The 60,948-nt window shown below is 38.1% G+C and overlaps 1 protein-coding gene across 3 annotated transcripts; it reads right to left on the bottom strand.

Moving 5' to 3' along the window:
- Positions 1-222: 222 nt before the first annotated feature.
- On the bottom strand, positions 223-52,854 carry BUB1B (BUB1 mitotic checkpoint serine/threonine kinase B). Of its 3 annotated transcripts, none has more exons than XM_057721646.1 (23): positions 52,613-52,854; positions 50,168-50,314; positions 37,982-38,041; positions 37,474-37,618; positions 33,609-33,805; positions 26,813-26,982; positions 25,062-25,276; positions 24,800-24,891; positions 22,716-22,942; positions 18,568-18,680; positions 17,927-18,042; positions 17,328-17,377; positions 16,157-16,217; positions 15,920-16,022; positions 12,550-12,824; positions 11,088-11,221; positions 10,653-10,793; positions 10,200-10,300; positions 7,589-7,738; positions 5,825-5,967; positions 3,088-3,259; positions 2,199-2,305; positions 223-786 (listed from the first exon to the last, which is right to left on the bottom strand). In XM_057721646.1, exons 1-23 carry the CDS (start codon positions 52,645-52,647, stop codon positions 555-557), a joined length of 3,186 nt encoding a protein of 1,061 aa, XP_057577629.1. In that variant the 5' UTR covers positions 52,648-52,854; the 3' UTR covers positions 223-554. The 3 variants fall into 3 exon arrangements, with proteins under 3 accessions (XP_057577629.1, XP_057577628.1, XP_057577630.1); XM_057721645.1 differs by having other exon boundaries at positions 241-786; positions 24,800-24,894; XM_057721647.1 differs by lacking the exon at positions 10,653-10,793 and having other exon boundaries at positions 241-786; positions 24,800-24,894; positions 52,613-52,840.
- Positions 52,855-60,948: the final 8,094 nt, after the last annotated feature.

The raw sequence follows: 60,948 nt of genomic DNA, 5'->3' as shown, positions 1-60,948 counted from the left end.
TTTTGTCACTTGAAATTTAAAGAAATTTGGCCTTGTGTAAACCATTTTATCTACTTTTCAATCTAGACCATTTAGTGGAGGGTCAGGAACACCTAAAGGAATGGTTGGCTATTCTGTCTTGTTAGGATCCTATCATAACAGTCCCAAGTCTAGAACATATAAATTTCCATGGCAAAATCAGGCCATTTATCATCTTAGTTGGCAAAAAGTAGATGAGATGTTAGAAGCACAAATTTAACAAATACTATTTTATTATTTACAAAATACATAGTGCTCATGAGGGTACATGTCACAAATTACAATGGGAAGAGTACAGGGAAAAGTTGAGACAAATGCATTAAATGACAACAAGGTACCCATCAATATGATATCCATTTAGAATAAAACAGTTCTTTGTTAAGGTAGGACAAGGTCAAGAGTAGGTACATTGTTGAGTAGAAAATGCCAGTTACCTAGAAATATACTTCTACCAAAAAGTAGAAAATTGTTAGTAGTGTACCTAAATTAAATCATAGCATATACAGGTCCAGTGTTGCACAGCACAGCCATTGGTTTTAGGCAGGAATCTGTGAGAGACTTGACTGCCTGTCCTGCTGGAAGAGGAAAGCCCCAGGACTGATTAACTTCCCTACCTTCCATAAAGCTTTGTTCAGGTGACTCTGGAATGTGGTGTCAAACACCCCATTCATTTCTGCTGCAAGTTCCCTCAGAACAGACACTGTGGACTCATCACTGGCATTCAGAATCCGCACAAAGAATTTATTCCACAATTCACCATCTTTTAGCCTAAAAATATATAAAACCATTTTCATCAAGATCAGGCATATAGAATTCTTTCCGTGTTTAACTCAGTGGTACATTTATGCACCAACATGATTTAAGGTAATACCTAACTCTAGGGTTAGAGATCATTCAAGTAGTGTCCTTTGAAAGCCCAAGGTGAAACTACAAAAAAAAAAAAAAAAAAGACAAAAAAACTACTGTAGTGGGAGAAGCCATAACACAATGCACATAAAGGGAAAGAAAATCTTTCATCTAAATGTATAAATTTCCTCCAGGTACTAAGATGCAGCACTTCTCTTCTACAAATAGAAGAAAAGCGAATTTTGTCCCCTCTCCTCTAACTTTCCTAAAGTCTAGGTCATTAGAAAGACTACACGCCCCCCCACCCCCCTGGTTTACTATCGTCACAATCTTCTCAGAATCCTAAGCCCAACTAAGTAACTACTGCTTAAGGCTATGATGTTTGTACTTTTTTTTTTTTTTTTAATCAGAGAAGCTTCTATTATTGTATAAGGCAAGGCTGTTAGGAAACCCCACCTACTTCTGTTTGTGTAAAACCTACCCAGGACCATAACCAACTGGAGATACCTCAATCTATCCTATATGCCTTACATTATATTTCAAACCTATTTTGAAAGTACATGTTAGAGACAAATAAGACTGCCAAAATTCTGAATTAAATAAAGAAAAAAATACAATTCAGTTGTTGAGAGGGAAAAATGGAGGTGAAGGGGTGTTAAATTTTCAACACTGATTTTTCTTTTTACCAAAGAATGTATCAATAATTTACCAATAGATTGGTAACCTTATTGTGGGAAGTTAATAGCTATGATAAGGTAAGGTGGAACATGGGATATTTAGTAAGTATTATGAGCATGCTTGAGGGAGTAGTAAGGTTCTGAGACCAAGCAGCTCTTATTAAGAGAGCATTTACTTCCTCACCAAGGAGATTCAGTTCTCTGCTTTGGCTTCACCCATTCATTAAATAAATAATAGCCTAAAATTAGTATGTAATCTAGAAATTTAACTCTCTTCAAGAGATGCTTATTAACTTTTGATAAAAGCTATTAAAAATGGGTATAAGACTAATACCAATTGGTTAGAAAATTATTCTCACAAAATGTTTCCATTAAGACTTCTAAATTGAGAGGCTTCCATACTCAAGTCACAGTCTATATGTCTACCATACATCTAGGTCCAGAATGATGTCCTGAAGTCTGAATAATCTGATTCCCATTTTTAATTAACAATTCCTTTGTCCTGCACAAGGTGCTCCACTGATACTCTAATGAAATCTGGTTAAAATTAATGAAATCATGGACTTTAGAAACCAAGGCTGTCAAAACAGAGAGAGCAGCCAAGATAAAGAGAAAATTATTTGGACAGGCAAAGACCCTGAAATCACCAATACTTACTCAGAAATATTCTGGCTAAGTTTCCAGAGGGACCCATCCCAGAAGACCTGTAGGTGTTCCTTGAACAATAGTAAATGTGCTAAATCTGCTATACCAAACAGATCTACCTGAAATCACAAAAAGCACCATCAGCTAAAATCATTCTCTGCTACTATCAAGGCAATTTATTTATGTAGGAAGTTGACAGGTATTATAGTGCTTAGCTAAGTTTATTTTATACGTTTTAGTAGACTGTTCCTTGTCCTTAACAGTAAAGAGAGAAACTCCCCAAAGAAGTGATCAGTAAAGCCAACTCTAGGAATTATCCTTAAGAACAAAAGATGACAAAAATATCTGGACTGTCAAATTCAAATTTGTGCACCTACTAAATTTGCATGGACTCCAGCTGTGATCTAAATGTGTTCCACGTGACTAGTTCAGGGTTATGCTACATATTCAATCAGCAAATGCCATATACCCAGAGCTGAGTCAGAAGGGATTTTGCATATAACGCCACCATATAAAACACTTTACATTTGTCCTAATGTTCTTTTAATATACATTTCATTTAATCCTCACAAGAATTCTGATGTACACAGAGCAAATTATTGTCTCTATTTTACAGAGAAGATCTCAGAAAATGATTTACGAAAGACCACACAGATAAGTGGTAGAAATGGCCCTGACACTTAGGTTACTGAGTGAGTCATGTGTCTGCACGTGTATGTGTATATTCTTCAATGTTGTGACAGAAAAATGGTACATTTTGCTTGACTTGGTGATATTTGAAAACTAGGTCATCTGTTCCAGGAGAGACAATATCAGTAAACACTAGCTTTCATGGCTTATCTAGGTAAGAAAGAGATTAAGAAACCCTCTCCATATTTGCTCAAGCTTGTTTTACACTTACCTGGTAGGGAGAAGAACAGTTAGCCAGGATCTTTTGTCCTTCCAGGATCTGCACAGTCCGAAAGCCACTGAGGTTAAAAACGTCTAGCTGTGCCCTAAGGTCAACACTGTAGGAAAAGTCCACTATCTTCAAAGCTTGATTGTTCTTATTATAATCATAGGGATCGTGGATTCTAAGCCCAGATTTAAGAGAAGGAGATAATAAAAATAGGCCATGAAAGAAGCTGCATAGCTGGTCTTAAAAAAAAAAGAAAAGAAAGAAAAAAAAGGAGGTACTGCAGGTATGCCTTAGCTATGCCAATAGCTCCCTCCAGTGGTTAGTTACGAAAATGAACCTATAAGAGCAGTGGCATTATCCACCCAACTGGGGAATGTTAAGGTTAGTTTAGTGACACAAGCTATATTTAAGCCATAGTGCATGGCCACCGCAGAACACTTATCAAGTTTCCATATTATATAAACTAAGTACTGGAAGTAGAATGCAGGTCTCTGTCTTGCACTGTACACATTAACATATACAATAGCAATGTATATGCTGACAAGAATTACGATGAAAGAAATTAAGCTTTTATAAGCATCATAGCCTTTCTTGTTTACTATTATAGATTAGGCTTTCCGAGTGTCATTCAGATTCCTCTTTCCCAGAGTTTAATCGAAAACAACATAAGACTGTTTTTTGGTAAAGAGACACCTTTACAAAACACTGTAAACTATCCTGTTTATTTTAAACTAACACCATAGTCTATCTTACTCTTTATCTATAATTTCAACCCTTATTTCCTTTAAAAAAAAAAAGAACTTTATAGAACTTTATAGTACTAATTCACTATTGATTTTCCTTGGATTATCTATTCCACGTAATAAAACTATTCTGCAAAGAGATATAGGAACTATTTACATGAGAAAAAAATGGATTATTTTTATGTATTCCTTCTGTTTCTCTGCTTTCTCAGTTAGTTCTTTCAAATCCTTGATTGAAATCAGTGGCAGATCCTATATTCCTAAATACAGGCTTTGATTAATCCTATCACATACACCCCCATATCACAGAATGATCTATTGTACCTTAAAATTAATAATTGCTCCCATTTTTCCTTACTACAACTTTTTTTTGGCTATCATAAAACTATAATTCCCAAATATTTTCAAAACTTGAGAGAGCTAGGAAGAATGTCTCTTAGAACAATAAAAAGCACGAAGGTCTCCTAGCTCTCGAATCATCTACTCACTGTTACCTTGGGCAAGACATTCCACTTTTTTGGATCTCATTTTACACATACACACACACATACAATGTAGAAACTGCATTAAATGATTTCAAAAGGCTCTTTCAATTCCTTGTGAATCTATATGAAATTTCCTATCAAATTTGAAAACTTGTGACAAAGGAAAAGGCAATGTCCCTTTAACAGTATGTGGTTTCCTGGAGTCCTCTGGTGACTGAGAGAAGGGTATCTGAATACCTAGCATATAAATCCTAAAAACACTTAGAAAAATCTCTTTGCTTACAATTTCCATGAAAAGCCCTGAGAACTCTGACACTATCCTCTGAAATTTCAGTGCTGTGAAACAGAATGAAAATAAAAACTATACCGGGGTTCTCATATTTGGAAATATATGGGGAGATTTTTGGTGATCACAACGGCTGGGGGAATGTAACTTATATTTGATTGGGTGGGAGGTAGTTACGGGGAAATAGATACAAAACATCCTGAAATGCCTGGACCAGACCTGCACAAAGAGTTATCTCATCCAAAGTACCTATGGTGCCCTGGATGAGAAATGCTGCTGCATTATGTCTGAGGAAGCCTTTAGGACTCTGCATCTCAGGAAAGAAGGTAGGATGCTTTAGTTCTTTTGGTTATAATTGCATAAATACGTTGAGGGTTCTTTTAATTTCCATGCCAACTATGATTTAGAGTCTAATTCAGTGTCTTCTTACAGAATAAGTAGTCAGGAGAAATGTAAAGAACAATTCCAGCTTTTAGTGTACACCAATGAACTCAGAGAGAAAGTTAACTCCTTACCCAAGTCACAGGCTTGCGGCAGACAAAGCATTTTTAAACCAGACTGCTTCACTCAAATACCACAAGATCAATGACCGTTAGAAGGGTGTTCTGGTCCTCTAGTCCTCTCCATAAAACAAAAGTTGTTGACCGTCTTTGCCGTGTTTATGCCTCAATATTTTCTATATTTTCTCAGTTCTTAGTATCTGGGCTTCATTTCTTATTTCCTGCTCTGTGCTCACTCCTTGAACCTGATGGCTAAACTGGATTTAATTTGAACACTAACCCCCTTTTCTTGGTCTGGTTTGCATTTGCACTCTGTTTTTACCTACTTCTCTTGGCAATTACCTCAATTTGGTGTGACCTAAGCTTTGGTCTTTGAAACTGAGCAGTGCTTCAGTTTTGCTAGCGTCCTCACTAGTTCCACACTGGCCCCACACAAAGAAAGACTAGACAATCTACTTCACATTTCCCCAAATATTATATTTTACATCTCTTCTTGACAGGAACCATCACAATAGAGTTGTTAATTCTTTTTTTCTGAATTATTTCCTCAATGTGTTTTTTTCTTTGAATTCTTTTAAACTACTGACTCTGACTTTTAGGTAGCAAATATTCTCTTAATATACTGTGCTCATTAATATAGCATTTATCAAAAGGCAAAAGAAAACAGCAACTATCCATGTTTTAAGACAAAGCTGATAGAATTGTAAGAGAATGAAAAGGACCAACCTGTTTCTAAGAATCAGACTTCTTGGACTCAAGTCACCATGGACTATTTCTGCTTTGTGTAGTTTTTCCACCATTGTCAAAATGTTATAAATAATCAACACTGTCATTTCATGGGTGATAAATTCACTATGTTGAAGAAGATCCTGGAAATTGAAGGATAGAAAACTATTTAAATTGGGCTGACTTACACTCAGTGCCTGGCTTACGGCTGCTTTGTACTCTTCCTTGTTGTTTTCTATTAGAATGTGGGCTCCTTTGTAGGTTGGGTTTTTGTCCCATTTTAACAATGCTGCTCCTCAATGAGATTGTTTATAAGGATTTAATGAAATAATGGATGAAGAGCATCAAGGGTGAGCCTGGCCCATAAAAGGTGCTCTATAAATGGTAGTTTTAAAATACCATCATTGCAACCATTTTGGAGAATTCGTATTACCATCAAAATTGCAACAAAACCATCACTATGTACACCTGAAACTAATATAACATTGTCTATCAACTACACTTTAATTTAAAATGAGAGATGAGAAATAAAAACCTCGGAAACACTTAACTAAAAAAAAGACAGTAAAACCTTCCTAAGAACATTCCAAAGAATAAAATTATATATTGTGGGGAGTTCCCTGGTTGCCTAGTGGTTAGGATTCTGGGCTTACACAGCCAAGGGCCCGGGTTCAGTCCCTGGTTGGGGAACTGAGATCCTGCAAGCCACATGGCATGGCCAAAAAAAGATATATTGTGTTTGGGTTCTAAAAATGATCCAGGGGGATAGCACAGATAAAACAAGGGTGGCAAAAATAGACCTCTGGTTTCCATTCCTCATGTAAGGAGCCTGGAAGTTGCCACTACGTCCTAACATGTAAAAAGCTGAGCACACTGAAAAACCAACAACTCTCCTAGGACCTGTAAGTATAGGGGGAACCCCCACATTTTTGTGAGTTTTGCCTCCACCAGCCAGACCAGGTTCTCACAGTAAATACAGTAGAAAAATTCCCCTAGTGCTTCCAGCAGGGGGAGGGGAAAAAGAATCATTTGAAATAGACCAGAGCACTCTGTTCTTTTTAACAAGGCCTGTCTTCAGGGGAAACTAGTTAATCAGAGCCTAACCTGCAGGGGTATTATCAGAGCCTACCTGACCTGGGGAAGGGAAATACCCAGTTCCAGCCCACTCCAGCCATCCTGTCCCACCTAAGCCAGGGGGTGGGGGGTATGGGGGTAGGAAACTAAGAAACTTGTGAAGTTTACAGTCCAAAGGCATAGGCTCACTAGAAAAGATGATAACTCATAGCACTGCACCACACCTTCCCTCCCCTCACATCTTATCGTCATACTACTAAAGGCCTATTTACAGTAGTTCCTTTTACCCAGTACATCATGTCTGGCTATCAAGAAAAAATTACAAGGGAATACTAAAGGCAAAAAATGTAATTTGAACAAGCATCAAAACCAGACATGGCAGGGATGTTGGAATTAGACAAGGAATTTAAAACAAAAGTGGCCATGAGCTGGTGATGATCATAGTTAGATGACCAGGTTATTACACAATTGTGTCTACTTGTATATGGTTGAAAATTGACATAATAAAAAGTTAAAAGAGTTTCTTGGTCAAAGTAACTTGGGAAAAGAAAATAATGCTTTTAACTCATAATTTAATTGGTCTATTTCTAGAAGATTAACAGGAATTCTGTATTAAATTCCTTTGCTAAATGGAGCACAAATCTCTCCACTTGAGGACTTTAATTGATATGTTTTAATATTATTGCAAACCTGAAGGGTGAAGCAGTTTATATACTGGTGCCAAACAATGTAGCCATCTTGGTATTGATAACAGCTACATAAATTATCACACTCCTCATTTAAACGTTCTTTTAACTTGAAGTTGATGTAAAAGTCCCATGGGACAGGTTGAGACGATACCTGGAAGAAAATATGTTTTAAAAATAAGAGCCACAAAAGTGTAAAACAATTATATTCCAATAAAGAGCTTAAAAAAATAATAAGAGCCATTAGAATCTATGGTTATGGTTGGCAGAATGAAAACATTCCCTCCAGCCTGTCCAGTATCCCAACAGAAATAGCAGTAAAAGGATATTTTAAAAGGCATAAATCTATAGTTAAAGACAGAGCAGCAGGAAATTCTGAAAGCCTGAAGGAGAATAGTAAGAGGTAACAATTCACTTAACATACTTAAGAAAGCTGATTCTAGCAGTGGAGAAAGCTGACAGCAACCAAATTTATACTACAAGCCCATCTCCTTATAATGTAAAACCTGTTGGCACTAATTACCTATAGAAGTAAGGCTGAAGGTGGAGCTAAAACAGGAGTGGTTGAACTCTGTTAAAGAGAAAGTTAGTCCTGCTCCTGTAGCCCAGCCTAGCAACTGCCTCTCTCTCATTCTTGAAGACCAGAAGTTTATTCCTAGAGAATATAAAACAGAAGGGCTCTGGACTAGGGGACGCCATGCACTGTTGAGGCTGGGAATACCATGTGGAAAAGAGGAAAAAGTTTATTATATGTCAAATGTTAAGATTTACATTCCTGCCCTTCTACTCACCAGACTAATTTCCCCATGTAGCTTTCAGGAGACTAGCAGCCAGGATTACATGCTTTAGGTGGGAAACCAGAAGTTTTCTCTGAGGAATCTGATAAGCTCAAAGGAAAAGATCCAGGGGTTTCCCTGGTAGTGCAGTAGTTAAAAATCCGCCTGCCAATGCAGGGGATATGGGTTCAAGCCCTGGTCTGGGAAGATCCCACATGCTGTGGAGCAACTAAGCCCATGCGCCACAACTACTGTAGAACGCAGGTTCTACAGCCTGCGTGTTGCAACTACTGAGCCCATGCACCATAACTTCTGAAGCTCTCATGTCTAGAGCCTGTGCTCCGCAATAAGAGAAGCCACTGCAATAAGAAGCCCGCGCACTACAATGAAGAGTAGCCCCACTCTCCACAACTACAGAAAGCCCATGCACAGCAATGAAGACCCAACACTAAATAAATTATTAAAAAAAAAGAGAGAGAGAAAAGACCCAAAGATTGGGGATTTTCCAACAAAATGGCCAAGTGAGATTATTGTACAGTGACATCTACAGCTGTCAAGGTCCCTCCATATACACAGAGCTTTCAACTGGCTTTCTAGAGTCTCAAACCTAAAAATGAAGAGAAAGTCAGACTCGAAGAAAGCCTCTAATATGAAAGACAGAGATCAAAACAGACAAAAGGCAACAGATGATGCAGGAAGAAAAAAAATTAAAGCATCATTAATATACTTAGAGAGGTAAGGAATACTTCATCTTTGAAATGAACAGAATGCTACAAAGAAGAAAATTCTGAGAATAAAAAAGAGCTCTTACAAATTAAACACAAGATGAAAGAAATACCCAGTTAAAAGACTGAAAATAAAGTTGACGAAATATTCCAGAAAGTAAAGCAAAAAGACAAAGAGAAAATAAGAGAAAAAAAGATAAGATTTTTAAAGAATCTGTCTAGGAGACCCCAAATCCTAATAAAAGGAATTCTGGAATAAAAAAACAGAAAAGACTGGGGGGGGAGAAATAATTTTTTCTTTGAAGATAATTTCTCAGAACTGAAGTCTCCAGATTGAAATGGCCATCAAGTGCCTAGCATATGGGTGAAAACAGACTTTTACCAAAGCATGTAATTGTGAAATTTTATAATACGGGGGACAAACATAAGATCCTACAAGGATCCAAAGAGGTGGGGGAAAGAAAATCACACAGAGAATGGCGAAAGATTTTAAAAGCAAGGTTAGAAGGCAAAAGCTAATGGAGCTCATCTTCAAAATTCTAAGGAAAAAAAGTTTTGAATCTAGAATTCTAATATCCAGCCAAGCTACCAATCAAGTAAAGATGTGGAATAAGAAATTTTCTGACATGTAAGGTTTCAAAAAATTTACATCCTATGCATCCTTTCTTAGGAAGCTACTAAAATATGTGGACTTAAACCAAGAAGGAAGAAAAAAAATGGGATCCAATGTAACTAGGCATTCAGTATAAAAAAGAGGTAATGTGAATCCCTGGGATGATGGTGAATGGAAATTTCAAGGTAATACAGTGTGTGAATGTGTGTATGTGTCAAGCCTAGAATGTAACTGGTCCAGATTGGAGCAAGCCAGATATCCTCAAAAAGATAAAATTGATAGAACACCTAACATGTTTGGACACATTGAGAGATTTACACAATACCCTCTCATTTTTGATATCTGATTTTGGCATATAATGGTGAGTGATTTCTTACCCGTCACTGACTTTCCTATAAGGAAGCTTATAGATCTTTAAAAGGATTTGATGGTACCATGGGGCCACAGTTACTGCTTCAACCAACATTATTTACAAAGTAATTGAAAAAGAATAAGTCCCACCTTTATTATGGTTAACTCTGCAGAGTTTCTTGGCATCACCCAGAATAATTTGTAATCTTCACATACCAGGTATTCTTGTCTAATGCAATAATCCTCATTATCTGTTGAGAAGGTTTGATTCCATTTAAAAATCACTGTGAATATGGATAGGCCCCTAGCTTTTACTTCCTGGCTTACGGGCTAAAGGCACTTTATATCTGCCAGTTGGTAGCATTTAGACTACTTTTCAAAATCATTTGTTAAAAACTGAAAGAGGGGGAAAAAAAATTGAAAGAGGGGAAGACAGAATTCCTATCGTTACTGGGACATGAACTTATCAATGTGTCAATTTCTATAATGCTATTTCTTACATTCTAGAATTATTGATTGTGCTTAAGCATCAAATTCAAGTACAAATAATCACTTATTTGTATCCTGTCATAAACAAAGGGACATGCATTCAATGACACTTACCTAATTCAATTTCCTTTTCTATTTCCAAATTAGGCATTGGTCTATCTTCTACAAAAAACTCTGCAGATGCACTCAGCTCTGGTAGGGATTTCAGTAGTTGTCTACGATACTGTGAACACCAGGGTGACTGAGTAGGGCTGTCTGGGAAAAAAAAGTTGAAAAACAAAATTATCCAAAAATTTAAAATGGGCATTATAACAGAGGAGGGGAAAAAAAACCAAGATTGCATGGTCAACACTTCTAACCTACCAATACTCATCTACCTTAGGTCTTTATGATACTGAATTCAGTTAGTACTCATTTATTCTGAAGATTTCACAATTTATGGCAACTCTTCTAGAGAAGAAATACATATACCTTGGTTCGCTCTGATAAATATGTGTTCACTGAACACGGATGTAGATATTTGTTCACAAGTGGTATATATGAACTTACCTGCAGTCTCACTAGTGAGCTCCAGTTTCTCAGGAATTTGAAGGCATTTGATGGAGGAGGTGCTTGTAACTGAGGCAGAAGATCCAGAGAACCCAGAGGAGTGTGTGGCTTCACGGCTGTCTTCGATAATTGGGCTAAAAGAATCAGAAATGAGTCAATCCTCAAAGGGATAATTTACATCAACTTGTCTTTATTATCATTTTATTTGCTATTCAACAGTCTCACTTTTAAAGCCCATTATTTTCCTGGAAAAAAAACAAAGATTCACAATCAGAATCTAGGTAACTATCTACCCTGGTTGACAAGCAATGCCAAGCATTAAGTTTATGCTTATTAGCCTAGTCTGTAGCAAAGGCCTTTCTACCTCTATTCTAAACTGACCAAGAAGAACCAAGACACTAACTTTCTTCCTCTTTATCCCTTCTTTGGATGTTTTAACTCTTCGGTAAGCAAAGGTCAAGAAAGAAAAAGGGAAATTATTCAAGGTGAATACATGCTAGAAAAAGTGAGAAAAGTTTGTCAGGGGAAAAGGTTGAAAATACAGTTTTAAAAGCACAAACTGTCAAATTACAGAATATTCTTAAAACTGGAATTAGTTTAAATCAAGTGACTATTATTTTTATTTACTATTATTTTTGTAATTCTTTTTTAAAAAATGAATTTATTTATTTATTGGCTGCGTTGGGTCTTTGTTGTTGCACACTGGCATTCTCTAGTTGCGGTGAGCAGGGGCTACTTTTCACTGTGGTGCACAGGCTTCTCATTGCAGTGGCTTCTCTCATTGTGGAGCACAGGCTCTAGGCATGTGGGCTTCAGCAGTTGTGGCACATGGGCTCAATAGTTGTGGCTCTCAGCCTCTAGAGCACAGGCTCAATAGTTGTGGCGCACAGGCTTAGTTGCTCTGTGGCATATGGGATCTTCCCTGCCCAGGGATCGAACCCACGGCCTCTGCATTGACAGGCAGATTCTTAAACCACTGTGACATCAGGGAAGCCCAAATCAGGTGACTTTTAAATATGGACAGATCACAGGGCTTAGTCCCCGGCTCTCTATGCCATCCCCCCTATTTTTTATTCATTTCCACCTCTCTATAAAAAGATACTTTAAAAAAATATGTCTCTAATTGCCTGTTTGAAATTAGCATCAAGCTACTGTACCATTATTTTAAGCTCAATATTAAAGGAAAAATAAATGCCTCTTCTCTACCAATCAGGTACACTTTGCTGAGTTTCCTCAGATACCATAACCAGCAAAATTTATTTCTTTTAACCCTCATATTCAAATAAATTTCTATATTCCATTAACACTTTATCTGGAGGAACCCAACTGTCATGTAAAGCACTTAGCACAGTACCCAGCAGGTAGTAAAAGCTTCATAATTGATTGCTATAAGTGACAAGAAGACACAGAAAAAGAGAGCCCTCAAACAATCTGGTTTGTATAACCTGTAATCTCTATTCACCTCAGCTTCTTGATGCTCAGAGTTGGATTGTAGATAGTGCCACAAGCAGTTTGCTGGTCCTCAGAAGTCTTCACATCTAGGTCCTCTTCCTGCAACAATCTCTCAGGATCAGAAGGGAGATCCTTCAAGGATACTATCTCATGAAAAGGAGTGGATGCAAAATGAGCTGCTCTAGCGAAGTCACAAGTGTCTTCTGGGTTGGGACAAATAGTTACATTCCTGAAACCTGTGATAATAGCATCCTCACTCAAGGGCTCAATTCCTGTAAATTCCTCCTGAAATAAAAACCACATAAAATTTAGCTAAAACATTTCGATGAGCATATGAATAGCCTATCTTTTTTACTGAAAGAGACACATTACTTAAGTGATTTTTAACACAGGATACAAAAGTATCATGTCAGAATCTCTAGAGAAAACACAAATTTAAAAGACATTACATTTGAGGAAAAAGGTTTCGTATTATGAAAACAGCAAATTATATTTCATCAAAAAATACACTGTGAGGATTCTCCACACAAAGGAAAAATACTGGACAATGTTTTTTTCCCAACCAATTTCACCTAGGAACTAGAGAACTAATACTATTTTTCTTCTGGCTTTGACCTATAATATGTTCTGATAATCTGCAATCCTCCTAGCTTTTAATTTTAGGCCTTCTTCTATGACAAATATTTAATTTCTATTTTATTTCTTAAAGGTAGTTCATGATCATGGTAGAAAATATGGGGAAAAAAGTATAAAATAATGAAAAACATTTAAAATATGTTTTTGCCTTTAAAAGTAATATAAGTATATAGCTTAAAAGACTAGTTTAAAAGGATATATAGTAAAAAAGTCTCCCTCCCACACCTGATCCCCCCCCATGTCTCTGCTCCAGTTACTACTCCCCAGAGGCAACTGCTACCTCTGGTAGGATACACGCACAAGCATATTCTACTCATTTGAAAAGAGGTTTTAAAGCAAATGAAATTATAGCATATATGCCAGTCTATATTATTCCTTCTCATTTTTCAGTATATTTTCTGTGCTATTAAAAATTCTTTAAAAACATCATGGTAACATTGTGGGTCTATCAGAATTTGACCGTTTTAGGTTACTCCCTGTTTTTCACTATCATAAAACTATTTTAAATATTCTTGTAGATTTAAATCTTTAGGAATATATTAATTTTCTTAGGAATACTTTGTAAAAGTAGAACTATCAGGTCAAAAAGGCAATGGAACACTAAGGGTCTTTATACATATTACCTAACTGCCCTCAGAGAGATTGTACCACTTTATACATTTACCTGAAGTACACAAGAGTGCCTATTTTGTTTCACCCTTATAGATACTAGATATTAATTTTCTGGATCATTATCAATATGACATATACTCTGCATTTCAGACTCAACGTTATTAAGTAGAGGTGAGAGACAGAACTAGAAAAAAAATGAAACTAAAAAATTGTAAACTTAGAGTAAAATAGATGTTTGTAGTCTAAGAATACACTTTATGCAAATACTACTTATGGCCCTATTAGTTTAGACATTTTAAAAATGTTTTTTTTTAGAGGAAAAAATCCTTGTAGGTACCTATTAACAAAATTCAAGTAAAAGGTTTAAGACAAAAAGACTAGATTAAGATTTACCCTTTTAATAAATCAGTCCCCTTTATTAATTCAGTCCATCCTTGAAGAGCTGAATCTAGAACCACTGCCTCCAAATCCAGCCTATCCATCCATTCTCTGGTAGTATTCTCCAGAACACAGTATATAAAAATTACTCTTTTACATCATTATCTTTTCATAGCAGTCAGTGGATTACCTATATTAGAATTACCTGGGAAAGTATTTAAAACAAACAAAAATACATGTTTGGGTTTTATCCCTGGAAATTCCAATTCAGTATGATTGGAATGGGTCCTGAGCACCTTTAATCATAAATGACACCTGAGGTTCTTCTGGGTTGCTGGAAATTTTCTGTATCTTGATATGGGTGAAGACTGCATGGGTATTCACATATATAAAAATTCACCTAACTGTGTGATTAATATTTGTGCAGTTTATGGATATAAAATATACCTCAATAAATAAGTAAACAAAAAGAAAAACATGTTTGATTCATTCCCTAGGATGTGGAGAACACACTGTTTTAAATCACTATAGCTACTGATCATGTCTCCCCATATAAGTCACCAGATTAAACATATTCAGTTCTCTTCAATTTCAAGACAAAGTTTCCAGATGCTGGTTTAAAACTTCAATGAAATGTCAATGATAAAGTTTTATTTATTTTGTCTTGAATGACTACGCAGGGTCTCTTTATCCTAAGTATTATCATGTCTCTAGTTCACAGTAGTTAAAACAGAATATTACCAAAAAAATAAAAATAAAAAAAATAAAAAAGTTGGTTCATATAACTGTTTCATTGCCACAAAAAACATTCTATATAAAAAGAACAAAAGATCCTTGGCTTTTAAGGCAGTGATTTTTCCCCACTTTAAAAATTTGAGGTATAATTAACATACCAAAAAATTTACCCTTTTCAAGTGTGTATTCAGTGGTTTCTAGTATATTCATAAGGTTTTGCAATCATCACCACTATCTAACTCCAGAACATTTTCACCACCTCAAAAAGAAACACCATATCCATTTGTAGCCACTTTCTAATCCACTCTCTCTCTAATCCCCTGGAAATCCCTAATTTACTTTTTGTCTTTATGGATTTGCCTATTCTGGACATTTCACATAAACGGAATCATACAATATGTGTTCTTTTGTGTGAGGCTTCATTTTAGTAAAGTGTTTTCAAGGTTTATCCATGTTGTAAGATGAATCAGTACTTCATTCCTTCTTACAGCTGAATAATATTCCTTTGTACAGATATACAACATTCTGTTTATCTATGCATCAGTTGATGAACGTTGGATTGCTTCCACTTTTTGGCTATTATGAACAATGCTGCTGTGAACATTCATGTAAAGTTTTTTGTGTGAAGATGTTTTAAATTCTTTTGGATATATACCTACGAGGGAACTGCTGGATCACATGGTAACTCCATGTTCAACATTTGAGGAAGTGCCAAACTGTTTTCCAAAGAGTGTGAATCATTTCACATTCTCTCCAGCAATGTATGAGGGTTCTAGTGACTTCACATCCTCACTTAACCAACACTTGTTATTTTGTCTTTTTGATTTTAGCCATCCTAATGCATATGTGTAGTATTTCACTGTGGTTTTGATTTGCATTCTCTGATAACAGATGGTGTTGAGCGTCTTCACGTGCTTATTTCAAGCCAGTGACTTTCATTTTAACCCTAAACTTCTGTGAGAATTGAATGAAACTATCCACTAGTCCATTTATATAAACTTAGGGATATTGCTCCTTACACAAACATCTGGAGATACATCCTCATTTGAGGTGATGCTTTCTGAAGTTTTGAGAATCGCAAGGGGTCTTCGTTGCACTAAAACCTGTGGGGGATCTGCAGGACTGGAAGAAGACATATTTCATTTAGCAATTTTTCTCTTAACATAGATAACAGTAACCCCCTATTTCATCCTCATTTATAATATTAGAAAACTTTTAATTGTCAAAACAAAACAAAACTAAAAACCCCCTCAAACCTGGTAGTCTTTTTTTCTGAAAGAAGAAACTCATCAAAAATGGAGAAAGGTACACTGGAACCTATAGAAAGAGAGACTAAATTTACACTGTTAAGAGTAAATGCCCTACTCTTCAAGACAACTAGGTCAATTAACATTTTTAGTGTTTGAAAGCAGAAAGACAATTTTGTTTGTCTTTTATACGTAATTTCAAATACACAAAAGTAGAGATCATGTAATAACAATTACCTAAACATGGATGATCTTGTTTCATCTTTATTCCCCACAACTACTCCCCCAAACCTAACTCAACTCTGGATTATTTTGAAGCAAACACAAAACACCATATCACTGCATATGTAAATATTTTAGTACATATTTCTTAAAGAGATAGCCTCTTTTTAAAAAGCATAATCTCAAAAGATGATCATACCTACAGAATTAACAATTTCTGTATTCAAATAACCAGTCAGAAGTTTCACATTTTACCAAAACTTTTTAGAAAGTTGAATTAGGAATGCAAAGTAAATTCATACACTGTGACTAGTTGAAATGCCTCTTAAATTGTTTTTACTTTACAGGGTTTTTGTTTCTGCTATTAATTTTTTGTTTTAGAAACTGGGTTGCCAGGCATATAATGCTGGATTTTTTGCTAATTATATTCTCTTGCTTCACATATTCTTCTATGCTTTGCATTTCCTATAAATTGATGGTTAGAATTAGAGGTTTAATCAAATTCTACTGAATTTTTTAAACTACTTATAGGTGGATATTCATCTCTCTACCACTTTTAACATGTTTCTGAAAAGACAACAAATTTAAATATAAAATAGCTTTAGTTTTAAGCTTTTCCCTTTCTTTTTTCCAAAAAACCACTTTCCAGTCTTGGCTGCTGGGTGCTACTGATATGCTTAGCTAGAGTACACTGAAGTGGAAGATTATTTTGTAGTTAGTATAAATTACATTTAAACCAAATATTTTAAAGCAATGAGTTATTTTAAAAAAATATCCTTTCAAATATCTAACCTATTTTGAATCATGTTGAATTCCATGACTGAAAGATAACAATACCTAGTCCCTCTGTTTGCTTTCTTTCAACTCCTTTTATCACAATCAAGAAAAGAATTTATACTTGCTACATAATGCATTTGTTATCAGTAAGTTCTTCATGAGACTGTCAAATAAAACTCACTTTTAGAATGAGGTTGTTCTTGCCAAATGTTTTCTGCAAGTGAAGTTTCCCTGTAAAGAAACTTGTTTTAAAACATGTGCTTAGTACCCACAGAAAGAATTACTTAATTCTTAAAAGTCCAAGAGGCTTTTTTATTCAATATAATCTCCATTCTAAGATAAAGAAAATATTCTAGTACCATCAAACCAAATTCTTTAAGATAGAACCTTCAGTCATTAAAATTGTTACAGAACTATATTTGATAGCAGAAGTTGTTATATTAACTGTATAAACAGATGACAGAATGGTAAACTTTCATTTTTATAAAACAAAACCAAAACAAATAAGTATACCAATGTTAATACTAGTCATCTGTTGGTGGTAGAATCATTTAAAAAATTTTTTGATTGTTTTATAAGAAACGTATTTTTTTTAACGGAAAAAAGTCAGTACCCAGACCTCCCTCATCAGCATAAAAGCTTATGCTGTGACAAAGACTTGAAAAAATTCATGTCTTGATACTAAAAAAAAGTTAAGGAGACTTCAAGTCACTAAAGAGTCAAAGGCTGGTTCTAAATGCCCTCCTGTAAGCATCATCCCTTCCACCAATGTGGTCCTACCTGGCACAAGAGTTTACTGGGCAAACAGAATTGGAAAGAGCCATTCCTGGTACTTCCTGAAACTTTGATGCAATTCGCAGTTCAGCTGTCTCCTTTGTAGACATCTTCTCTTCTTGCTATTTTCATTAAATAAACAAAATTAATGAGTCCTGCGCATCTAGAAACTGCTACCTATTTTCAAGTTTTAGTGCCAAAATTAGCTTTACTATACTCTTCCCCTAGACATCTATTAACCATATAAAATGTCTGTACCACAAAAGTTCTTCCCAATAATTTATGTTCCCAGTATAAACTGGTACTGTTATACTCAACGGAGTAGTGGCAAGCCAATACACACTAAATTTCTTTAGCTAATCTCATTTTAACGGAACATGACTAGAATAAAAATCTAAAGTCAGAAGTATCAGAATAGTGATTTAGAGTACACTAAGAAGTCAATAAATTACATCACTTATATGCCACAGATTCCATTTGAAGTCACCTATTAAATTACTTTCCTGCTCAACTTTACTGACACTAATAGTGAAGAAACTATCAGAAACTCTGAGTGGGCCCTGGCAAGACTTTTACCTTCTATATTTTTATATTGTTTAAATTTGTATCAATAAGCATTAGTTGTATGTATTGAAAAACAGAATAACCTGATCACTCGCTCTTTCTTGCTGAGTAGTTTGGATTTCTTTTAGCTTCTTCTCCATCTCTTCAATCTGTTTCTGCATTTCTGCTCTCTTCTCTGCGCTGGTCAGTAGCTCAGCTAGAAACAGTAAGGTCGGCTGAGGCATTACGCCTCATAGCAATTTATCCTGTCAAAAACTGTCTTTGGGACTCATGTCCTCAACATATATGTTAACATTACAGATGAGAATGATACAAATGGAGCAAAGTCCTAAACTTGACATCTAGGTCTTTAATATTTATTCAGTCAATAAAACACATAATATCTATTATGTGCCAAGCAGAACTCTTAGAATTTAGGTTTTAGTGGCACATAATACAAAGTCCTTGGTCATGTGATGCTAACATTCAATTTGGAAGAAACACACACAGAAATTAACAAGAAAAATCAGTGTTAAAAATAAAATAAAATAGGTGATGTGAGAATGTGTCGCTGGGTAGGGGGATAGAGATCAGGGGCTACTTAAGACCAGAGATCAGGGAAGATCACCTAAGAAAGTTTCATTATAAAGCTGTAACCTGGATGAAAAGGGACCAGTCATATGAAGATCTAGGGAAAGATTTTAGGCCAAGGGACTAGTTGGCACAAAGGCCCTAATGCAGGAACAAGATTATTATGTTCAAGGATCCAAAAGAAGGCCAACATGGTTGTAGCACAGAAAGAGAGAGCATAGTAAAAGATGAGGTTGGAGAGGTTGGCAACGGTCAAATCATATAGGCGTAAAGACCTTGTACTGCATTCTAAGACAATGAAAAAACACTGGAGAATTTTAAATAAAGGAGTGACATGATCTGACTTTTTAAAAAAGATAATTTGCTGTGAACAAAATGGACTGTGGTAAGGCCAGAATGAGGGCAGAAAGTCTAACTGCAGTAGTCCAGCTAAAAAGACGTTTTGGATTGAGGTAATAATGGGAATGGTGATAAATGAAAGATCTATGAAATTTTTTGGTGGTAAAGTTGATAGGCTTATTCATTAGATGTGGGGGAATGGTAAGGAAAGCAGGAGCAAAGTTAACTTCTGGACTTTTTTTTGGCTTGAACCAGCTGGGTGCATGGTGATGCCTTTTCTTGAGATAGGGAAGCCTGTGATACATTTGCATACTGGGGTGTGGTTTGTGACAGAAATCAGTAACTGGTTTTTTTTTGTTGTTGTTTTAAATATTTATTTATTTGGCTGTGCCAGGTCTTAGTTGCAGCATGCAGGAATCTTTTAGTTGAGGCATGCGGGGTCTTTAGTGGTAGCATAGGGGATCAAACCTGGGCCCCCTGCATTGGGAGTGCGGAGTCTTAGCCACTGGACCACCAGGGAAGTCCCAGTAACTGTTTTCAGTTATGTCGAGTTTAAAATGTCTATTAGGATAGCCAATAGACGCAGGCAACAAAATATGAGTCTGGGGTTCAGGTGAAATGTCAGGGATGGGGATATGAATTTGAGAGTCCATGGCTTGTAAATAGTATTTAATCCCTTACCTAAAGATAGCTGTTGAAAGAGAAGATAGTTGGAATATTTCAGAATTTTCCCCTGGGCCTCAGGAAGAGATCCTGAACGGGAAGAACAGTAGTAAAGGACACTGAGCAGGAATACACATCAAGGAAGAAGCCAAGAGAAGCATTTCATAAAGTAGTATTTCATCAGCTGTGACAAATAAAGCCAAGAAGTCAAGATTAGGACTGAGAAACAGCCATTGGATTTGGCAAAAAGGATGTTTCTGGTCACTGTGATCACTGGAATAGAAGGGATACTTAAAGAAATAACAGGCAGTAAAGAAGATTACAATTCCCCCAAAATTTTGTTGTGAAAGGAAGTATAAAAATGGGGTAGTAGCTGGAGAAGAATATGAGGGTAACGGAGATTTTTTTTTAAAGAATGGAGACATTAGAGTATATATGTATAAATTAGTGAGAATGGTTTAGTAAAATAGGAAAATACTGGAAGGGGAAGAAAAAAGGACCACTCCTTTGATGAAGAGGAACATTAATTTTAACCGAAAGAATGAGTATATAGGTACAGATTGCAGATATGACAGATTTGGTGGAAGAAAACAGAGTTACCATTACATTCCTTCTATTTTCTCAATGAAGTTAGAAAATGGGATTATAGGTGAGGAGGGACAGGGATGTAGACTTGAAAATATGAAAGAAAATTAAATTAGTTGTTTAGCAGAAAGAAGAAATTCACCTACCAGGAAACTAATAAGACAGGCACTGATAAATGCTCATTTTGAGCTGTGTGGTCAAGAATTTAAAATGAGATCAATACATATAGTTGCATTTTCCTCCAGCTACATTTAAACTATCAATACTTGGATGCAGGTACAGTGTGTGAGCAGACAGCTAGATTTAATCAGGGTTGAGGTTCTACCAGGTAAATACAATATAGTGAATGATGTAGGGGTAGAAAGTAAGATATGAGCCAGATGCTTAGTCAGTTCATGAGTGACAGAGAGTGACTAAAAAGTCTGAGGTGAGAACACTATGGAGGCTTAAGTGGTAGAAAAAAAAATTGGGAGACATGAATCCGAAAGAAGGTTTTTGAAGGAGGAGGGGGAAAATGGTTTGGAAGTAGCAATGGGAAGAAAGGATAACAGCCTTGCCTTTAGGCCCACCCTGTGGTTTCCTCATTTCTCATATCTCTACCTGAGAGTGAAAGTTAGCAACAATCTTTGAAGCTAGTTTTCAATATAAGAAACCACTTTCTTATAGGCATGAGGATTTATAAGAGTACAAACTAGATTCAGAGACAAGGTTAGGAAACGAGTATTAAAATATCCTCAGAGGTCAATACTTCTTAACTAGGCTCCTCAGACAGTGGGATTCCAGGGTCTAGAACATTCAGTGCGCCTCTGCCAAACAGCAGATGGTGCAGAGATGGTCCAGTCGCTTTTGCTGCAGGGCGCTCTGCTTCAAATCCCAACTAACCCTAGCTCAGGTCCTTCTTTGGTTAGTTGAGAATAAAATGTACTATTTTACTTTTATAAATTTGGTTATAGCTAGAGCCATCCCTTTAGGAAACAGTTTTAATCTAAGTACCTATACCTAGTTCCTTTCCCAGCTTATATTTGGCTATTCTGCTAGCCTACTTCTTTGTTGTGGTGGTTCCCACTTTTAAAAAGCTTTACACAACTAGCTCTTTGCTTTTTAACCATTCTCTGTCTCCTACCTAGACACATAGATTCCATTTTTCAATAATTATTTGAGCCCAGAGCACTTCTGTCAACCTTGGAAGGCACTAGTTGATGTAACAAATAAGGCAATTCCAAACTTACAGTCTGCTTTACAGACATCTGCTTCTAACTTGTCATCTGGAACTCTGAAATGATTTTTTTTCCTAAACAAATTGTAAATGATGGTTAAGCTTCCCAGCTAGCCCTATGAATGGCACATCTCCTTAAGTGAGCTGAGCTGCATTAGTAGGTTACTATGGATGCTTGTGTTAAAAAAAAAAAATTTCTCTTTCTTGGTATAGATCCTAGTCAAAATGTCTAAAGGGATGAAATTTATTTTTGGACCCTTGCCTACCTCCTCTTCTGTACTCTCCCTCATCTTCTAATGCCTTAAGCTCCAAATGCTATGCTTTCCTACTTTTAGCCTATTCTGGACACCTCCTGCTCCCAAATACTTCTAGGCTTCAAAATCAGAACCACTTCCCACTTTCCCCAAATTCCCAGTTTTTCAATTTACAGTGAGCTTCCCTTAACTTAGAAAGAACATAATGTCTTTAATAAACAGTACATACAACTATCATCTAAATGACTGAGTATGTTAACCTAAATAAGCCCTAGGAGAAATTTCAGGCAAAGTATTAAAAGTAAAGTGAAATATTTAGGAAATATTAGGAAAAGCACTTTTCTGTCTGCCTATTGCAGGGAAATATGAATTGGTCATGCAGTTCCTTTATTTTGAAGATAAATTTAGTTGCTTAATATTTTTCCCCAGGGGTTTCATGGAAAGCAACAATGGAAGTTCAGCTTAAATGGAGAAGCATAGAAACCACAGAAGCATCACATAAAGGTACACACAATGAGGAAATTTTCTTCAGACTTAACATATCAACTCAATCTTCCTACAACTAAGTTATTTTTACAAACTTGAACTAGATCAATACACATACCTTCTCTTCGCTCTTTTAATTTTTTCCGGAAAACCTCAGCCCGGATCTCTTCAAAGGAAAACTCCCCCACTCCTGCATAAATCTTCTCCTTACAATACATCATCTTCTCTTTCTTCTCCTCAGACTCTTGCTGAAGGCTTTGAACTCTTTGCAGGAGATCTCCTTCCTTTCCAGGCTTTCTTGTGCTTAGAATGTGGTTTATACTGGGTTCAATTTTACATGGTGTCCTAAAAGAAGCAAGATAATTATTATTCACCATACAGATCAAATGAGTTATTTCTTATGTTTTGACAGAACACAGGGACAATGTCAGTAGTGAGGCTATACGTGATTGATTCCAAAAAAAACAAAAACAAAAAAAGATTGAGAAAAGAGGCTAAAAATAATTTACATGGTCCACCAACAATTATGTTCTGAGTACTACTATGAGGAAGGAAATGAGGTGTAAGTTAAGGTCATCGGATGGCTTATATTACTTATAGGTAAAAATAAACCTGAATACCATATCTTTTTTTTAAGGAGGTTAATATTTTTATTTTTATTTTATTTTTTATTGAAGTATAGTTGATTTATAATGTGTTTGTTTCAGATGTACAGCAGTGATTCAGCTATACATACATATATATGTATATATATACATATAGATTCTTTTTCAGATTCTTTTCCCTTATGGGTTATTACAAAATATTGAATATAGTTCCCTGTGCTACACAGTAGGTCCTTGTTGGTTATCTATTTTATATATAGTAGTGTGTATATGTTAATCCCAACCTCCTAATTTATCTCTCCCTCCTACCTTTCCCCTTTGGTAACCATAAGTTTTCTATGTCTATGGAAACATCTAAATCAAACCCAGTGTATGAAATGAAGTTAACTTATGCAATATAGCCCATTTCCCACTGTTCAGACCCCAAAGAATTAGAGTTAGGAATATAGCATTTAGGGAACTGATGATATGAAATTCCATGTTCTCAGCTGAGGGGGAAGAATAAGAGTGGTAATATAGGTTTGAAAAGAATGAAGCATAAAGTATCTCACTCAGGATGGGGCAGATGTTCTCAATCTGGACAATGGATCAGAATCACTTATAGGACTTCCCTGGTGGCGCAGTGGTTAAGAATCTGCCTGCCAATGCAGGGGACATGGGTTCAAGCCCTGCTCCAGGAAGATCCCACATGCCTCAGAGCAACTAAGCGCGTGAACCACAACTACTGAGCCCACATACCACAGTTACTGAAGCCTGCACACCTAGAGCCCACGCTCCACAACAATAGAAGCCATCACAATGAGAAGCCTGCCCACTGCAACCAAGAGTAACCCTGCTTGCCACAACTAGAGAAAGCCTACGTGAAGCAACAGAAGACCCAATTCAGCCAATAAATAAATAAATAAATTTATAAAAAAAAAAAGAAAAGAATCACTTATATATCTTTTATTTTCTTATGTACCTTTTTACATACAGGATCAGAATCTTTAATGGTCCAAGTACCTACATGCTTAAAAGCCTTCCTTGACTTGCTCAACTGATAAAAGACTCTACGAAAATCCCACACAAACATCATACCTAGCATATGCATGGGGTTATAGATTAGTTATGAGCAAATTCTTGCAACGGGAAACAAAATAGGACTTAATATTAGAACTCCACAATGTTACATACTAGACTGAATCTTAGACTGCCTGATTATCTAATCATCACCTATCATATTTTTTCTTGTAAACAGAAATGCCAAGAGTTAGGAAGAAAAAGACATCCAGAAAGAAAAAGCAGGTTACGAGGAAAAAATGGCATAATTTCTCATTACTGTCAATAACAAAGGTAGAACATCTCACTTAAATCACAGTGACTATCTTTAACTACAGCAATGTAAATATAAACCTACTGAGTTTATTCCTTAATAACAATATTAACAAATGATCTTTTAGCCCTAACATACTCAAAAAAATAAATAAATAAATATAGGAAATAAAACTTTAGCTTACTTTCATCCCCACAAAGAAGAAAATGCCTTTAGGAACTAGGATAGGTGGCCCTGCCCACTCTTAATAATTCCCACCTCAGAATATCTGGAAACCAAACTCACATAACTGGCTGTTGTGCAGTCTCTTCCACATATGGAGTAAAGCTGGGAAGCACAGAGGGTACAGCTGTCATAGAAGCTGTATTGCCACGAGGCTGCTGATGAAGAATAAAACTAAAATTACCATGGTTTCACATTCTGACACAACACATGCAGACCCCACCTAGTTATTCAAGAGGAATTCAAAGAGATGCTAAAAATACTCCTCTACTCTAACTCTGAAGTCTTTGTCATGTCAGCAAATAAACGATCTAAGAGTCCTTACCCTGTATTCTAAAGGCCTGCCTGTGTTCCAAGGGCCAGCTTGCAGCTCATTCTCTTTGGCCCTGGACACAGGAGGTGCTATCCATGGCTGGACTGCAGGCTTAGATGATTCCGCGCTAGAAGCTTCATCAGCATTTTCATCAAAAACAGTAATTCTAGAATTACTTTGCATCTGTTGAGGAACTGGATTTTGGAGTCCTCTGTTCTGGTTCGGAACTAAGAGAAAAATATTAAAACTTCATGTAAAATCTTTATCAATTTAGATGTCCAATAAGGTATACGTAATTCTTTCCCAAATCAAGGAGATAACTTCTACTACCATAGAATCAAAGAGATTTTTTTTAAAAATAATAATTTTAAAAAACATTAATGGATCAAATTAATAATTTTAAGTCTATTCTGTATGTTACTTATACCCTACCTTTTTCCTCACCTGTAATCTTTTATGCATGATATCCAAAAAAGAAATTCTACATCTTCCTCCAGTCATCATTCTAACACTGTCTAATTTTATCAGAGACTAACCTAATCTTAATCTTCATTTTTCAGTTTAAAACTTTCTCTCAATGGAAATCCGCTGAAATGTACTGAATCGAGAAAAAACAAACTAGCCCACTTATTAGTGATATTCTCTTTAGTGGGGCTGCTTATTAGAATCAAGCTTCATCATGATTTGGATGAAATATTCTTTAGGACTATATTCCCTATACCTTAATTCTTAGATCTCCAAGGAACATTCTGAGTATTAAAAGTTGATATCAGGAAAGGGATATGAGATCTTTTAAAAATCTGGTCTACATCTCTAACTGCTATAAATTTGGTTAATAAAAGCTTATTATTCTCTGTACCTTCTGCTCAATTTTGCTGTAAACCTAAATTTCCCTAAAAAATAGTGAATTAGAAAAAAGTTGGGCTTCCTAGGTGGCGCAGTGGTTAAGAATCCACCTGCCAATGCAGGGGACATGGGTTTGATCTCTGCTCCAGGAAGATCCCACATGCCGCGGAGCAACTAAGCCTGTGCACCACAACTATTGAGCCTGCGCTTTAGAGCCCATGAGCCACAACTATTGAGCCCATGTGCTGCAACTACTGAAGCCCACGCGCCTAGAGCCCACGTTCCACAAGAGAAGCCACGGCAATGAGGAGCCCGCGCACCACAATGAAGAGCAGCCCCCACTCACCGCAACTAAAGAAAGCCCGCGCACAGCAAAAAAGACCCAACACAGCCAATAAATAAATAAACAAATAAATTAATCAAAAAAAAGTTATTATTGATCATCTTTAGGTATACAAAGAGAGCCCAATTTCTTGACCCCCCAAAAGCTGAAGACCAAGTTAATACAATCTTTGAGGATCTGGTACATATAAGCTTTACTTTGATAATACTTGATGTAATATTGTATATCTTCTTTCAACTAACAACTGAAACTCAGAAACTCTAGATACTTTCTACATATTAGATTAGGTCTTTCTTTCTTCCTTCCTTTCTTCTTTCCTCCCTCCCTTTCTTTCTTTCTTTGCATTATAAGGGCCTCAGAATAAGTTTTTTTTAATTAAGACACAAAATGCTGGCATGTTTTAGTGTTACTGCACACTGTGATCTCAGTTCTCCTTAGACTTCTTTCTTTTTTGCTACCTAGTACTCAGAACAGTAGGACAATGTCCACATATATATTTATACATGATCTCCTTACATAATTTGCCTACCACCTGAGACTAAGAGCTTCCCATAATAACATTTAACAAACTTACCCTTGAGAGCACCTCCTACACGCCTGATTGGAGCTCTTGCTGTCTTTTTCCCTTTGCTTTTTAGTTCAGCCAATGTGCTTCGTTGGGGTATAGAAGATCCAAAAACTTCCTCCTCCTCTTCTTTCTCAAGTGCCAACAGAGTTTGCCGAGACACTCGAGCTTGGAATTGCCTAAAGGAAGAGAATGGACAATTGACACCTGGTGAGATGGACACTACTCACCAATTCAAATTTCCTAATTTGTTAAACAAGGGCGAAGAGTGGGATGGGGAAGAAATATATAGAAATAGCCAAAAGAAAGCGTTTATTCTCTCAGGAATAAAGAAAGCCACCTTGAAATCAGAGAAAGTTTTGGCTAGAATGATTTAGCTCTCCCTCTGTATGTCCAAATTTGGCCAGTTAAAAATACTCTGAAGATCACCAGTAGGTTGATCTCAGGATCAGATCAGGGTGTCTAAGATTAAGATCATAGAATTTACTAAGATCAGTTTCCCATCAACTTTTTATGATAAAACTTTTTAAACTCACAAAATAGTTGAAAGAGTAAATAGTACCCATATATCCTTTACCTAGATTCACTAATTGTTAACATCTTGCCATATCTATTTTATTACTGCATGTCTCGCTTTCTCTCTCTACACAGAATCCCTACCCCACCCCCTACCCCATCATTTTTCCTGAATCAGATGAAATGAAGTTGCATCCAACATGACATTTTACTTTAGTAAAGCTGGCAGAGTTTGAAGACTAAACTTCCTGTGCAGCTGCTAAAGTTTTAAGTATTATCAAAAGGGTAAAAAAACTGAATAAACTGCAAATGCTGGCCAAAAGGGAATAAGCCCGACAGCTTCTCTCTCTCTCTCTCTCTCTCACTGATTAGAATTAAAAACTCTAGACAAGATACAAAGAAGCAACTGAGGTCTCTGAAAAGTAAACAAAAGCAAGTGGACTGTGGAGAGGAGTCAACTTGAAGAAACAACCCATGCAGGGCTGTTTCCTGTTGTGTTTTTTTTTTCCTTGTCTTCTCCTCACGGTTTTGAATTGTTATGTTGGTGGTGTGGGCAGCTAAAACTCCTAGAGAAACTTCATCTTTCTGGCCAGAGGACTGGGAAAAGGGGACTCTGAAGGCCAATGAGTATGGGAGAAATACTGGAGAGGATGAACTGAAGAAGTGGATCTCCTAATTCTGTACATGAACTGGCACAAGCCCTGGAACTCACCCCTGCACTATGCATACACAGGGCAGACCCAAAGCAGCACAGAAAAGGTTTTGAGAATTGAACTATGGTATAAACCACTGCCCAAGTCCTAGACTAACCCCAGTCTAACACATGGGTTAGACCCAAAGGTCTTTGAAAATTGAACTGACACTGGAACCACTACCCACATAAGATGAAACAGAAATTATGATATCTGAAGGTTAGTTACCTAATAAGACAAAAACATCAACATTCTCCAGAGATCGTCAACCAACAGGACCCAGAGTCTAATAATATCAGGATAAATGTCCAGGATATAATCCAAAATTACCTAACACACAAAGAACAAGGAAAATGTGACCAATTCTCAAAGGAAAAAAAACAAAAAACAAAAAAAAACAGATACAAATATCAAATGACCCAGGTGTTAGAGTTTTCAGACAGAGATTTTAAAGCACCTAGTATAATGATGCTCCATAAGATAATGGTAAAAAACATTTGAAATGAATGGAAGGATAGAAGTTCTCAGCAGAAAGTATGAAAAAGAATCAAATGGAAATTTTAGACCTGAAAAACACAGTATCTGAAGTAAAAAACTTACTGGGTATACTCATTATCAAAATGGAGAAGACTGAGAAAAGAGTAAATGAACCTGAAGACAACTCAGTAAAAACTGGCCACCCTAAAGAACAGAAAGAATAAAGGTTAAAAAAATTCTTTAAATGAACATAGCTTCAGGGACCTGTGGGACAATATCGGAAAGTCTAACATATGTTTAATGGAAGTCCCAGAAGAAAAGGTATATATGTATATTTTTAAAATAATGGCTGAAAACTTTTCACATTTTGTAAAAGGCATGCATTTACAAATTCAAAAAGTGCAATAAATCCCAAATGGATTAAACATAAAGGTAATCACACCTACACACATCATGATCAAACTGCTGAAAAGCAATGCTAAAGAAAAAAAATCTTAAACTTACCCAGAGAAAATCAACACATTACAAAAAATGGGGAAGAACCATTTCAAATGACTACAGATTTCCCATCAGAAATCATGGAGTCCAGAAGACAGAAACGTGTTAAAAGAAAAGAACTGTTACCCAAAATTCTACATCCAGTGAAAATATCCTTCAGGAATGAAGATGAATACAGACATTCTCAGATAAAAAAAAATCTAAGATAATTTATTAGCAAAAGACTCACTATAAATGAATGGCTAAAAAAAAAAAATCTCTTTGGGCTGAAGGAAATGATGCCAGAGGAGAACTTGGAACTTCAGGAATAAAGAACAAAAATGGTAAATATAAAAGACTATTTTTCTCTTAAGTTCTTTAAAATATGTATGGCTGTTGAAAGCAAAAATTATAACAGTCTGATGAAGTTTTCAATATGTGTAAATGTCATACATATGACCAGTATATCAAAAAAGTAGGGAAGATAAAGAACCTATATGGTTATAAAGCTTCTATATTTTACTTGAAGTGGTGAAATATTAACTCTAAGTAGACTGTGAATGGTTAGGTATATATATATATATTATATCTCTAGAGCAACCACTAAAAAAATAACAGACAAAAAAAGCCAATAAAATAAATTAAAATAATAAAAATTCAAATAATTCAAAAGAAGACAAGAAAGGGGCAACAGAGGAACAAAAGACAGAGAATAAACTGAAAACAAATAATAACAGATCCAAATCCCACAAAATTGATAATTCCATTAAAATGTTCTAAATATACTACATAAAAGATACTGCGAGAGTTGAGAAAAACACAACACCCAACTCTTTGCTTTAAATATAAAGACACTGACAGTTTAAAAGTGAAAGGAGCAACCTGACTGAAAAATGGGCAGAAGATGTTAACAGACTTTTTTCCAAAGAGGAAATGCTGATGACCAAAAGGCATGTGAAAAGATGCTTAACATCACTAATCATCAGGGAAATGAAAATCAAAACCACAGTGAGGTATCACCTCACATCTATCAGAATGGCTATCATCAAAAAGAACACAAATCACAAATGTTGGCAAGGATATGGAGAAAAGGGAAACCTTGTACACTGTTGTGGGAATGTAAATTGCTGCAGCCACTGTGGAAAAGAGTGTGGCAGTTTCTCAAAAAACTAAAAACAGAACTATCATGTGACCCAGTGATTCCACTCCTGGGTATATACCCAAAAAAACTAAAAACACTAATTTGAAAAGATACATGCACCCTAGTATTCATAACAGGATTTTTTACCATTGTCAAGATATGGACGCAACCTAAGTGTCCACCAACAGATGAATGGATAAACAAGATGTGGTACACATATATAGTGGGATACTACTCAGTCATAAAAAAAAGAATGAAATCGTGTCTTTGCAACAACTAGGATGAACTTGGAGGGGATTATGCTAAGTGAAATAAATCAGAGAAAGACAAATACTGTATGATATCACATACATGTGGAATCTAAAAAACACAACAAACTAGTGAATAAAATAAAAAAGAAACAGATTCACAGATACAGAGAACAAACTAGTGGTTACCAGTGAGCAGAGGGAAGGGGAAGGGCAACACAGGGGTAGGGGACAGGAAGGCACAAACTATTAGGTATAAAACAACCTACAAGGACATATTGTACAACACAGGGAATATAGCCTGTATTTTATAATAACTATATAAATGGAGTATAACCTTTAAAAATTCTGGATCACTCTACTGTACACCTGTAACTTTTATAATACTGTACATCAACTATACTTCAAAAAAGAACCCCCTGTTGAAAAAAGTAAAAAAGATCCACACAAAAACCTATAATGTGAATGTTTGTAGCAGCATTATTTCATAATTGCCAAAAAATAAAAACAACCTAAATGCCCAATAACTGATGAATGGATAAACAAAATGTGGTATATCCAAAGAATGACATTATTCAACAATAAAAAGGAATGAAATATTGATATATGCCACAACCATGTTCATCTATGATGAACCTTGAAAACATGCTAAGTGAAAGAAGCCAGTCACAAAAGACCACATAAAGTAGGATTCCATTTATGTGCAATGTCCAGAATGGGAAAACCGAGAGAGAAAGCAGATTAGTGGTTGCCTGGAACTGGGGTAAGTGGGAATGGGGAGTGACTGCTAATAAGTATGGAATTCATTTTGGGGTGTTAAAAATGTAAAATTAGATTAGGTGGCAATGGCTGCACACCTCTAAAACTGTTTAAAAAAAAAGTAAAGAAAGGAAAAAGATGTATCATGCAAACTAAAGAAAGTTGGACTGGCTATATCACTATCAGATTAAGCTGACTTCAGAACGAGTATAACCAGGGATAAAGATGAACATTATATAATGATAAGGGATCAATTCTAAATGTGTGTACACCTAACAACAGAACTTCAAAACATATGTAGCAAGATTGATATGAACTCAAAGAAGAAACAGATACATTCACAATAAAAGAGGGAATTCCTCTGGCAGTCCAGTGGTTAAGACTCTATGCTCTCATTGGCGAGGGCCCAGGTTCAATCCCTGGTTGGGGAACTGAGATCCCACAAGCCACGTGGCAAAAAAACAAAAAAAACACAATAAAAGAGACTTCAAAATTCCTCTCTCAGTAATTGATAGAACAAGCAGACAGCAAATCAGTGAGGATACAGAAAACCAGAACAGATTACCAATCAACTTGACCTAAGTGACATTTATAGACCATTTTATTCTAAAACAGCAGAAAACACATATTTTTCAGGTGTACACAAAACATTCACCATGATAGACCATATTCTGGGCCACAAAATGAACCTTAATAAGTTCAAAAGAATTGAAACCATACAAATTATGTTCTCTGATCATAATGGAATTAAACTAGAAATCAGTAACAGAGATAGCTGAAGAATCTCCAAACACTTCCTAATTAAATAATACACTTCTATATAACCCATGGATCAAAAGAAAGACATAAAGAAAATTAAAAAATATTTTGAACTGAATAAAAATGAAAATATAGTATTATATTAAAATTTGTGGGATATGGCTAAAGCCGTGCTTAGACAGAAATTTTTTATATTAGAAAAGCAAGTTCTAGAAATCAGTGCTCCAAGTGTCACCTTAAATTAGAAAAAGTAGGTAAAACCCAAAGCAAGCACGAAGAAGGAAATAATGAGCATAAATTAATAAAATTAAGAGAATATCAATTAAGAGAAAAATCAATGGAACCAAAAGCTGATTCCCTAAAAAGATCAAGAGAAATCGATAAACTTCTACCCGGATTGACAGAAGAAAAAGAGAAGACCAATAACAGGATTACCAATATGAAAAATGAAAGAAGGGAGGCCACTACATAACCTACAGACATTAAAAGGATAATAAAGGAATACTGTGAACAATTCTATGTTCATAAACTCATCACTTAGATGAAATGGACCAATTAATTCCTTGAAAGACAAAAACTACCAAAGCCCACTAAAAGAAATCAAAGATCTAAATAAATGGAGAAATATACCTTGTTCATGAACAATATTAATTAAAATCCCAGAAAGCTGATTCTAGAATTTACACACAAAGTCAAAGGAACTAGAAGAGTTAAAAAGAATAACAGAGGACTCATATTACCTGATTTCCAGACTTACTATACAATTCCAGCAGTCTAGATAGTGTGATATATACCAATGATAGACACATAGATCAACTGAACAAAAGAGAGTAACAAAAATAAACATACACAAATATGATCACCTGATTTTTGACAAAGATGCAAAGGTAATTCAATGGAGGAAATCTTTTCAACAAGTGGCACAGGAATAAATGGAGGCTCCTATGCAAAAAAACAAAACAAACAAACCAACCAACCCCAGAACAAAACAAAACAAAACAAAAAAGAGCCTAGATACCTTCTACAAAAATTAACTCAAAATGGATCACAGATTTAAATGTAGAGTAAAACTATAAAACTTTAGGATAAGAACATAGCAGAAAATCTTTGTGACCTTCAGCTAGATGGAATTCTCAGAAATATCAAAAGCATAATGCATACAAGAAATAATTGATAAGTTAAACTTCTTCAAAATTAAAAACTTTCATTCTATAAAAGACACTCCCAGACTTAAGCTGGGGGAAAAGATTTACAAACCATTCATCTGACAAAAGGCTTGTATTCAGCATATATAAAGAACTCTTAAAACTCAAGTGCATTATGCTAAATGAAAGCAGCCAGAATCAAAAAACTATATACTATATGATTCCATTTATATGACATTATGGAAAAGGCAAAACTATAGGGCTAGAGAATACATCAGTGGTTGCTAAAGGTTGGGATTGTGAGTAGGTGTTGACAACAAATAGATTACGAGGGAATTTATGGAGTGATGAAATTATTCTATATCTTGATTATGGTAATGGTTACGTGTCTCTACTCACTTGTGAAAATGTATAGAACTATAAAGAATAGATTTTACTGTATGCTAAATGGAAAATATTTAAACGTGTCTTTTAAAAAGCTGAATAGTAATGAAGTTAACTTGCCAATCCACAGGGAGCGCTTTATTCAGATGCAAAACAACTGTTTATTAGTTTTAACAAGTTAAGACAAGCTCCAGAGAAGCAGTTTACCGGTGTTGGGACTGCAGTCTTTCCAGTGGTTCAGCCTTCTGTTGAATCCCTTCCTGAAATATCAGATCTGCTTTCTTAAAGTTTTCTCTAGCTTCATATTCTTCAGCCCACGAGATATAGAACTGAGCAAGTGAAATGCCAATTCCTTGGTTATGTAAATAACTGTACATATCCAAAGGCTCATTGCATAAATGCCCCTGTAACAAATGAAAAGCATTAGCAGTTAACCAATTTCTCTTCACTTACTGAGTGTTTATTAGCCAAACAATCATTGGAGATACTCTATGTAGTTTCTGCATTGAAAAAAATTTATCTAATTCCATGTCATAAAGAATATATTGGGAGGAAAGTAAGAGATTAATTTGTAAGAAAAAGAGGTGGGGAGGAAAGACTTCAAAATATGTCATTTGAGTGTAGCCCTTAAGGAGGAATAGATTTACATAAGGTAGAGAATGGAAAACGAGGGGCATTCTAGGAAGAGAAAATAGCATAAGCAAAGACACTGAAGACTAGAAGTTTGTAGGGGTGTAGGCAACATAGGAATTTGGAAAAAAGGTCTGACCAGTCTTGAAAATCAAGCTAGTCAATTTTAAATATACCTGATAGTCAATGTTGTATCTGTTGGGGTAGGAGAACTGTAAGCAAAGAAATTGGTCAAATCTATATTTTAGAAGGGACCTTCCAAGACCAGATACAATGTAGGTAATTCTAGTAGCAAGAAGGGGAAGGGAGAGGGATCACTAAAAATCCCACACCACTAACAGTTTGATGTATTTTCTTCAGTCTTTGTTTTTCCCTTAAGGAAAAAAAGGAACATAAATCAGTTTACCCAGGATAAAAAGATTTTTTCATTTTAGAGTTTTAATCATAATTAAATGTTTTTAATCCATTTACCAGTGCATCATTCAATTTTCCATGCTGCTAGTTACTCATTGTTATTTTAAAATGGGTGAACAATGTTCCATCTAGTAGATCTTCCATCATTTAACTATTCCCCTATTTTTTGGATAAACCACTTCTAATTTTGCCCAATATAAATAACTGTATAATAAATATCTTTAAGCATATTGTCTTTCACACTTTACATTATTCCCTTAACATAAATTCGTATAAGTAGAACTATGTTAAAAAGTAAATTGCTTCCTAAGATGGTTGTACAAAGTTAAAACGTTAGCAGTTATTCCCAAATATAATTTCACAGATAATACTTGAAAGGCAGAAAACATTGCTATCTACTATATTCTAGTCCCCACCCAGGGTCTGGTAGAAAAAGGCTGAAAAAATGAAACGCTCCATTTATATCTTTGACAAAAACAATTAGTATTTTATAGTTTAATTTTGCAGTAATTCAGTAAATGCAGTTTTTCTGCTTATTCAAATTAGAGATGTTTTCCCATATGTGACAGAGTTTCAAGCAAAGTTAAAATTCTCAGTGTGTTATCAGTATAAGATCCAGTCCTTGATATCTATTACTACATAAATAAAGTTTAAAATCGATTGCACTTTGTTAATGGCTTCTTGAATAGCTGTGGTGCACCATGGGATAGCCAATGTAGATTGGGTTATTCCAGAGTGCTGAATGAGATCATTTAAAAAAATAACAGGACTTCCTGGGTGGCACAGTGGTAAAGAATCCGCCTGCCAAGGCAGGAGACATGGGTTCGAGCCCTGCTCTGGGAAGATTCCACATGCCACGGAGCAACTAAGCCCATGCGCCATAAAAAAAAAAAAAAAATAACAAATATCAATAAAAGGATAAGATGGTTAGATTAATAGATTAAAAAGAAAAGTTACCAGAAAAATGATGATGTCCTTAGATGCTGTGCCATTGTTAAACTGTTAAAATTTCTAAATGCTTACTCTCAATTTTTATACTTATCTTGAACAGCCTACAGACCATTCTTTCAGAAGCACTGGTTTAGACTATGCCTTTTACTCTATGATAATCACTGCTCTTCAGTACAAGCACCGGGTTAACACAAGTGAACAGAGAAATTATTCCAATTAATTGTTACTTTTAATAGCTCCAACTAAATATAATCATAGAAACCTGAGATTAAAAGTCACTTTAGAGCTTTATTTAGTTCAATCTTCTAATAAATCACATAAGAGACTATTATACAGAATAGAATGAAGAACAAAATCCATTAGTATACCACCAGGAACCACTGTCTCCATACTAACAAATCTGTTTGGCATTCTTTGTGTGCCATCCTTTGTTATAAATTCCCGTACCTACTATCCCTAAGGTAATTTCACCAACTCATATAAGGATGCCAACATATGTCAAACGTCCTACAGAAATCATGATAATTTTGTCTTCAGGATTCACCTAACTTCCTATATTAGTAACTATCTGAAGTTTAAATTAAGTCCTCCTTAAGAGATATATTTTAGCTGGAAATCTTATTAATTTCCAATGTTGATATTTTATCATATTACAATGGCTGTTGTAAATATTCTATTATTTAGAATTACCCAAATACTTATTTTAATAAATTTTTTATTTTTAGAAATTTATTTTTAATTTTTAACATATTTTATTAAAATTTTTTATCCATATCTAATTCCATCATCTAATATTCTATTCCAAATATTTATCACTTGCTTTTATTCTAATCTCTTTTAGGATAAAAGCAATGAAATGAATATCTAAGAAACCCTGGCCATCATTTTTATGAAGATGTTTTCATAAAAAAAATCGAGTGTTTTTTTTAAAGAATTTTTATTGAGATAGAATTGATATACAATAAACTGCATATATTTAAAGTGTATAATTTGAATTTTTTTTCTTATTAGTAATGTATATATGGCAATCCCAATCTCCCAATTCATCCCACCCCAGCCCCCCACCCCGTTTCCCCCCTTGGTGTCCATGTTTGTTTTCTGTATCCGTGTCTCTATTTCTGCCTTGCCAACTGGTTGATCTGCACCATTTTTCTAGAATCCACATACATGCGTTACTATACAATATCTGTTTTTCTCTTTCTGACTTACTTCACTCTGTATGACAGTCTCTAGGTCCATCCGTGTCTCTACAAATGTCCCGATTTTGTTCCTTTTTACAGCTGAGTAATATTCCATTGTATATATGTACCACATCTTCTTTATCCATTCATCTGCTGATGGATATTTAGGTCACTTCCATGACCTGGCTATTGTAAATAGTGCTGCAATGAACACTGGGGTGCATGTGTGTTTTTGAATTATGGTATTCTCTGGGTATATTCCCAGTAGTGGGGTTGCTGGGTCATATGGTAATCTCAAGAGTATTCTTAAAAGAACTACATGCCGGGGATATGTGTATAAAAACAGATGATTGAACTTGGTGTACCCCCAAAAAAATAATAAAAAAAATAAAATAAAATAAAAAAGAACTACATGTCAAGTAAGATAGTCCAAAGTGGTCAGGTCAACATTTTTAATTGTAACAACATACTAGGTGAAAGAGACCCAAAGACAGATGAAAAATAAACATCACTTTTTTTTTATGGTGATGATTTGAAAAATGGGAGAAAGGGATACAGGAATCACCTACAAAAGCTTTTCCCCAAACAATTGTACAACTGCCATGTGTTGGCTCCTATACATCCTCCCCAGTACAGTTGCATGGCCCAATGATGTTTAAAATCAATAAATAACCCACTCCTACAAAGAGATATATAGGCCTTATGATCATTTTTAAAGGGATAAAAAAACTTATAATAAAATCCACCTCTAAAGTAGAAACAATTTAACAAATATTGAATATTTATTAAATGTTTAGTTCTACTGAATGGCTCAGTTTTTTGATGTACAAGATACCTCTAAAGAAAATCTCTTGGTTTAATATTTTAAACTCAGATGGCACTTGAGAAAGACTTACCAGCTTAAGCCAGAGACTAAGAAATCGCGGATCATTATAATATCGTTTTTCTCCTTGTAGTGCTTCTACAGCTCTTTCTAATAATGTTGACATATTACTCTCCTTTCCACCCTGAGGATAGTTCTGCTCTGTCCAGCTAATATACCTGAATGGGAAGAGAGGAAAAGAATATTTTTCAAGTTTAACATGTCTTGCTCCAAGACCCATTCTGGACTTTTTAAAGAGAAATATCTAATATTATTGAAAATACATTTATTTATAGGTCCTCAATGACATGCCCTAAGCCTGTATCTGTCAAACTTTTCCAAATATTGCTAACATGTACCTGTGGGAAATAATAGGGATGATGATAGATGGGTATAGCTCACAGTCACACCTCAGGAAGACACACTATGATTTATTCTGCTTATCTATGGCCCCAAAACACTACTCTCTAACATACTGTTGTACACACCCCAGTTAGATGCATGGCCATAAGGACTCATCTATTATGTTTCTATTGACTCACCTATCCCAAACATCCAGAGGGTCATTTCCAGCATAAAATCGAATTTCAGATTCAAATGCCCTGAAATTTAAACAGAAAATATTAGCATAAGCTATAGTGATAAGAGTCAAATGAACAAGTATCACCTTCATTTTTATTCATTATTGTTTACCATCAATCTAGATAATTGCACTGGAGTTTGATGGTTTGTTAAACAGAAAGAATAGAAATAATCAGGATTCTGCCTAATAACATAACAGAAGAGATAAAAAAATGTAGAAATTAGAGAAATTCTAAGATAATATATAGAAAAGCAGTATTACACAGCAGTTTAGAGCTCTGGGACAAGACTCTCTAGGTTCCAATGCAGCTCCACTAAACACTAGCTGAGTGACATTAGAAAAGTTATTTAAATTCTGTTTTCAGTTTCCTCATCTATAAAATGGGGATAATAATCCTATCTATCTTATTAGGTTGACTAGTGTAAAGTGTTTACATAGTAAGTACTCAATAAATAACAGCTATTATTTTATATGTATATGATAATACTGAAGAAATAAACACACACACACAAATAGAAATAGAAATAAGAATTTGAGAGTTAAAAATTTCATGGTAACATTAGTCAGAGAAGAATTAGACCATACATATATTGGAAGAATGCTTCAGAGAAAGTGTGAAATATGACTTTGTAAAGAGCTGGGAAAGCAGAGGGCTAAGACTAAGTTAAGACTGACCAGTTAGAATAGTGGGGAAGTAATGGGTAATACACCATAATTTAGATAAATGATTACTCAATAAAAAGGGGTTATGTTTGACGTAAAGAATAAGAATAGTCCCTGACACAAAGGAATTTATGCTGTAATAAGAAAGACAGTACACAAATTAAAAATTAAGTAATAATACAGAGCAGTATAATATATTACAATTGCCAAGAATGGATAGTAGAGCCTTTATGAAGTCAAAAGGAGGTATCATAGAAGCAATCTTAGAAAGTGGGACTCTGAAGGAACCATAAGATTTGAAAGAAAAAGGGAATTTTCCAAGAGAGAGGGACGTCAGTATTGAAGAAAGTTGTCAAAGTGGGAGAGTTTATCCAGAGGAAATTAAGCTATAACATAAAGTCAGTATTGGGAATAAGTGGAGATATCTGGAGAGGCAAGAATGAAATGATTTAAATGTAAATTTAAAGAGTTTGGTTTCCACTTATTCAAGCCAGTAGTGGTTCTTCAATTGGAGAGTATCTTGAATATGATAAGTAAAGATTTCAAAAAAGACTAGTCAGGTGAGACAGGCTGGCACCTGGGACCCTTTGCTGCAATGCTTGCACATGGACAAATGTCTCCTTGAGCAATCGAATACAAAGAAACTATAAGGGACTAAAAATAACTACATACCTGTGCAGTTGAGGCAAGTTATGAACAAGAAGATACAAAAAGACCAAAAATCCAACCGCCACCTCTGAAGTGTTGGGAGCAAAAGCGGAGTACTGCACATGATCCCTGCACACAGCACCACCAAGGGGGTAGGCAGATCACCCAATCCACCCCTCCGGCCTGACCCTTGGACCTACACCTACCCTCACCCCATTTAAGAAACCAACTCGTCCCAGTTCAGGGCCGAGTTACCTGTTACTTGTTTTCACTCCCTGCAGCATGAGTCCCAGTAAAGCCTTGCCTGAATTTCTGGTCTGGTCTCTTATCAATTTCTATTGATTAAAGAGTCCAAGAACCCTGGTTGGTAATAACACTATAAGAATAGGAGAAATTAGAAAAGGGGACACAATTATGTAGCTAATATGGTGATTTAAGTATGAGATAATGAGGGGATTATCTGTGGAAATGATGAAAAAAAAATCCAAGACACTACTGATAAAAATCAGCAATCCTCCAAATTTATCTATGGATGCAATGCAATCCAACTCAAATCCCAGTAGTCTCTTTTCTAGCAACTGACAAGATGATTTTAAAATTTGGAAAAGCAAATGACCAAGAATAGCCAAAACAATTTTGAGAAAGAACAAGAGTTGCAGAACTCACTCTACCTGACTTCAAGTCTTACTATATAAAGCTAATCAAGATAATATATAACTGGAGAAAAGACAGACAATTAGATCAATGGAACAGAATAGAGTCCAGCAATGATCCATACATACACAATCAAATGATTTTGACAAGAGCCCCAAAGCAATTCAATGGGGAAAGAAAAAAAAAAATCTCTTCAACAAATAGAGGCAGAACAACAAGATATTCATATACGGGTGGGGATGGATACAGAAGACCTTTTATCCCAATCTCACACCATACTCAAGGATAAATTTAAGATGAATCATAGACCTAAACATAAAAGCTAAAACAATAAAGCTAGAAGAAATCACAGGAGAATATCTTTCCACCTTTGGGGAAGGCAAAGATTTCCTAGAGAAGACACAAAAAGCACTAAAAGAAAAACACTAATTAAACCTCAACAAAATCAAAAACTTCTGCTTGCCAAAAAATACTACCAAGAAAACAGATAGCCATGGACTGGGAGAAAATATTGTAACACATATATTTGATACAGGATTTGTATACAGACTATATAAAGAACTCCTGCAATCCAATTTTAAAACTAGGCAAAATATCTAAACAAATGTACCACAAAAGAAGATATATAAAAGGCCAATAAGCAAGTGAAAAAGTGCTTACCATCATTAGTCACCAGGCAGAGGAAAAGCAAAATCATAATGAGATACTATTGCATACCCACCAGAATGGCTAAAATGGGAAAAAAAAAAAAAGACCACTCAAATACGGGAGTGGATTTGGAGCAAAAAGATTCTCATACATGGCTGATAGGACTGTAAAATCTTACAACCTCTTTGGAAAACCAGCAGTTTCTTTAAAAATTAAACATACATTTATTCTATGACCTAGCAATTCTATTCTGAGAGAAATGAAAATCTATAGCTACAGAAAGCCATATGCATGAATGTCCATAGCAGCTTTATTCATAAAGCACATAATTGGAAAAAATCTACTTGTCCATCAATTGATGAATGGATAAACAAAAGGAATACTACTCGGTAATAAAAAGGAAAAATCTACTGATATATGCAACATGAAAAAGGCTAAAAAAATACTGAAAGAATTGTATGATTCCATTTATCATACAGTTAGTATGGTTATATTAACTGTAACCTATTGTGATATAAATCTGATTGCTGGTTGCTTCATGAGGGAGGGGAAGAAGAGTGATTGGGAAGGGGCATGAGAGAACTTTTTCAGGTAATAAAAATGTTCTATGTCTTGAAATGTCTTAAAACTGAAAATCTGAGCATTTCACTGCATGTAAATTATACTTTAAAAATAAAAATCAGGGAATTCCCTGGCAGTCCAGCGGTTAGGATTCTGGGCTCTCACTGCCAAGGGCCCGGGTTCGATCCCTGGTCAGGGAACTCAGATCCCACATGCTGAGTGGTACAGCCAAAAAATAAAAAAATAATAAAATAAAATAAAAATAAAAATCACAGGCCAGAATGAATTTCAGGTTCATGACATCTGGAAAACTCAGTACCAAACTGATATCTGGTATTGAAGATGGCTTAAGCTTGTTGGTTTGATTAATACAGACATGTTTTAGAGTCATCAACATTAAGTATAATTTTTATATAAATTTTTATTGTGCCTAGGTGTAATATAAGCTAAATAAAGTCTTGTTATATCTGTTACAAATTTGTCAGCAAGGAAAGTAACTTGATGTGAAGAAACTTCTAAGGAAAGAAAATGTAAATGAGATAAGAGCTTTTAGATAAACTCTGTCAAGAAGAATTATTTAGGAATATCTACCTAAAATAGTCTCTCCAGATCCTGGTAACTTGAAATTTTGGAGTTGCTCTAAATTAAGTGATGAAAGCTTATTGACTAGCTGGATCATTCCCAAATAAAATAAGATACTGAAACATAAAAATAAATAAATAAATAAATAAAAATTTTTTTAAAAATCACAAATCCTTAGTAATCAACCAAATAAAATTAGAGTGAGAGGGACTTCCCTGGTGGCACACTGGTTAAGAATCCGCCTGCCAATGCAGGGGACATGGGTTCAAGCCCTGGTCTGGGAAGATCCTACATGCCGCGGAGCAACTAAGCCCATGTACGACAACTACTGACCCTGCACTTTAGAGCCCGTGAGCCACAACTATTGAGCCCATGTGCCACAACTACTCAAGCTCTCGCACCTACAGCCTGTGCTCCAAACAAGAGAAGCCACCACAATGAGAAGCCCACACACTGTAACAAAGAGTAGCTCCCCACTCACCACAACTAGAGAAAGCCCTCACACATAGCAACAAAGACCCAATGCAGCCAATAAATAAATAAATTTATAAAAAAAAAATTAGAGCGAGAGAGCGTGAGGTAAGATCATTCAGATGAGTTTTGGTACCATTAATCAAAGTAGAGTAGGAAAAGGAAGGTCATTTATAAGAGAAGAGATTCAGTATTTAATACATTAGTGAGACATGTATCTAATTATATGTTACAGGTAGATAAAAAGACATTTAGAAGGCAAGTAAGAGATGTAAATAATAGTTAAACAATCCTGGAAAATTTGAATATGGAACGAGAAGAGGACAAAGAACAGAGACTTAAGTAAAATGCAGCAGGAAGCCAACAAGAAAAAAGGAAGAGTAGTTAGTGAAGTGGAAAAACTAGTATAATGTCACAGAACCAAGAAGATTTAAGAATAGAACACCATCTGTGAAACAAAACCATAAAATTCAATGCTTTTAAAGATCCAAAGAGATGAAAGGATATTCATTACATTATATCAAAATTATGATAATTTGGGGACTTCCTTGGTGGTCCAGTGGTTAAGACTCTGTGCTTCCATTGCAGGTGGTGTGGGTCTGATCCCTGGTCAGGGAACTAAGATCCTGCATGCTGCTCAGCATGGCCAAAAAAATAAAAAATTAAAGTACATATTAAAAAAATTATGATAATTTGCCTATAATACCAGAATTTTTTTGGTCACAATACAAGGTAGAAACTGATACTTCAGTTTACTTTTTTGAAAAAAGTATATTTATTGAACATCTGTCAAAGGAGAGCAAATTCCATAGGTCCATTTGAATAACGTAGTGGCATTTTTCAGCTTTTCATTATCCCGAGTTTGTTAAATTCAGTTTCTCTGAGGTTTACATTTTCTTTGGAGACCACTATTTCTTTTCGTCACATTCTCAAAAATACTTTCCTAAAAAAGTTAATAACTGAGTACACATAAAAGATAGTAGATTCAGGGACTTCCCTGGTGGCACAGTGGTTGAGAATCTGCTTGCCAACACAGGGGACATGGGTTCGAGCCCTGGTCCAGGAGGATCCCACATGCCACAGAGCCTGTGTGCCTCAACTACTGAGCCTGCACTCTAGAGCCCATAAGCCACAACTACTGAGCCCGTGTACCACAACTACTGAAGCCCACACACCTAGAGCCTGTGCTCCGCAACAAGAGAAGCCACTGCAAAGAGAAGGCCACACACCACAACAGAGTAGCCCCCACTCATTGCAACTAGAGAAAGCCCACGCAGCAATGAAGATCCAACACAGCTAATAAGTAAATAATTAAAAACAAAACAAAACAAAACAAAAAAACGGGTTCAAGACAACAGAGTAGAAGGATGTGCACTTACTCTCTCTTGCAAGAGCATCATAATTACAACTAACTGCTGAACAATCATTGACAGGAAGACACTGGAACTCACCAAAAAAACACTCCACATCCAGAGACAAAGGAGAAGCTGCAATGAGATGGTAGGAGGGGTGCAATCGTGATAAAATCAAATCCTATCACTCCTGGGTGGGCGACTCACAAACTGGAGAACAGTTATACCACAGAAGTCCACCCACTGGAGTGAGGGTTCTGAGTCCCACGTCAGGCTTCCCAACCTAGGGGTCTGGCAACGGGAGGAGGAATCCTCAGAGAATCAGACTTTGAAGGCCAGCAGGATTTGATTGCAGGACGTCCACAGAACTGGGGGAAACAGAGACTCCACTTTTGGAGGACACACAAAAAGTACTGTGCGTACCCAGAGGGAAGGAGTAGTGACCCCATAGGAGACTGAACCAGACCTACCTGCTGGTGTTGGAGGGTTGCCTGCAGAGGTGGGGGTGGGGGTGGGGGGCTGCGGCTGCGGCTCACCGCAGGGACAGGGACACTGGCAGCAGGGGTTTTGGGAAGCACTCATTGGCGTGAGCCCTCCCAGTGTCTGCCATTAGCCCTGCGAAAGAGCTTGTAAGCTCCAGTGCTGGGTCACCTCAAGCCAAACAACCAACAGGGTGGGAACACAGACCACCCACAGGCAGACAAGTGGATTAAAGTTTTACTGAGCTTCGCCCACCAAAGCAACACCAAGCCCTTCCCATCAGGAAGCACGCACAAGCCTCTTAGACAGCTTCCTCCACAAGAGGGCAGACAGCAGTTATTAAGCAGTATCAGCAGTATTTCATTCTGTGGAACTGAAAACCACAGCTACAGAAAGAGAAAAAACGAAAAGGCCGAGGACTTTGTACCAGATGAAGGAACAAGATAAAACCCCAGAAAAACAACTAAATGAAGTGGAGATAGGAAACCTTCCAGAAAAAGAATTCAGAATAATGATAGTGAAGATGATCCAGGACTTTGAAAATAGACTGTATGTAAAGATTGAAAAGATGCAAGAAAATTTTAACAAAGGCCCAGAAGGATTAAAGAACAAACAAACAGAGATAAGCAATACAATAACTGAAATGAAAAATACACTAGAAGGAACCAACAGCAGATTAACAGAGGCAGAAGGGCGAATAAGTAAGCTGGAAGACAGAATGGTGAAAATCACTGATGTGGAAGAGAATAAAGAAAAAAGAATGAAAAGAGATGAAGACAGCCTAAGAGACCTCTGGGACAACGTTAAACATACCAACATTTGCATTATAGTGGTCCCAGAAGGAGAACAGAGAGAGAAAGGACCTGAGAAAATATTGAAAGAGATTATAGTTGAAAACTTCCCTAACATGGGAAAGGAAACAGCCACCCAAGTGCAGGAAGCACAGAGAGTCCCAGGCAGGATAAACCCAAGGAGAAACACGCAAAGACACATAGTAGTCAAATGGACAAAAATTAAAGACAAAGAAAAATTATTAAATGCAACAAGGGCAAAATGACAAATAACATACAAGGGAACTCCCATAAGGTTAAGAGTTTCAGCAGAAACTCTGCAAGCCAGAAGAGAGTGGCACAATATATTTCAAGTGATGAAAGGGAAGAACCTACAATCAAGAATACTCTATCCAGCAATGATCTCATTCAGATTTGAGGGAGAAATCTAAAGCTTTACAGACGAGCAACAGCTAAGAGAATTCAGCACCACCAAACCAGCCCTACAACAAATGCTTAAGGAACTTCTCTCAGTGGGAAACACAAGAGAAGAAAAGGAACTACAAAAACAAAAACAAAACAATTAAGAAAATGGTAATAGGAACATACATATCGATAATTACCTTGAATGTAAATGGACTAAATGCTCCAACCAAAAGACACAGACTGGTTGAATGGATACAAAAACAAGACCCTTATATATGCTGTCTCCAAGAGACCCACTTCAGACCTAGGGACACATACAGACTGAAAGTGAGGGGATGGAAAAAGGTATACCATGCAAATGGAAATCAAAAAAAAAGCTGGAGTAGCGATACTCATATTGGATAAAATAGACTTTAAAATTAAGAATGTTGCAAGAGACAAGAAAGGACACTACATAATGATCAAGGGATCAATCCACAAAGAATATATAACAATTATAAATATATATGCACCCAATACAGGACCACCTAAATACATAAGGCAAATGCTAACAACTATAAAAGAGGAAATCGACAGTAACACAATAAGAGTGGGGACTTGAACACCCCACTTACACCAATGGACAGATCAGCCACACAAAAAATTAATAAGGAAACGCAAGCTTTAAATGACACAATAAACCAGCTAGATTTAATAGATACCTATAGAACATTCCATCCAAAAACAGCAGATTGCACTTTTTTTTCAAGTGCACACGGAACATTCTCCAGGATAGATCACATTTTGGTCACAAATCAAGCCTTGGTAAATTTAAGAAAATTGATATCATATCAAACATCTTTTCTGACCACAATGCCATGAGATTAGAAATCAATTCCAGGAAAAAAACCTAAAAAACACAAACACATCGAGGCTAAACAATACACTACTAAATAACAAAGAGATCACTGAAGAAATCAAAGAGGAAATCAAAAAATACCTACAGACAAATGACAACAAAAACACAACGATCCAAAACCTATGAGATGCAGCAAAAGCAGTTCTAAGAGGTAAATTTATAGCAATTCAACCCTACCTCAAGAAACAAGAAAAATCCCAAATAAACAATCTAACCTTACACTTAAAGAAACTAGAGAAAGAAGAGCAAACAAAACTCAAAGTTAGTAGGAGAGAAATCATAAAGATCAGAGCAGAAATAAAAGAAATAGAAACAAAGAAAACAATAGCAAAAATCAATAAAACTAAAAGCTGGTTCTTTGAGAAGATAAACAAAATTGATAAATCTTTAGCCAGATTCATCAACAAAAAGAGGGAGAGGACTCAAATCAATAAAATTAGAAAGGAAACAGGATAAGTTACAATAGACACCACAGAAATAAAAAGCACCATAAGAGACTACTATAAGCAACTATATGCCAATAAAATGGACCACCTGGAAGAAATGGACAGATTCTCAGAAAGGTATAACATTCCAAGACTGAATCAGGAAGAAATAGAAAATATGAACAGACTAATCACAAGTAATGAAATTGTGATTTAAAATCTTACAACAAACAAAAGTCCAGGACCAGATGGCTTCACAGGTGAATTCTATCAAACATTTAGAGAAGAGCTAACACCCATCCTTCTCAAAGTCTTCCAAAAAATTGCAGAGGAAGGAACACTCCCAAACTCATTTTATGAGGCCACCATCACCCTGATACCAAAACCAGACAAAGATACTACAAAAAAAGAAAATTACAGACCAATATCACTGATGATTTTAGATGCAAAAATCCTAAACAAAATACTAGCAAAAAGAATCCAACAACACATTAAAAAGATTATACACCATGGTCAAATGGGGTTTATCCCAGGGATGCAAGCATTCTTCAATATACACAAATCAATCAATGTGATACACCATATTAACAAATTGAAGGATAAAAACCACATGATCATCTCAATTGATGCAGAAAAAGCTTTTGACAAAATTCAACACCCATTTATGATAAAAACTCTCCAGAAGATGGGCATAGAGGGAACCTACCTCAACATAATAAAGGCCATATATGACAAACCCACAGCAAACATCATTCTCAATGGTGAAAAACTGAAAGCACTCCCTCTAAGATCAAGAACAAGATAAGGATGTCCACTCTCGCCACTACTATTCAACATAGTTTTGGAAGTCCCTACCACAGCAATCAGAGAAGTAAAAGAAACAAAAGGAATCCAAATTGGAAAAGAAGAAGTAAGACTGTCACTGTCACAGTCATCAACTGTCACCATAGTTTATCTCTGGGCTTTCTATCCCTGTTCCATTGATCTATATTTCTGTTTTTGTGCCAGTATCACATTGTCCTGATTACTGTGGCTTTGCAGTATAGTGTATCATGATGACATGATACTATACATAGAAAATCCTAAAGATGCCACCATAAAACTACTTGAACTAATCAATGAATTTGGTAAAGTTGCAGGATACAAACTTAACACAGAGAAATCTCTTCCATTCCTATACACTAACAATGAAAGATCAGAAAGAGAAATTAAAGAAACAATCCCATTCACCATTGCAACAAAATGCATAAAATACCTAGGAATAAAGCTAACTAAGGAGGTAAAAGACCTGTACTCAGAAAACTATAAGACACTGATGAAAGAAATCAAAGATGACACAAACAGATGGAGAAATATACCATGTTCTTGGGTTGGAAGAATCAATGTTGTGAAAATGACTGTTCTACCCAAATCAACCTACACACTCAATGCAATCCCTATCAAATTACCAATGGCATTTTTTACAGAACTAGAACAAAAAATCCTAAAATTTGTATGGAGACACAAAAGACCCTGAATAGCCAAAGCAATCTTGAGGGAAAAAAGTGGAGCTGGAGGAATCAGACTCCCTGACTTCAGACTATACTGCAAAGCTACAGTAATCAAGACAATATGGTACTGGCACAAAAACAGAAATATAGATCAACGAAACAGGATAGAAAGCCCAGAGATAAACTATGGTCAACTACCCTACGACAAAGGAGGCAAGGATATACAATGAAGAAAAGACAGCCTCTATACCATGCCCACAAGGTACTCCAGGGACATTCTTTTCTTCTTCTTCTTTTTTTTTTTGTTAAGAACTTTTATTGAGATATAGTTAATATACAATAAACTGCATATATTTAGAGTGTAAAAAAAAACAAAAAACAAAACAAACAAACAAAAAGACAACCTCTTCAATAAGTGGTGCTGGGAAAACTGGACAGCTACATGTAAAAGAATGAAATTAGCACTCCCTAACATCATACACAAAAATAACCTCAAAATGGATTACAGTCCTAAATGTAAGGCCAGACACTATAAAACTCTTAGAGGAAAACATAGGAAGAACACTCTTCGACATAAATCACAACAAGATCTTTTTTGACCCACTTCCTAGAGTCATTGAACTAAAAACAAAAATAAATAAGTGGGACCTAATGAAACTTAGAAGCTTCTGCACAGCAAAGGAAACCATAAACAAGACAAAAAGACAACCCTCAGAATGGGAGTAAATATTTGCAAATGAGTCAACAGACAAAGGATTAATCTCCAAAATATATAAACAGCTCATGTACCTCAATATCAAAAAAACAAACAACCCAATCAAAAAATGGGCAGAAGACCTAAATAGGCATTTCTCCAAAGAAGACATACAGATGGCCAAGAGGCACATAAAAGCTGCTCAACATCACCAATTATTAGAGAAATGCAAATCAAAACTACAGTGAGTTATCTCACACTGGTTAGAATGGGCATCAGAAAATCTACAAACAGTAAATGCTGGAGAGGGTGTGGAGAAAAGGGAACCCTCTTGCACTGTTGGTGGGAATGTAAATTGATACAGCCACTATGGAGAACAATATGGAGGTTCCTTGCAAAACTAAAAATAGAATTATCATATGACTCAGCAATCCCACTACTGGGCATATACCCAGAGAAAACCACAATTCAAAAAGACACACGCACTCCAATGTTCATTGCAGCACTATTTACAATAGCCAGGACATGGAAGCAACCTAAATGTCCATCAACAGATGAATGGATAAAGAAGATGTGGTACATATATACAATGGAATATTACTCGGCCATAAAAAGGAACGAAATTGGGACATTTGTAGAGACACGGATGGACCTAGAGACTGTCATACAGAGTGAAGTGAGTCAGAAAGAGAAAAACAAATATCATATAGTAATGCATATATGTGGAATCTAGAAAAATGGTACAAATCAACCAGTTTGCAAGTCAGAAACAGAGACACAGATGTAGAGAACAAACAAATGGATGAGTGGGGAAAGCGGGGGTGGGGTGGGATGAATTGGGAGATTGGGATTGCCATATATACATTACTAATAAGAAAAAAAATCAAATTGTACATTTAAATATATGCAGTTTATTGTATGTCAATTGTATCTCAATAGAAGTTCCTAAAAAAAAAAAAAGATAGCAGATTCACTGTCCCTTAGTACTCAGAATCCAAAGAAGCAATTTCATTAACTGATTACTCTCAAAGATTTAGTTCTGTTTAGGGATCTAGAACAACATAATACTTTTGGGAAATACTGTAATAATGATACTTGCTTTATCAGTTCCCGCTGTATGAGAAGTATTTCTATTGATACAAGAGTTTGGCTGCTCCATAATCAAATGAAATCCTATACCTCTTGTTCTTATGTGCACTTGAGGAGATCTTTAAATAGCTGTTGTGTGATGAGAGAGGAGGAGGAGTGAAAAGATTCTCACACTACCAACTCTTCAAGAGTAGTTTAGTACTCCTCATATCATCCTGCATGGGTCTACACCCACATTACCTACCACAGTTGGGAATGAATGATGACAGGTTGAGCCCCAACCATTCTACACACCGTTTCTGCTGCTGAAGAGTAGTGTTACAGGCAGATTCTTGCTGTGCCAGTGCTCCCTGAAGTGTGGACATGATCCTCCCCTGTCTTAAAGGTTGGACATTTTCTTTACTCAGCTCCCATTCATCTCCCTCCAAGGACATGACTTCACTGTGAAGAGGGAAAGAAAAATAAATCTCATACCAACACTGAGTTATTATAACACTAGATTATTGTAAATGTTTCCAGAAAAGTGATCATTCATGATCTCTGGGTTGAATATAGTGGGCTGGCACATTAGTAGTGTTATTACACTCCTAAGCTTCTGAGCCCTTCTGTGACCTGATTTCCAAGTTTACGGCTATAGTATTGCCTAATGGAAGGCAGAATGTGGCTAGGGTATTGTGAACAACATTATAACAAGAAAGTTTACAGCAGGAAGAAGAAAAGGGAAAAAAGTATAAATTTGACGAAGTAGAGAAAAAGCAGTTCGATGCCTACCACTGAATGCATCATCTAGTTTAATTTAAAATTAGCAAAGTGTTTATCAGACTAACACTCCATGTTTCAACCGATGACTTAAAACTGAAGTTTATATATACAGGTAGCCAAGAGCAGAAGCAGACAAAAATACAGTTTACAAATGCCTCCCCCCCAATTCTATCAATTCTAAGGGGGGAATGCCCAAAAGTTTTTTGGAGGTAATCACCATAAAGGGTATGTACTCTGAACTTCAGAGCTCTGTAACAGTCAAAGAAAAGCTTACTTCTGGCTGAGAGACACTATTTCTCGGTTTAAAACAGAGAGACGGATAGGCACTATTCTTTAAAACAAAGTGAAAGTTATGTGTGACCTCAGTCTAGACGAGAGCTGAAAACTTCAAGAAAGTAAACTGTAAGTGATTAATAATTTAGGTTGTAACTACTCATATTTTAACTATTTTGTGTGAATCCTGTAAATGTAGGGCCATGTCATTTATTTTTGTATTCTCATGATCTAATACAGAATCTAACATTAGTAAGCACTGAATATATATTGAGTTCATCTGAATTTCTTCTCTTGCTCTTAAAATAGCAATTAAATATCTCTGCTAAATAGTATCCAAAACTGAGCTGAGATTGCTTCCTCCCTCCCTCCTCCTCCTTCTCTTGCTTCCTCAAAGACCTGCTCCTTCCCTCATTTCAAAAACATGGCAATTTCACTTTTCCAGTTGCTCAAGTCAAAAATCTTAATGCCAACCTTGACACCCCCTCACACACCCCCAGTCACTCAGCAAGTCCTGTTGGCCCTACCTTCAAAACATACCTAGAAACCAACCTCTTCTCACCATTTCCACTGTTTCCAGCCTGGCTCAAGCCACCATCTTTTCTTGCCTGGAATATTTCAATAACCTTCAAACAGGTTTCCCTGCTTCCATCCTTTTCTACCTTTAGTCTTTTCAACACTGCAGGCAAGGTGATCCCATTTAAACTCATGTCAGATCATGTCTTTCCTTAGCTCAAAACCTTCCAAAAACTTTCAACTACAGAGTAAAAGCCAAGTCCTTACAATGCCTGCATCCTCACCTTCTTTACTTCATTTCCTTTTACTCTATGGTTCATTCTGCGCCAGCTACTGGCCCACTGCACCTCCCTCCCCCAACTCTCACCCTCCAGCCTTTGTACCTTCCCCCGGCCCCAGATCTATGCATGACTAGCTTTTAAGTTTCCTTCAAGTCTTGACCCAAATGACACCTTCTCCGTGACGCGCGCTCTTAAAAACTATTGAAAATTGCACCACCACCCCCTCCTCCCCACTGTTTCATTTACTTTTTTTTTAGTTACCGACAACCATCTTTTCGTTTGTTTATCTTGTTTATTGTCTATTGCCCCCTACGCTCATCCCACCCCGGAACTTAAGCTTCAGGCGGGTAGGAATAAGAGCTTATATATGTATAAATAAGGAAGAGCAGCTAGCATGCAGACAGGGGTTTTTTAGATTTCTAACTATGCTGCTAGCTTAATGATAGCACCTACTATGTGCTGTGCACTTATGTGGAGGCAGTTACTCTGCAAATACTCTGAATTCTCCCAAAACCCGGCATGGTAGCGTTAATAGCAGCATTTTCCATATTAAGACTGTCCAAGGTCAAAGAGCTAACAAATGGTTGGGCTGAGATACAAACAGACCACACGACAAACTCCAAGCTCTTTGGACCCCTGGCGTCCCACAGCCTCCTTGGCCTTGAAGCTGGATGCAGCAGGATTCTCACGCGCCCTCACCCCACTGAGGTCGGTGCTAACCCTGAGCTGCGCCTTCACCTCCATCCCTTGCGTCCGACTCCAGCAGGGAGGACGATCCGGCTGGGCCTGCTCTCCTCCTGACCGTGCCGGTCCTCTCCTGGACTGCTCTGAGCGGAGTCTCTGTCACCTGCCAGGCACCCTCGGGGCTCGCAGGCCCAGCTCCCGGCCGCCCTTCTCCGATACCTACCTTGGAGCACCCCTTTCCTTCTGCATCGCCGCCATGCTGCATTCCTGGCTCAGGGCCTCGTCCTGCCGCGGGTCTTTCTTCAGGGCCGCAGACCGCCTGGGCCTCCCTCTGCACCCTGCCTTTCGAGGTACTGAAGCGACTGGAGGGTGCTCCGGGAAAAAAGCACGCAGCTGACCCGCTCACAAACCAGCCACCTCAAGCCCTCCCGCCCAGCCGCCAAGTTTCAAATTTAACGGTCCCGCGCGGACAACGTGCTACGCCCCCTCCGCTCCTCTGCGCTCGCGCCTCTCTCCCAAGGAATTCTGGGGCTTGTAGTTCATTCCGGGTTTAGTCCACGCTGTCGCGGTGCGTAGTGGGAGTGGTAGTTTCCGGGGACTGTGGCGGTCCAGCTGCGACAGGTTTAGGCGGTGTAAATTCTCTCCAGGTGCTCTCTGCGTCCAGGCTCTAGCGCTAATCTTTGAGCCAAGCGAGGAACAGTCTTTGTTCTCATGAGCATAGTAAGATATCTTTGAGTGCTTGCGCTTGGCCTGACTCTTTTCTGGCGTGGCTGGCTAGGCTATGACCACCCCCTGCTGCCTACCCCAAGTCTCACACATGTCCAGAGTTCTTTGGCGGCTCTAACCCAGCTGTTTCCTGCCCCACGCTTGAATTGAGAAAAGCTGGATTCTAGTTCTGTAAAAATCGTACCAAATGTGCCATGTTAGGCAAGCCACATAACCTCTCTGACCTTCAATTTTCCTCATCTATAATGTGGTGATGATACTGCGTTGCTTTCTCTACTACACAGTCCCAGGCAGAAAATGCAGCCATGCCACAGTTCCCGAGGTTTTACCTCTTTTCCCCTTCAGCAGACCAGCCTCCACTGACACTCTTAGTCCCAGGTCCGATTTCCTGAGGAAGAAATCATGGTAGGCTCAGATGGGGCTGGGGAGCAGGGTCTTTGAACAAGCTCAGCTACACAGAAGTCCTGAAAGGCTCCCTAGAGCCCTTAATAGCTAAAGCACACCATGAATCTCTGAGGGAGGAGGTGTACTCTGTCTTCTAATGCTACTCTAACAAACTACCATAAACTTAGCAGCTTAAAACATCACAAATTTATTACTTTACAATTTGGTAAGTCAGAAATTTGACTCGAGTTTCACACTAAACAAGGTGTTGGCAGGACTGTGTTTCTGGAGGCCCTCCAGGAGAATTTGTTTCCTTTTTTCCAGTTTTTAGAGACATTCACGGGTATTCCTTAGCTTGTGGCCCCCTTCCTACATCTTCAAAGCCAACAGCATAGCATCTCTCTGACCCAGCACCTGTCACCACATCTCTTTCCCTGACCACAGTCAGGAAAATCTCTCTGCTTTGAAGGGCTTGTGTAATTATATTGGGCCCATCCATATAATCTGTCTCAAGGTCCTGAACCTTAATCATATCTGCTCAGTTTCTTTTGCCACATAAGGTGACATGTTCACAGGTTCTGTGGATTAGAATAGGCACAACTTTGGGGGCCATTATTCTGCCTACCACAGAGGGTGCTAAAATATTTGGGCATCTCTAAGCTTATTTGACCATAAACCTTTTCACACATCTTTCAGAACAGATTTTGGGCTCTTTGTATTTTGCAGTAGGTTACAGGAGAAGAAAACTCATAATGGAATAAATCCTAATGGTGGAATTTTGAGTATAGTGGGAACTGGTAGTAGTCAGGGACTAGCAAGCCTCTCATTTTCACCCATTTACATGCAAAGCCATACCTATCTACATCAGTGGCTGTTAGAGGGATTTAGTTGTCAGAAAATCTATGATCTCTTGCTTGGTCTTGTGGAGATGCGTGTGTTCTTGATTGTCACAGGCTGATTTCCCCCAACTTTGCCTTCCTGGGTTATACAAAGTCCTACTTTAGCAGGCTAAACACTACAAAGATGAAAACCTCTAGGTCTCCAGGGAACCCTTGGACGAACTGCTTGTTTACTGTGCAACCACAGGAGGAGGGAGGGACTATCTGCGGGTGGGAGGAAGGTCGAGAGAGACTGAATGGGGGGGTGTATGTTCAGGGCCTGAAGGAGACCACATCTGGCAAAGCAGCATCACCAAGCTGGCCTTTACCCCAGCAACAGATCAGCCAATCAGAGCAGCAGCTGCATCTTTTATTTACCAGTGATGAGGTGTCTTGAGGTAGAAGAACCAATGAGAAGGAGGCATAATAATCCAAACCATCTTGTGTTGCCAGGAGGAAGGGAGGTGAAGGGTGAAAAGATGCATTAGCCCCAGGGCTGAGGGCTAGTGGCTGCTGCCTAGTTGCATCTCACAGTAGCTATTGTTACAGGGTATTAGGGAACTCTCCTAGGAGCTGGGTTTCTGTCCAATTCCATGGAAACTTCTTTCTGCTTCTGCTTTTCTGCAGAACTACCCTACTTTTCTTGGGTCTTCTCAAATCATTGGAAATTGCCTGACCCAGAATTTCCATACTGATATATGCAAAAAATATACATACTGAACAAGAAGATACCAGTTACCGACTTTTCTGCATCTGGCAGAAAAGAACCAAAGGGTCAGAATGGACCACAAGCTGAGGACAGAAGCAGTCATATGGCAGGGCTGTTAAGATACAAAGTAAGACGTAGAGCTAATTAAGTTATGTCTCTAATAAGAAGTGCAAAATTAGGCTGTTTTGCCCTGGAGTTAGCCTGACCAGAGTTTTATGCTCCAGGAAGGGCTTGGAGAATCTAGAGAGTTCCCAAATATTCATTATTGTGCTCAGTTTACACATGAGGTGATTCAACCTCAAGGAAGTAAAGTGGGGATGAGAGTCACCTATTAAGGAAGAACAGAGTAGAATCTGAATGCTGCCAGGTTCTTACTTAAAGCCTAGTGCTCTGGGTGCCAAAACCTAAGCTCTAAATTAAGGGATTCAACCTTAATTTATGTTTAATTCTTTCAACCCAAGTTTATGGTTAATAAACTTCAGCTTCTTGGTGCCAAATTATGGGGGAGGAAACCAGCATCATATGGAGTGGGAACCTCCACTTACTCTAACATGTTCGATATTTCCAAAAAACTGATGGGTGGAGCCCCTGGCAGGCAATTTTGTTTGCTTTTCAGGAAGAAGAATGGTGGAACCGTGGACTTAGGGAGAACTGGAATGGGGAGGGCCACTTGATATCTGTCTTGGGCAGTGACCCTTCCGTGGCCTGGTCCCAAGGACCCCTAGCCTTGCAGAGAGAGGGCTGGTAGCCAGTGGCTGTAGAAGTTGGTACTGTGTGATGCTGGCCTTCACCAGCACTGTCTTCATGGCCAGGTGGAAGGGCACAGCCCAGCTCCAGCAACTCCAGTTCTGGCCATTCTGAGAGCACTGGGAGGCCACTCCTGGACCTGGACATCAGCACCCTCACAGCAGGATCCAGCAGAGAGGAGATATCCTCCAGTGGCCTCAGAAGTAGAGGCCATCAACCAGGGAGCTAGAGCAGTAAAGGAAGAGCATGGCAGATACTGGGTGGTGACAATGGGGAATGGACTGGTTTGTGAGCGCCAGCACTCTGGAAAACATCCTGATGACCTGGGGGAGGCTTTGAAAGGGAGGCTGATTCAGGGCTGCATGTATAGTTGTTTAAATTATGCCATGCCCAAGAGTGCCTGGCCAGAGGCACAAGTGGAAACACTTTTTCCTGCTTCATTCACTCAGAGGAGGCACTTTAAAAAATTCATCTGCCCAGAGGGGCCTCCTTTTTCTAATTCACACAAAGTACTCTGTGTGCTAACCATGACCCTGGGCCTGGAGATCCTATGGAAGAGCCAGTGGAATTTTCACTTCTCATGTTCCTGTGGTTCCATAGCGTTGAGGCCTGAGCAACGAGTTACTGCTGGTCTGTCCTTATTCGAGGAGGCAGTAATGCCACGATAGGTGGCCAACAACTGGGTTGGCTCTTGGCAGAGCCAACCATTGTGGGAAACTGACAGGAGGATGGAATGTGTAGGCGTGGGTACCCCACCTCCCATTGCTTGTCCGCCTGGCAGGCGTCCTTGCTTCCTCTCTCAGACGTTGCTTCCTGGGGCCTGGTGCAGACCGTGGAAAGTTTGCCTCTGACATTCTGAGGGGCCCAGCTGTGGGAGACACTCTGCGTATATGGGCTATGTTGCTTTTCCAAGAAACGGCCAGAGGTCACAGGCCCCCGGGCTGGGACAGGATGAGATGAGTGGAAACAACTTAGTTTGGCTGAATGTGGGAGCCAAGCATGGAAATGTTTGGATTGCACAGTGAGAAGCCGGCCATGGCTAGATGTGAGATGACTCAGAGAACTAAGTGAGCTGACAAGCTATTTGGCCTCTGCTCTCACCTCCACATTCTCCCCTGAAGGCTGTCCTTTTTGGTCCTTGCTTGGAGGTGCGGGTTCTCTCAGGACTTGTCAACATTCTTCCTTTTTTAAAACAATTTTGAGACAAAGGGCCAGTGGGCAACCTGAATTCGGGCCACTTCTAGAGCCACGTTAGAGGAACGCTTCACATTTCAGAATCCCAGGCTCACTCCTGGGCTTGACCGTGCCCGTGACGAGAACCCCGGGCTCTTGAGCTAGATCAGAACCACACAAGCGTCTCTTCTCCGTGGAGGTCTTCAGGACATGTTGCCTCTGGGAAGTTTCAATGTCTTTCTCGCAAACTGAAGGAGGGAGAAGAGAATCCAGAGACAGGTAGAGTTTGAAAAACATTATCTCCTAACAGCTAAAGACAAAAAGTGGATCAGTCTGACCCTGTTTCTGATTTTCTATCCAGCCCCTTCGTAAGGAGTTAGAGAAGGCAGTGGGCACGCCAAGAAAAGTGGTGGGGGCGTTTGCCAGCTGTGGTCCTTGTGATTTCACCACCACCAGCTGTGGTATTTGAGAGGCTCATTTCTGCCAATTGGGAGACCTGTGTCTGGAACAGACAGACCCTGGACATATATTACCTATGGCGGCTGTCATGGGGAAGACCCCCCCCTCCCCCCCCCCCCCACCGCCTCACAGACAGGTATGAGACAGGGCTCAACGCTCCTATCTGGAGGTGGCACTTTCTTCCTCAACTGCAAACAAAGAAATTGGACCTGCTGGCTCCCCCGAGCACCCAAAGCCTCTGCGTTCCACGGTGTGTCCCTCACTGGAGTGTAAGAGCCATGAGGCTGGGTGTGGCAGTTCTGGCTCTTCATCCAGTTCCCAGGACCCAGCCCAAGGCAGGTGCTCAATCAACACTGGTTAACTGACTGACTGATAGAAGCGAACATAAGAAAAGAGCTTGCATGTGACCTTGGTAGACCAAGCACTCCACGATGTCCTTCATTCACTCAACAAACGCTTTATAAATATTTCATGTCAGGTTATGTACCTGACAGGTATGAACCCATTTTCATAGAAACATGAAAAACAGCACTAGTCCTGTGCTTAAAAAACAATCTACAACATGGCAGCTTATGAGCTAAAACCCAGCGTGTGTCTGGAGTTAGGGGAACTCGAAAGAGGATGCAGCTCCTTCCTCTGCTTGGCGGATGGGAGGAGGGGAGGTCAGATAGAACTCCCTGAGAGGGGTCTTGGAAAATGAGTAGGAGATACTGGAAGGGGAAGCAGAAGGGACAGCACACCTCACGTGCCTCCCTAGGTAAGAGAGAGTGTGCTGGGTGTCTGAGGGGGTCGCATGCAGTCATAATGGCAGGAGCTTAGGGGAGGTGTGGGGGCCTGGCTGAGGATGCCCCCACTCCCTGCACACGGCAAACGGCAAGTTTGGAGGGGAAACTCAGCCCTTTCTGCTCCAGTCTAGGGCAGGCATCCAGCCGCAGTCTGGAGGCTGGATCTCCTCCACGGAGCTCTCGGGCTTCCCAGCTGCTGAGCCACCTATTCCTCCTGGCTCTGGGAAGGGCCTGAAGATCCCTCTCCCCCATCCCGGGTGAGAAGGGGGCAGGGCAGGGCACAGAATGGGCACCTCGCCTACCTGGATCAATTCCCTTCCTCACCTCAGAGAGGGCTCTTGGATGCCAAGCTGTTGTCATTTATTTGCTTTATCCCGACTAGGCGACTGAGGCTGCCAGGACCAGGGGGGACTGCCCCAGCTGGTTTGACTGGTTGGGCTGCACTTGCAGCTCTGTCTCTCTGGGAGGGCTCCTGTGTCTCCCCTGCTCCCCTCTTCTTGCCCCCCACCCCCCACCTCTGACATGTTCCCCTTGGCTGGGGTGGCTCCTCCAGGTGCAGTGCTCATCAGCTGGTACGCGCCACCCCTTGGGGATGTGGTGAAGAGCACTGTGATATTTTAACGTCTGCATCTTTCCTTGCCTCCTGGACCCACCTGTAGACTGAGGTAGCCCGCTGTCAGGCAAACTGTCTAGAGTGCAAGAAACCCTCCTCTCCAGGGGTTTAGACCCCGAGGTGGTCTGCTCCCCAGAGGGCATCTGGAGGGTGAGGGTAGCTCTGATTGCCTTGAAGACCAAGGAGCACTGTATGGGCATTTAATGTGTATGGGGCAGGGAAGTCCTGCAAAGCAGGGGACAACCCAACAGAACAACGGATTGTGCCCCGCAACTGTCTTCCCAAAAGTTTCCCTTGTTGGGAAACACTGCATCTGGGCCCACACTATTCACAAGGTGCAGTTTGTGTTATCTCTGCGGCAGGGCTCCTCACACCTCATTGTTCATGGATCACCTGGGGATCTTGTCAACATGCAGGTCCTGACTCAGTAGGCCTGGGGCAGGGCCTGAGAATCTGTATTTCTAATGAGCCCCAGCTGTTGTTCACGATGCTGGTTCAAGACCACACTCTTTAAAGCAAGGCTTTACAGCACATATGCACGTGTCTGTGCTTTTAGGGAGGGACATTTTATCTGAAGAATTTGTTGAACTGGATATTGCCAGATATTTGCTTGGATTGGTGGTTTTCAATGGGATGTGATTTGTGCCTCCTCCCTGAGGGGACACTTTTGACTGTCACAGCTGGGGGGTGGGGGGTGCACAGGTGCTTCTGGCACCGAGTGGGTGGAGGCCAGGTATACGGCTGAACATCCAACAGTGGGCAGGACAGTCCTTCTCAGCAAGGAATGATCCAGCCCAAAATGGCAGTATTGCCAAGGCTGAGAAACCCTGGCTTAGAGAAAAAATTTTACACAGTGGGAAATATATTTGTGGGCCATCTGACTTCATCACAAGTTGGTGACTTCAGGCACGATGCTGTGAACACGTCATCCACTGAGACTGGGGCCTCTCTAAGCACGAGCACATCCAGTCAGTTAGAAATCAGAAGTTCTGGGTTGTGGTCCTGGTGAGTTCACTCTGGTAGTAGGTGTGATACTTCATCAGGCTTGGAGAGCAAATTTTTAAAAAATCTATGGAGTGTAGTGGGTGGTGGGGAGAGGGATAGGATGAAGGAGAAGCACATAGGTAGAGGTGGCTCTGGTCCATATTTTAGTTCTAGCACTGGATATTCATGGGTGTTTCTTATATTATTTTGAAATAAGCAATTAATTAAACATAAATAAACACAAAGGTTGGCCCTGCCTGGATCAGTGAATAAAGAGGACTATAGACCAAGGATTGTGATTAATCCAATGTACCTGGGGTTAAAAAAAAAAGGTGAATTATGCAGGGTGAGTGACTAATAATAAAGTGATACCATTATATTCATGGCAAAAATATCTGCAAAGGGGAGAGAACGTGACAGGCTATGCAAAAAGACAAAAGTAGGCACCCTAGGAAGATGCCACTTGCCACTTGTCTGACTCTTTCCTTCGATGTGCAGGAAAAGACAGGCTCTTCCCTCTTCTGCTCGGATTTAGCCATGCAAGGACCGTCCCATGGGGTATCACAGTGGAGAGTCAACAGCTCCTGGCCACATCCTGACAACCTGTTGCCCAGAAGTGCCTGCCATCAGGTCCCCTGTCCTGCCCTCCCGGAGCAAGGAGTCAGCCCCTGCCCCACCCCCGCCCCACAGCCCCTCTGAGATCTACATCCTGGCTGATTCACAGCCTGACTCATCGTGCTCAGCTATTCTGCTAGACAGACATGGGCAGTGGATGGTGTTTTCTCTGGCAACTTTCTGTGCCCCCACAATCCCCCACTGTCCTTATGTCCCCTGTGTTCCAGCTACCCAGGCTCCTTGCCTCTTTTCTATTTCTTGCAGAATCTCAATTAGTCCCAGAATACACAATTCATCTTGCTTTAGATTTTCTTTCCTATCCACGTCAACACTGACCTCTCCTCTGCCCCCTCCCTCCAGACAGCTCTCTCTGAGACCAGCTAATTATAGACACCAAATTATAGTTCCTCAGTAGTGTTGATGGATTTCTTTTATTATGATAACCTCCCCATGTGGTGTATGTGCATTTTAACAGGAGATATCTGA

The sequence above is a fragment of the Hippopotamus amphibius genome, chromosome 2 (assembly GCF_030028045.1).
Source record: "Hippopotamus amphibius kiboko isolate mHipAmp2 chromosome 2, mHipAmp2.hap2, whole genome shotgun sequence".
NCBI lineage: Eukaryota > Metazoa > Chordata > Mammalia > Artiodactyla > Hippopotamidae > Hippopotamus > Hippopotamus amphibius.
The sequence above is the reverse complement of the archived record's forward strand: the minus strand, read 5'-3'. Positions and strand labels throughout refer to the sequence as shown.

What these genes read in the sequence shown, in the direction of transcription:
- BUB1B (XM_057721645.1), bottom strand. Translation starts at nt 52,647, where the DNA reads ATGGCGGCGATGCAGAAGGAAAGGGGTGCTCCAAG. An exon ending in CCTCTGGATGTTTGGGATAG is followed by an intron (nt 37,619 to 37,981) that starts GTGAGTCAATAG and finishes CTTCCCATTCAG; the next exon opens with GTATATTAGCTGGACAGAGC. An exon ending in TGTAGGAGGTGCTCTCAAGG is followed by an intron (nt 25,277 to 26,812) that starts GTAAGTTTGTTA and finishes TTTTTCTCTTAG; the next exon opens with TTCCGAACCAGAACAGAGGA.